This window comes from Garra rufa, chromosome 3, assembly GCF_049309525.1.
Source record: "Garra rufa chromosome 3, GarRuf1.0, whole genome shotgun sequence".
Taxonomy (NCBI): domain Eukaryota; kingdom Metazoa; phylum Chordata; class Actinopteri; order Cypriniformes; family Cyprinidae; genus Garra; species Garra rufa.
Window position 1 is genome coordinate 13768881 of NC_133363.1, and position 72089 is coordinate 13840969.

At 39.0% G+C, this 72089-nt stretch overlaps 2 protein-coding genes across 3 annotated transcripts; both read right to left on the minus strand.

The window, feature by feature from the left end:
• Positions 1–16839: 16839 nt before the first annotated feature.
• snai3 (snail family zinc finger 3) lies at positions 16840–27834 on the minus strand. The gene is made up of 3 exons (XM_073835727.1): positions 27654–27834; positions 23971–24573; positions 16840–17254 (listed from the first exon to the last, which is right to left on the minus strand). The coding sequence occupies exons 1-3, from the start codon at positions 27730–27732 to the stop codon at positions 17073–17075; spliced, it is 864 nt and encodes a 287-aa protein (XP_073691828.1). The 5' UTR covers positions 27733–27834; the 3' UTR covers positions 16840–17072.
• Positions 27835–31622: 3788 nt separating this feature from the next.
• Positions 31623–41313, minus strand: LOC141330918 (B-cadherin-like). Of its 2 annotated transcripts, none has more exons than XM_073835719.1 (16): positions 41154–41313; positions 40925–41039; positions 38728–38954; positions 37991–38128; positions 37741–37896; positions 35946–36093; positions 35665–35837; positions 35456–35584; positions 35171–35356; positions 34842–35086; positions 34332–34477; positions 34033–34254; positions 33713–33931; positions 33278–33408; positions 32413–32556; positions 31623–32320 (listed from the first exon to the last, which is right to left on the minus strand). In XM_073835719.1, exons 1-16 carry the CDS (start codon positions 41202–41204, stop codon positions 32114–32116), a joined length of 2637 nt encoding a protein of 878 aa, XP_073691820.1. In that variant the 5' UTR covers positions 41205–41313; the 3' UTR covers positions 31623–32113. The 2 variants fall into 2 exon arrangements, with proteins under 2 accessions (XP_073691820.1, XP_073691819.1); XM_073835718.1 differs by having other exon boundaries at positions 34033–34257; positions 41154–41312.
• Positions 41314–72089: the final 30776 nt, after the last annotated feature.

Genomic DNA, 72089 nt, shown 5'->3' on the forward strand with positions numbered 1-72089 from the left:
AATTCCTGACAGTGAGCGTTGTTCGGAGACGCAAAAAGGTCTACTTCCGCTTTGCCGAATTTTTCCACAGTAGTTGTACTGTCTGTGGGTGTAGAGACCATTCGCCTGCTGGAACATTGTTCCTGGACAGTCTGTCTGGCCCTATGTTCAGAAGCCCCGGCACATGCGCTGCTTTCAGCGAGCGCAAGTTGCGCTGAGCCCATACCAGGAGGCGTTCTGCAAGTCTGTATAGGTTTTTGGACCTGAGACCGCCCTGGCGATTTATATAGGAAACCACTGACATGTTGTCCGAGCGGACTAGTACATGGTTTCCTTTTATTTGGGGACAGAAGCGCGTCAGCGCGTTCTGTACTGCCAGCATTTCGAGGCAGTTGATATGTAGGAGCTTTTCCCGTTCTGACCACTGGCCAAAAGACGGTCTGCCCTCGAGCAGAGCCCCCCATCCCGAGGTTGACGCGTCCGTAGACACCACTTTTACTCTCGAGAAAGTCCCCAGGCTTACACCTGACTGGTACCAGTCGACTGCTTTCCACGGCTTCAGGGCTGTGACACATTTCTGATTGACCGTAATACGAAGCCGACCGGGCGCCCACGCTTGACGCGGGACGCGCGCTTTCAGCCAGAACTGCAGTGGACGCATACGCAGCAGACCCAGCTGCAGAACTGATGACGCTGAGGCCATGAGACCCAGCATTTTCTGAAATTTTTTGAGCAGGACAGACGCGCCGCAGCGGAACGAGCCCGCTGTGCGCTGAATGTCTGCTGCGCGCTGTGGTGACAGCCGCGCTATCATTGACAGCGAGTCCAATTCTGTGCCCAGGAAGGAAGTTTTCTGACTGGGGGACAGTGAGCTCTTCGCCCAATTGACTCTGAGACCCAAATTCTCGAGGTGATCGAGTAACATGGTCGTATGCTGTACAAGCACTGAGCGAGACTGCGCTAGAATCAGCCAATCGTCCAAATAGTTCAGTATGCGCACGCCTTTCAGTCTGAGAGGAACGAGCGCTGCGTCCATGCACTTTGTAAATGTACGGGGTGCCTGGGACAAACCGAACGGCAGGACTGTGTACTGATATGCCTGGCCCTCGAAGGCGAATCTCAAAAATCGCCTGTGACGTGACGCTATCTGTATTTGAAAATACGCGTCTTTCAGATCCACTGACACGAACCAGTCTCCTTGGCGAACTTGCGCGAGGATTTTTCTGGTCGTGAGCATCCTGAACCGACGCTTCACCAGCGCTTTGTTCAGTTGCCTTAGATCTAATATGGGTCTGTGACCCCCGTCTTTTTTCGGTACCAGGAAATATCTGCTGTACAACCCTCCTTCGCTTTGAGTTTGAGAGAGGGGCTCTATGACTCCTTTGCTCAATAGTTTCGCCACTTCGGCTCGAAGCAGGTGTGCTGCTTCTGTCTGCATTGTGGTCTCGACGCGCGCTGTATAGCGGCGCGGGCGTCGGTGAAACTGTAGCGAATAGCCTCCTTTTATAATGTCCAGCACCCATTTCGAAACCCCTGGAAGCTTTTCCCATGCGTTTGCATGAATAGCTAGAGGTTGAATACGAAACGCGCTCTGTTCTATCCGTAACGGAGTGGTTTCGGAGTGCTGTGGCACCAGAGACGTGCTTGTGACATTCGAGGCGTGGGGCACGCTGATAGCGGGAACTATTATGTCTGTGTGTGGATGTGGTTGTGTGGCAACAGGCACATTTAACACACTGCAAACACCGTTCGCCTGCATGCACGTTAGTTTCGCTTTTACGGAAACCTTTTGACGTGCGTGATGTGATGTCTGTGGGCACTGTGAAGTGGGCACGTCTATCACATGTGAAGCGCAATCGATCTGAGCCGATTTTATGTGCGCAGGGTCTGTATGACATGTTGTGCTTGTGTGTAGAAATGGGCACTGAGTGGGCATTTTGACTACACTTGAAACACCATCGGCCGTGGCCGGTTGTGAAGCGCAATCGATTCGAGACGATTTTATGCGCGCTTGACCTGTGAGACAGGGTGTGCTTGTGTGTAGAAATGGGCACTGGGGAGTGGGCATTCTGACACGTGAAACACCATCGGCCATGGCCGGGACACCAGAAAATACACTCTTTTTTGGATTTATCTGGGTAGCCGTGAGAACGGCTTTTGAGTACAGGCAAACGGGCGACAGAGCCGGTTTGTTGGCTGCAAAATACACTGGAACAGTCACAATACTTGGAACTGAACAAGCAAATACCTTTGGTGGGGGTCCGGCGACAGCGGGACTCACACACCGTCTTTTTCCTAGCTTTGTTAGGACTGCTTCGGAGGCTCAGGTTTCAAATCCAACCTGGGTCTCGGGCCGCGACCAGCGGGACGGCGGCCAGAAGAGCGGGAACGCGGTCTCGCGCCCTGCGCTCGGTGGCGCTGCGAAGCGGCAACAGCGGGCTGTGGCTGGGGTCGTGAGCTCTGCACGGGCGGTTTCACACGGCCGGCTGCAGAGCTGGAGCGTTTCGGCAGGAAGTGCCTCATCGCCTGGGACGCCTTCTGTACCTCAGCGAATCTCTCTGCAAAGTCCTTGACAGAGGATCCAAAAAGGCCAGCGGGGGAGAGCGGAGCATCGAAGAACGCGGTGCACTCAGACTCAGCCATCTCCGAAAGCGTCAGCCACAAATGCCTTTCAGCTACAGTGAGCGAAGCCATGTTGCGTCCGATGGCCTGTGCTGCAGACTTTGTAGCGCGGAGTGCGAGGTCCGTGGCGCTCCTTAGGTCCGGCACACAAATCGCGTCAGGGCCTTCCTCATCCATCCTTCGGAGGAGGTCAGCCTGAAAAACCTGCAGCGTGGCCATTGTGTGCAGCGCTGACGCTGCCTTCCCGGCGGCGGTGTAAGCACGGCTGTGCAGGTTTGACGTTTGGCGACATGCTTTAGACGGCAGCGCCGACTTAGCACGCCGTCCAGCGGAGGGCGGGCACAAGTGGGCTGCTATCGCCTCCTCGACAGGCGGCAGAGAGAGGTATCCTTTTTTCTCGGCGCCGTCCACAGTGGAGAACGCTAGAGAAGAGGATGGGCGCACTCTCGCTGAGTAAGGGGCGCTCCAGGATTTAGCCAGTTCTTCGTGAAGCTCAGGAAGAAAAGGCGCTGGTTTGCACGCGCTCGAAGCGCGTTCCCCTTTCGGCAGAAAGCAGCCGTCCAACCTGTTATGAGCGGGCTGCTCCGGTGAGGACCACTCGAGGCCAAGGCACGCCGTGGCCTGTGTCAGAATCCTCATCAGTTCTGCCTCGATCGAAGCTCTCGAGCCTGACGGAGCGTGGGCGGGGGGAGCGAGGTCCGCAGAGCTCGTCCAATCCTCACTGCCTGACGCCAGAATAGAGCAGGAATCCTCCTCCTCCATAACTGTGCCCTCGTCAGCCGTGTCGGTGCAAGCGGCGGCGGGCAGCGGCCACTTAACATCTGGGACGGAGGCTGACGAGATTGGTGAAGCTGGCGGGCGAACCGGCGAGCTTTGTCGGCTGGGGGGGGGGGTTCCGGTGCCCGCTGGGCACGGCGCTTCTTACGGCGCGACACCGTGGCGGGCGGGGGAGCAGATTCGGCGAAGAATGCCAGGCGAGTCCTCAGAGTCGCCATCGGCAGTGGTTCACAATGAGGGCAGCCGCCCTCAGCGAGCGCGAGCGCCGCGTGCTCCTCACCCAGGCAGGAAACGCAGACGATATGGCGGTCCCCGTCACTGAGTGTGGCTCTGCATGAGCCGCAGGAAGGCATCTTTAAAAAGACGCCTGCTCTTTTATAGAGAAGTGTGTATCGCAGCGGCGACACACACTTGAGATATTAAAGGATATGAGCGCCGGAAAGCGCAGCAGGAAGGCACGGAAGGCGGCGTGGCCAGCAGCTTCAGAGACTCGTCCCGCTGAGATGCTTGCAATCGACGGCGGCTTCTTCTCCGGCTCCAGCGATGCGTGTGCTTCGCTTGAAGGATGAAAAATCAGATAATAGCTGCCTATGAGCGATATTTATAGGTCTAGACCACGCCCTTTTAGGCGGGAAGCTACGAAAAGGGCGCGAAGCGACGCAAAGGGTGCGAAATGCCCCCATTGGATCTGGCGTCGCGTCAGGCCTCGCTCTAATAGGCTGCTGCAGTTGCCGCAGAGCAGCCAATAGGCGCGCAAGCTGTTTCGCCTATGTCTGTATGCTGCTGCAACGCGCTTTACATTATTTCAAAATTAAGGATAATTTTTGGCTTCAATATCTCGCAGAAAAGGATTTTCCCCTAGCGTAAGATATTTCTTACGCAGTACGAGAGACCTCTCGTAAGAGAACCGAAAACTCGAATCGTTCCTTTGCAAGAAGGACGTTTTTGCTGTTTTGCCGACTGGATACGGCAAGAGTTTAATCTATCAGTTCACGAGTTCACGCTTACATATAATTAGCCGGAGAATAGTAGTGCATGTTTGGCGTGCTGTCCGGTGAAGGGCTCCGAGCTCGGGAGTGGCCCGAACCCAGAGTACGTTACCCCCCAATAGAAGTAGCGAGAACTCGGAGTGATGAGATGGGGTGGTGGAGGTTTACTGATAAACCATCGAGTGAATTGAGGTGAGTCAGCTGTATTTAAACCTATGGCGCTGATTGACTTGTGATGTTTACACTAAGCATCTGACGCGCTTCTCCCGAACTTTGTTAATGAAACATCATTTAGCTCTGCTGGTAGCTAAGCGTGTATTGTTGTGATTGGTCGTGGCGTTATCCAATTGCCTGCAGTTAGAGTTTCAAATGCATGCTTGGTGCCGCCCCTCGAGTTAGGCAGTTTTCATTGCTCGATCCCAGACCCTTAATCTTAATAGATTAGGGTCTGGATTTTTCCAGGCTACTTTGAAGCTGCATTGAAACTGAAATTTGAAACTGAAACTGAAAAGAGTCTGAGTCTCAGTATTTGACATTTGGTGGTTATTTTGTAATAGAATGAAACATGTCAGAAAAATGTAGACATTTGTGACAGAAAAATACATAAAAAATAAATATAGCGTTTGGTTGGCACCCGGTGGCTGTTTGTGGTATAACGCCCTAAACAAACTTTAACAACTTTAACAGGAACCTCAATTTTTTTTCAGATCAACTTTAAATTTGGAACATAACTTATTTAGGCTTCAATTCAATATTAAATTTAGGATAGAACCTGTTATGTAAAATATATAGTTTAAAATCTAATAAAAATTGTATTTACAGTAAATTTAAACTTCAATTTTGTTGATACTTTATTTTGTTTTGTTTTTAAGTTCCACTTCTGCAATAATCTGCTGATTGTCTTCTTTAAAAAGAGACCAACCTTAGGTCTGTATTACGAAGTGTTCATGAATTACAACAAGTTTGGATAGTGCACTTTCATGCCTATTTTAAAAAATGGGGGGCGACAGTTAAGCGGTTAAATTTTTCAAAAATAATTGTAGGCCTATACTATGTGCAAACAAGTTACAGTGAGGTGGTTGTTTTGCAACAAGGTGGAGATGTGTTTATGAAAAAAGTGACAGGTACAAGAAAATTAGTTTAAAAAGTAAACACACGTGAGAGACAGAGAGATTAAAAGAGATTAAAAAGCAAATTGGAAGTTCAAGAGATAGCATTTAATTATTTTACCCAGTTGATTTCAACTTTTAATATGTGATGATGAAAAAATATTGTTGTCCAGGGTTTCAAATTGTGGTGTGGGTGTATGGGATGGCCTGGATAAGTGTGAGATTTCCCAGCCTGAAATTTTGTCCCAGTCCGCCCCTGGGTAACGTCAAGCTAGTTAGGAGCAGTGCAAAACAACGATGTCTGCAAAACACTGTTCATGTTTATGTATCAAACTTTTTCTTGTACTGTTGCTCTTCAGCAGCAGCAGCCTCTAGTCCAGTTTGCTGCTAACAGTGAAGAGCCAGGCCCCGTAACATTACCAAGCACCAGTCATGAGCCCAACACACTAGAATGGGCAGGTAGGACAGTACAATACTTGTTCTATTCTTTATTTGTGTTTAAGGACTGGATATCTGTGAACAATTTTGCACAGAATATATATTCAGATATTGCAGAAAAGGACATTGTGATGTTTAGAAGAATAGTGTTGGAGATTTACCATTTAATGTTCTCATATTTATGAAAAATATTTGAACTTATAAAGCAGCTGTTTCCTTGAAAAAGTCATGATAGTGTCATTAGAAAGTTGAATACATTTTATTTTAATCTTTATTTTATACATATAGCTTAATATATATTTGTATTTATTTGATATTTTTTCAATTCAAGGTTTGGATATTTATGAGCACTAATTCTAACAGAAAATAGATTCTGATACTGTTAAACATTACATTGTGTTAACTGTTCAAATAAATCTTCACTGTGAAGCAACACTTAGGCTACTGTATTTGCACTGAATTAGAAATGACTTCATTTTAATATAGTCAGTCGTGAACTAAAGTGGGCCGGTCTAAGGCTTGAAACTCCAGGAATGAAAAGGAGTCCCACTCCGGCCCTGCCCTTCTGTTCCTGTTGTTCTTGGTCCAGTATTGTTTATTCTCTACACACTGTTTCATAGTGTTTCTTGTTATTTGGATTACCTTCTTTAGTTAATTGTAATAAACCATGTTTTTTATCTGATCATTATTTGACCTCTCTTCATCTTTTTTTGCACTGAAAGTTACACATTGAGCCTTTTCACTTTAGATCTTCCCATTTCTTTTTCAACTGCCTCCAGTTTTCTACCAGTGCCCTCTTCATGTATACACATATCCTTATAACTCACAATACTTGCTAGAGTAACATTTTGTTGTGTCAGGGAGTCACAATGTGTGCAAGTGAACACAAGATTACCTAAGTCTGAGGTGGAATGTATCAACATACCACAGTTTACTTAAAAACCTGTTCAGCACTAGTTGACTGAGAGTATTCAATAGATCTGTAGAGCATTATTTATATTGCTACACAGGTTAATCAGATTTGAAATAATACAGATACAGTAAGCAACGGAGCAACTGTCACCATATAGAAGAAATCTTGAATCAACTATTTATTTAATTGTTTGTTTGTTTGATGGATTACTACTTTCTCTCATGTTTTCGAAACCTGGTGTGATTTTTCCTACTTAAACACTTATGTCAAATTTACTACTACACTGTCACACAGGCAGTATTTTAGTATATACTTGTTATTTTGTTTTAGCTGAGGTAGGGTAAGGGTCGTGTCATTCATGTGTAGGCTAAGTCATGTGTAATTGTAATAATTTTGTACTTTTAATGGACTAATTTTATAAAAAGCAAACTATATTTGCAGATATATTTATTAAGCAAATGTCCAGGTAAATGTACTTAAAAGATACTTTCTGAACACGTCTTTTGAAAGTACTTCTTGCAATAAGCACGATCTTGCGTTACGCACTGCTTCAGGCAGATGGCGCCATGGCTCTCTAAATACGGTGAAGTAGTTTTTGTCAAAGTAGCAAACAAGCAAAACCTCCCTGTGAGGCAATTTTTCTTTTCTTTTCTTTTCTTTTCTTTTCTTTTCTTTTCTTTTCTTTTCTTTTCTTTTCTTTTCTTTTCTTTTCTTTTCTTTTCTTTTCTTTTCTTTTCTTTTCTTTTCACTTAGCTTTATATGCACATGCATCAGTAAAACTTGTAATGCTTTTTAAAGAAGTATTTTATGCTCATCAAGGCTGCAGTTGTGCTGCTTAATAATTTTTTTTGGAACCTGTGATATTTTTTTCAGGATTTTTTGATGAATAAAAAGTTTAAAAGAACAGCAAAATCCTGAGTCTTTGCTATTGCCTTTTATCAATTTAATTAATAAAAGTATTAACTTCTTAAAAAAAAAAAGAACGAAAATTTACTGATTCCAAACTTTTGAACGGTAGTGTACATTGTTAGAAAACATTTCTATTTTAAATAAATGCTATTCTTTTGAACCTTTTATTCATCAAAGAATCCTGAAAAAAAGTATCACAGGTTCTAAAAAAAATAGCACAACTGTTTCCAGCACTGACAATAAATTAGAATATTACAATGATTTCTGAAGGATCATGTGACACTGATCCTGGAGTAATGATGCTGACAAATTCAACTTTGAACACAGAAATAAATTAGATTTTAAAGTATATTTAAATGCACATTAAAACACATTATTTTATATAGTATTTTACAATATTACTTTTTTTTTGTATTTTTGATCAAATAAACAAAGCTTTGATGAGCATGATAAATTTCTTTAAATTAATAAACATTACAAATCTTACTGATCCCAAACTTTTGGATGCACCACAAGTGCAGTCAACATGGGATCACATATTATAACTATTAAAATTCAGCTATAAACAGTAACCACAGTGGGTGTTTGATTTTCTAGCATGTCTAAAAGCAACAACAACAAAAACAATACAAAACAATATAGAAGAGAAATCAGGATAGTAAATGTTTGTTGTCATGATCAGACAGGAATAATAATCTGTTCACAACAAAAGAGTAAGAAAATGGAAAAAAACATTACCCCAAAAAGGTCTTATTTGAACATGTAGGAATGAGGACAATGTATCGCATATGATGCTAATGTGATTGTGCACACAGATGTTAACATTTCAAACCTGCATGAGTAAATTTCACAGTGTTACAACTGTAAACTTTTACAGCTAAACTCCACCGTAGCCATTTTCCCCTTAAGAAAATCACAGATGCACTCATTCTTTTGACGTAAGCCTTGTAAACACTGCTGTAATTTAACCTGCAGGTAGATTCAAACTGGATTGTCAGGTCACCGTCAATGACACTATATTCGCTAACCCATTTGTCTGAACATGCAGAGACAGGGGACAAATGAGAAACACATGGCTAGGAGTTCATTCACAAGAGAGCGGCTTAATTACCAGATCTGAATAGATCTCCTCTCGTGTTGGGGGTGGGGGGGCTTCTTTTTCTTGGAGAATGGGGGAACCCCAGCCCACTGTAGACCCAAGAATCCTGTATTCAATTGCTGGTTGCCAGGGCAATGCCTTGCTTTAGAGGTGCTAGAGTTTGGAAGGCAGCAGGAGCGTCTGCAACAACACTGGGAATCCAGGGTGATGGTAGGCGCTTAGGAAGCATGCTGGCTCACTCAACCTGCCTGCAGTTAAGATCAGCACCTGCCAAAAGCCTGCCAGACCTCGGCACTCTGACAACTGCAGGTGGAAAGCGGTTCTACGTTTTTATAAATCATTATCGCTGACATCTTTAGTAGCATTCTTGTTAGAAGAGTCATTTGCGCCTACGACTTTGTGTATCTGCACATTGTTTATAGGGCAGATTTTTATTGCTGTTGTTGAAACAGTTAGAATTTGTGTATGCATATGGCTGTAGGGTTTAGGAGCAGGTGTTGCAATGTTCGGTAGCTCATTAACGACAGATCATCTGGCTTCCTTGTAACCCTTAAGTGTCTCCATCAACCTTTTTGTTGTAAAGTGTGAGAGTGACCTGCTTTGACCCTGTGTGCCCCAACAAGGGCAGGTCATATTGGCACAATATGGTTGTTCATTGGAGTTTTCTACTAAAAGTGCATTTGAGTCTTTGTGCTCAAACATCTCCTTTATGTCCAAGATGACCTATTTATGTCTTAAATGGCCATTTGGGGTTTTAAAAACATTAAATGCTATGTTACAAACAGCAATGATAACATTATTTTAAAGCTAAATACAGTTGAAATCAAATTTTTACACACACCTTGCAGAATCTGCAAAATGTTAATTATTAAGATAATTATTAATTTATTAAGATCAGCATAAATTTAACTTATTTTGTCTTCTGGGAAACATGTAAATATCTTTTGTAGCTTTTTGTAGCAGTACTAAATGAAAAAAAAAAGATGAAATTTAGGCAAAATAAGAAAAATTTACACCCCTGGCTCTTAGTGCATTGTTTTTCCTTCTGGAGCATCAGTGAGCCTTAAAACCTTCTGTAATCATTGCATATGAGTCCCTTGGTTGTCTTCAGTTTGAAAAGATGGACAGTTATTGTTGGAAAGGGCTCAAACACACAAAAATGCTGAAAAAACACAGAATTTGTGGGACCTGAAGGATTTTTCTGAGGAACAGCAGGCAGTTTATGTCATAAGGAACTAATGAGCAACTGCTTTCTGGTCTCATGGCAAAAATGTGCTGGGTGCACTTTTTCATATACAGTAGGTTTGTTCAGTAGCTCACGCAGTACAGAGATATAGGCACTCAGTGGACATTTCTTTTTGAAATTGTCGCGAAACAGTAAGGTATGTAAAAACGGTGCTGCAAAAAAGTACCCAGAGGTACGTATTTTTATGAGACTGGGTTGAACAACACAGTTTTAACAATCAAGTGTATGTAAACCTTTGAACATTTCTATATGTTTATCATTTTTATACATTTAACTATTACTTTCTTTTGTGGACTATATGTAAATATCTTTCATGTGAAATATCTTATTCAGGTCAGTACTAAATAAAAAATGCAGTGAATTTTGTATGATCCCTATGACATTTTGCAGATCCTGCAAGGTGTAAATAAACTTTTGACTTCAGCTGTAAATTCATTATTCATTTGTTTGTTATTTTATGTAATGTTGTAAACTGTAAACTTTAGCATACTTTTAAAAAGAGTACTTAGTATGGAAATAATATATACACTGCAAACTGAATGTAATGTTTTCAGAAACTTAATTGTATGGCATTTACAACTGAATAAAAATGTATTATTGTTAAAATTTAAATTAAATTAGTTTCTGAGGGATTTAAGCACATCTTTAAGTACATCTTTATATGTGATGGTCAATTAAAATATACTCTTAAGAAATTAAACATGTATGTCTAGCATTTAAATATAATTGTAATTATGCATTTGTAAATAAAAGTAAATTAAAATTTTTAATTTAATGTTATTACAAAGTGCATGTGCTCACTTTACACTTAGCATTTTATTTTATTCATATTATATATGTGACCCTGGACCACAAAACCAGTCATAAGGTTCAATTTTACAAAACTGAGATGTATACATCATATGAAAGCTCAATAAATAAGCTTTCTATTGATGAATGGTTTGTTAGGATAGGACAATATTTGGCCGAGATACATCTATTTGAAAATCTGGAATCTGAGGGTGCAAAAACCAAAATACTGAGAAAATCACTTTTTTAAAGTTGTCCAAATTAAGTTCTTAACAATGCATATTACTAATCAAAAATTACATTTTGATATGTTTACAGTAGGAATTTTACAAAAAATCTTCATGGAACATGATCTTTACTTAATTTCCTAATGATTTTTGGCATAAAAGAAAAATCAATAATTTTGACCCATACAATGTATTTTTGGCTATTGCTACAAATATACCCCAGCGACTTAAGACTGGTTTTGTGGTCCAGGGTCACATATTATCTCCAAGTAATTTTTTAAAGAAAAAATCTTATTAAGATTTTAGTCAAGTGCACATTCAGTACAATTAAGCACACCTTTTTTATACAAAGGAATAATAGCCAATTTCTATATTGGAAATGTCTATTGAAAGTCTTCTTAGAAAGAACTTTGTGGATAGATCCTTCCATCATAAGTGTGAAAAATTATTAAGAGAATTTTTATTTACATTTCATTTTCGTATTTCTTTAAATACAGCATAGATTTTTAAACACAAACTATTAGGCTTAGATAATCCATACTCTTGTTTAATTCATAATTATATAAAATAAAAAACTGTGCGTATATCCAAGTGATGTTGAATGGCTGATACTAAATAAGTAGAAATATTAGCTTTCTGTTAGATGACCAGGAACATGTCATTGAAGCTTTGGTATGTGTGAGATTTATGGCCTAGCTGAAGTGTCAGGAGAAAGTGCTTGATGTGCAGCAGCAACACAAGTGAGATGCAGTGCTTTGGAGTGGTGCCACAACTTGACCTCAGAGGTTAAAGGGCACAGAGTGAAACGCAAATGCAGTGATCAACCTGTGGCGGAAAACAAGCCTAGATTGAGGGTGGAAAATCGGGTGGGGTTGCTGGCTGACAGGAACAGGCATCTAAATGTTACCGTGCTGCACCTGTTCTGGGGAACTTATTTTCCACAACAAGTGGACAGATATAACCAACTCTTGGCCCCTCCTTGCCAGAGCAGAAGAGCAGAGTGCTGGTGCTGGGGTAACAAGTGCAACACATTACTGTCATGCACTGTGTGTCAACGGGTTGTAGGAGCTTGATATTTATATACTCCCAACACTCAGTGTGGAAAATATTCTGTAAATCTCAGTGGCTGTAAGGCTGCTCCGAGATCCCCTGTAAAAATATCTGCCTTGCGCTGGATAGCATCCGCTTAATAAGCTAAATATAGGCCAACTTTGTCTTAAAGGTGGCTAAAAGTAGCAGCTGGAATTGTAATAGTGTGCCACTATGTAATGCAGTTCCATGCTTACTTTATAAACAGGATCCCCTATTTTTACACCACAGAGGTTCTCATTGATATCTCAGAAACTTTTAAGCATTCACAGCCTATACTAAGCTCATATGATCATGCTTAGCAAATGTCTCACTGTCACACATTCATTTTGAGAGATTTGACACAAGATGGAAATAGACATGAAAGCAATATATTTATTTTTATTATCAACAATAGTCTCACATTTATTACTGACACTTCTTAATGACAATTTAACACAATTTCATTTTTTTTTTCTTTTTTAATTTTTCAAACTTTTGAAGAGTATATCATGGATGTGAGAAAGGTGAAGCAGTTTTCAATACTGATGACAAATGATAAATAATGTTTCTTGAGCACCAAATTAGTATATGTGACCGTGGACGAAACCAATCTTGAGTAGAACGGGTATATAGCAATAGCTAAAAATACATTGTATGGGTGAAAATGATTGATTTTTCTTTTTATGCAGAAAAATCTGGATAAAGATCATGCTTCATAAAGACATTTTGTAAATTTCCTACTATAAATATATCAAAACGTAATTTTGATTAGTAATAAACATTGCTAAGAACTTCATTTGGACAACTTTAAAATAAATTTTCTCAATATTTAGATTTTGTTTGCACCCTCAGAACTGAGATATTCAAATAGTTGTATTTCAGCCAAATATTGCCCTATCCTATACAAACCATACATCAATGGAAAGCTTATTTATTCATATTTCATGTGTATATGTATATGTTTCACTTTTGTGTCCATGCTAAAAAACTTTTTTTTTTTTTTTTTTTACTTTTTTTTTCTTTTTTTTTTTGTGTATCGAGCACCAAATCAGCATATTAGAATGATTTCAGAAGGATCATGTGACACTAAAGATTGAAGTAATGGCTTCTAAAAATTCTGAAATAAATTATATTTAAAAATAAACAAATAATTTTAATAATATTTCTGTTTTATTGTATGTTTCATAGAATAAAAGCAGAATTATCATAGGAAAGTTATTTTAAAAAATCATGTGGGCTGAGGTGTCACTCCTTAATTCACAATCAATTAAAGGAGGAAAGAAATGTTACTGTTTTTTTCATAGCATTGTTTAAGTAAACATTTTATTCCCTAGGTCTCTAACTGAGAAGAATCAAGCTGTGTCTGACAGAACAAGGAGTGTGGAAGATATGGTCTGTAGGGGTACATTGGCTGCTAGAGTTTGGAGACACAGGTGTTTGCTGTGGAAATGGGAAGAGCTGACTCATTAGAGCAATTGGAAACTCTCTGAATTCCACTCCTTCTTGCCAGAGGCAAGTAGGAATGGAAACCTCCTGCTTGGCCTATTCTTCAGCTGGTCAGAAATAGTCCCTCAAGATCTATTTTTGACCCATCTGAAGCAGTATGGGGGTGGGCCTATGCCTCCCTCACCATAGCTACAACATATTTTTAGAGTTGGACACCTCTTTTGTGGAGTCACAGTGGTTATAGTTAGGACCATCGGCGTCAGCTGACGAAAACGTCATGGAGCATAGTGACAGGGGGTCAAGATCACGTCTGCCATTGAGGCCTTCAGTTTATCCAGCTCTTTCTCAGTCAGCAGCCTTGCTTTAGCAGACAGTGGGATTGGTGGACTGTGGCTAAGGAATGAGATGAATGTAAATTTAGTGTTGGAGGTGAAGGTTTGCTGGCTCCAGTCAGGATAAACGAACAAATTCCAGTCTGTGTCTGCTGTGTCATGACTATGGTAAAATACCACAGAGACTTGCAGACGGAGCCAAACCTCTGCCCTCTAGAGCTGTCTCTTAATATGGGAAAAGAACCTGTTGGTGATGAATTATTATGGGGCCTTGACATGTGTAGTTTTTTTCAGGCAATGGCAGTCCCAGGAGCACATGAAGAAAAAATAATGTAACTGGACCCGTATAGTCTGAAAGATTTGCTTCTTTCGTAATACCCTGGGTATTACGACTTGTATAGTTTAATATAACGTAAAGTATCTTCAGTCTCTTACTGAAAAATGTAGTAGAAAACCCATTAAAGATTTACATTATTTCAAAAATCCATACATTATATGCATATTTTAGACAATGGGGGCACCATTATTTTGATTACGTATGTATATAACGGTTGCACTCGGTGAGCTACTGGCACTGAGTTACACTATTTCTATTGCTACACAACTCAGAATACACAACTCAAAAAATTAAATACCGATACGATGACCACAGCTACTGAAAGAGCTTACAGGTGGATAGATGTAAGTGTAGGCTTAAACCAAATGCTGTACCATCAATTTTCCAGACAAAGAAATAGCATAGCCCAGTGCCAGTAGCTCACAGAGTGCAACCGTTTTGCATAATTAAAATAATGTTGCCCCACTATTGTCTAAAATATGTATATAACAAAGTGGATTTGAATAATGTAAATCGTTTTCTACTACATATTTCAGTAAGAGACATCATTTATGTTATATTAAGCTATACGAGTTAAAGTACCCAGGTAACTTAACAAGACAGCAGTGGATTTATTTATTTACTATATATTACGCTGCTGCCACACAGATCTAATATAAACATGTAATTTCTTTCCCAGCTGTTTACCTTCACAGACATAACTAACTGTTTTTGAAACTTGAGTGTTTTTAACATAAACTTGTGTGCATTTGTCAGTTTAAGTGCATTAAGACATGAAAGAGAACTCACATGCCATGTTTCAGTTGCTTTGTGTGCGTGTGCTTCAGCTGTGTACATCCACTCAAAATTAAAAAAATGATATAATAAATGATCTATGAGGTATTTTGAGCTCTGGGGACACCATGGGACTTATATTACATATTGTAAAAAGGAGCATAATAGTACTTCTTTAGCACTCTTTAGCATCATTACCAGCTCTAAATTTAATGTTACTACTTCCAACTGTTTAGTTTTATTTCTGATAAAGAGAAAAGTTCATCTTGTTTAGCAAACACACCCTTTTTTCAGTACTTTTGTTCAAAAAAAAAGGTCATCTTCACCATGCTTGGTTCATAAGGTCCTCCGAAAAAAAGTTGTGAAAAAAGAATTTTCAAAACTGTTTTAGAAAGCATTAAAAAATATTAAGAACTGTTAACAACTACTGACCCAATTAGACCACAACAAACAAGGACAACAAATATATTATATAGGGCTCCCTCACCTTGGTTAACTTCAAATTCAAGGATCTTTCAAGGACTTTCCAGGTCCAATACCCTCAAACTCAAGGACTTAATGTGGGGACACATTTCAATTGTTGCCTTTTAAGATACATTGTTACAGTTTTCATGTGTTAAACACAACTATGCAAAAAAGCTTTTTTACATTTATTTTTGGCCATATGGCAGAGGTCTGATATTCTATTTTTGTAAATGTGCGTACCTAATGTAAATCAAGCAAGCTATGCATAGGCCACAAAGTGTTGGCAAAATAATACATTAGCGGACTGGATGGAATAATATGGAATGCACAAAACAAAATAAATTCAAGCACTTTAAAGGACCTGCATGTACAATATATTGCCAAAAGTATTGGGACACCCCTTTCTAATAAACAGGTATGACTACTTTAATAATTTCCATGAGTACAAATCTTAATGTTTAAGCATATAATAGGGTATTATGTGCTTCAACACAACTGATGCAACAGTTTTGCAAGTGTCTAAAATGACTCTAACTATATTTACAACAGTGTTCCAGAGTCACTGGTGTTTTTTGATGAGTTTTTGGCTCAAGGTCTGCATTTAAAGTCACACCAGAGGTGTTCAGCTGGGATTAGGACTTTGCTTTCTGCAGACCAGTCAAGATGTTCATATAGGTTGAGCCATCATAATTCAACTTGTTTCTTGTAATAACTAGCAACGGATTCAACTGACAAAATAATTTGTGAATATTTTTGAATATGAAAAATATTCTGCCTTCTGTATGGTTTAAACAAGCTGTTATAATTTTTAAGGTCCTATTGCCCTGTCTGTACCACTTAAATAACAAAAAAAAAAAAAAAAAATTCATCAGTGATTAAACACGTATAATCTTTCTGTGAAAAACGTCTCTCAGATGGGAGAAAACAGAGACTAAGACCCCTACAGATGGAGTTCCCCATGAACTGGCACAATGCCATTATGGCATGCAGCTGGCGTCCATCCACCTGCCAATAAACAGATATATATACAAGGATTTTTTCCATGCGCAATTACAAATGTAGGTTTTATTTAGCCTCAAAGAATTTTCCTCTCCACAGCTGCCCTGAATATAGACATATTAATTAATACTGTGCGAGCTGGGATGTAGGATTGGATTTAATGGTATGTGAAGTCAAAAGTTCAACAATCTGTCTGATGTATAACGGGCGGGCTTAGAAGCACACAGCAGTTGTTTCAAACTCATTTCATCTGTTGATATAATACTAAACAGGACACATATTATTAGAAAAATATTATTTTATTGTTCACTTTGAAATTTCTCCATTACAAAAAACCATAACCTGAAAAACCATCATAACTACCATAACAGCTAGAACACTTTGTAAGGTCACACACAATGTACAGCATATTGTGGTTTATAGTTTGTTCCTTTTTTAGTATACAGTATATCAGTCAATATACTCAAAAAGACTCTTGAGTTGTGTGAGGCACTTTGATTTCACAACTTTGGCACAATAACTTACCCTGACTATCCACACTCTAGTACATTTTAGGACATGGGGCAGCACCTGGCTTCTTCATGCTTTGTCAGGAGTGATATTCTGGAGAAGGTTTTAAAGCAGCTTCGGCACTGGTATTTCTTGATCTCAGAGTGGGTTTGTAAATGTGCCCGGAGGTTTGAGCGGTCAGCGAATGCACGGCTGCAGTGGGGGCAGGAGAACGGCTTTTCACCTATAAAATGATTAAATGATTTAAGTTAGGTCCTATTATCTTTTTACAACTTTCAAGATACATGATACAAATGTATAATTTTCACTTTTCAACACTTCTTTCAACTTCTTTGAGCAGTAGTTCACCCAGGCTGGAATTTACACTGTTTAAATGATTTTTTGCAGTTGTAAATAAAACATTACTGGAGTACATTTCATCTTTCTACTACAGTAATGTATAACGTATAACTTAATTAATCATAACTTAACTCAATGTATTAATGTATTACATTTCTTTGTAATTATTTGTGAAATTTTGTAGAAATTTAGAGTGAAAATAGTTCTTTTCCAGTGTTACCCTCATGTCATTCCAGCCCTGCATTGTATTCTTTCTTCCAGGAAACACAAATGTGATCTTAAACAGAATGTCCTTGCTTCTATTTTCCATACAAGGAAAGTGGATGATGATTTAAACTACTATGCTTCAAAAAGGACAGAAAAAAAGGTCACTTCTAGAACAAAAATTTACAGATAAATTACTTATTCCTTGTAATCAAAGATGTTCATGTCTTTCTTTCTTCAGTCGTAAAGAAATGTTTTTTGAGGAAAACCTTTCGGGAATGTTCTCTATATAGTGGACCTCTATGGTGCCCGTGAGTTTGAACATCCAAAATGCAGTTTAAATACAGCTTCAAAGTCTTATCTAGCGAAATGATCTGTTATTTTCTAATACAGTTATTTTCTTTATACTATGCACTCCAGTTCAAGATTGTTAGGGTATGTCGAAAAACTCCCATCTAATTTTTTTCCAACTTCAAAATCCTACATCCTAAAATCCAAATACATTGCTGTTTTTGTCTCTGTAAAGGGCGTTTGACCTTCTTTGCATGTTCACTTTGTAATCACTGGATTGGTACTGCAGCGATGTAGGATGATTATGAGATGGGAACTTCGACATACCCTAACTGTCTTGAACCGGAGTGCATAGAGTACACGCAGAGCTAGACTGTCACGTTCCAAAAGGAGGTCTGGGTCCAAGTGCAGGTAAGTAATGATTTTTTAATGATAATAACAAAACTAAACAAACAAAAAGCCAACACGGCGTAACTGAACATAAACTTAAACATAAACTGAACAAAACAAGAACGAGGTCAAGAGCTAGATCAGGAACATAAAATAACATCAAGAACACAAGACAATGCAGACATGAATGCAGGAGAGAAAGGTGAGAGTATTTAAAGACCGGATAATAGTGAACAGATGTGAGTGAATCAGTGTTAACGACAAGGACAGGTGAATGCTATCAGAAGTGCAGTGTGAATAGCGACCTCAGGAGGCTGAGGGGAGACCCACAGCCCCGATCATGACATTACCCCCTCCCTACGGAACGGCTCCCAGACGTTCCCAAAGTCTGGAGGGAGGAGGTACGGAGGAAGGCAACTCAGGGGGAGGAATGGCGGGCCAGGCCCGTGCAGCGCAGTCCCCGCCGCGCCAGCAACAGAAATCGCAGCCGTCTCCGCGCTAGGAACAGAGCGCGCGGCCGCCTCAGCGCCAGGAACAGGACGCGCGGCCGCCTCAGCGCCAGGAACAGGACGCGCGGCCGCCTCAGCGCCAGGAACAGAGCGCGCAGACGCCTCCGTGTCAGGAACAGGACGCGCAGCCGCCTCAGCGTCAGGAACAGAACGCGCAGCCGCCTCAGCGCCAGGAACAGGACGCGCAGGCGCCTCAGCGTCAGGAACAGGACGTGCAGCCGCCTCTGCGCCAGGAACAAGACGCGCAGCCGTCTCAACGTCAAGAACAGGACGCGCAGCCGCCTCAGCGTCAGGGACAGGACGTGCAGCCGCCTCAGCGTCAGGGACAGGGCGCGCAGCCGCCTCCGTGTCAGGAACAGAGCGCGCAGACGCCTCCGTGTCAGGAACAGAGCGCGCAGACGCCTCCGTGTCAGGAACAGAGCGCTCAGCCGCCTCCGTGTCAGGGATAGGACGCGCCGCCGCCTCAGCGCCAGGAACAGAGCGTGCCGCCGTCCCAGCGCCAGGAACAGAGATGGCGGTTGTCGCCACCTCCTCTGCAAAGCAGGGGCGCTTCCGCGCCGTCTCGGCACTGCGGGTGTCCATCGCCGCCAGGCAGGCGTAGATGAACTCGAACCGAGCTGCCGACGCCGCCTCAAAGGACATCCCCTCAGTGTCCGGAACCGAGCAGGTGGTTGCTGCCCCCTCAAAAAAAAATTCTCCCTGCTGGACCCATCATGGATGTCTGCATTCTGTCACGTTCCAAAAGGAGGTCTGGGTCCAAGTGCAGGTAAGTAATGATTTTTTAATGATAATAACAAAACTAAACAAACAAAAAGCCAACACGGCGTAACTGAACAAAAACTTAAACATAAACTGAACAAAACAAGAACGAGGTCAAGAGCTAGATCAGGAACATAAAATAACATCAAGAACACAAGACAATGCAGACATGAATGCAGGAGAGAAAGGTGAGAGTATTTAAAGACCGGATAATAGTGAACAGATGTGAGTGAATCAGTGTTAACGACAAGGACAGGTGAATGCTATCAGAAGTGCAGTGTGAATAGCGACCTCAGGAGGCTGAGGGGAGACCCACAGCCCCGATCATGACATTACCCCCTCCCTACGGAACGGCTCCCAGCGCCAGGAACAGGACGCGCGGCCGCCTCAGCGCCAGGAACAGGACGCGCGGCCGCCTCAGCGTCAGGAACAGGACGCGCAGCCGCCTCAGCGCCAGGAACAGAGCGCGCTGCCGCCTCAGCGTCAGGAACAGGACGCGCGGCCGCCTCAGCGTCAGGAACAGGACGCGCGGCCGCCTCAGCGCCAGGAACAGGACGCGCGGCCGCCTCAGCGTCAGGAACAGGACGCGCGGCCGCCTCAGCGTCAGGAACAGGACGCGCGGCCGCCTCAGCGCCAGGAACAGAGCGCGCGGCCGCCTCAGCGCCAGGAACAGAGCGCGCGGCCGCCTCAGCGCCAGGAACAGAGCGCGCTGCCGCCTCAGCGCCAGGAACAGGACGCGCGGCCGCCTCAGCGTCAGGAACAGGACGCGCAGCCGCCTCAGCGTCAGGAACAGAACGCGCAGCCGCCTCAGTGCCAGGAACAGGACGCGCAGGCGCCTCAGCGTCAGGAACAGGACGCGCGGCCGCCTCTGCGCCAGGAACAAGACGCGCAGCCGTCTCAACGTCAAGAACAGGACGCGCAGCCGCCTCAGCGGCAGGGAAAGGACGCGCAGCCGCCTCAGCGTCAGGGACAGGGCGCGCAGCCGCCTCCGTGTCAGGAACAGGACGCGCGGCCGCCTCAGCGTCAGGTACAGGACGCGCGGCCGCCTCAGCGTCAGGAACAGGACGCGCGGCCGCCTCAGCGCCAGGAACAGGACGCGCGGCCGCCTCAGCGCCAGGAACAGGACGCGCGGCCGCCTCAGCGTCAGGAACAGGACGCGCGGCCGCCTCAGCGCCAGGAACAGGACGCGCGGCCGCCTCAGCGCCAGGAACAGGACGCGCGGCCGCCTCAGCGCCAGGAACAGGACGCGCGGCCGCCTCAGCGTCAGGAACAGGACGCGCGGCCGCCTCAGCGTCAGGAACAGAACGCGCGGCCGCCTCAGCACCAGGGACAGGGCGCGCAGCCGCCTCTGCGCCAGGAACAAGACGCGCAGCCGTCTCAACGTCAAGAACAGGACGCGCAGCCGCCTCAGCGTCAGGGACAGGACGTGCAGCCGCCTCAGCGTCAGGGACAGGGCGCGCAGCCGCCTCCGTGTCAGGAACAGAGCGCGCAGACGCCTCCGTGTCAGGAACAGAGCGCGCAGACGCCTCCGTGTCAGGAACAGAGCGCTCAGCCGCCTCCGTGTCAGGGATAGGACGCGCCGCCGCCTCAGCGCCAGGAACAGAGCGCGCCGCCGTCCCAGCGCCAGGAACAGAGATGGCGGTTGTCGCCACCTCCTCTGCAAAGCAGGGGCGCTTCCGCGCCGTCTCGGCACTGCGGGTGTCCATCGCCGCCAGGCAGGCGTAGATGAACTCGAACCGAGCTGCCGACGCCGCCTCAAAGGACATCCCCTCAGTGTCCGGAACCGAGCAGGTGGTTGCTGCCCCCTCAAAAAAAAATTCTCCCTGCTGGACCCATCATGGATGTCTGCATTCTGTCACGTTCCAAAAGGAGGTCTGGGTCCAAGTGCAGGTAAGTAATGATTTTTTAATGATAATAACAAAACTAAACAAACAAAAAGCCAACACGGCGTAACTGAACAAAAACTTAAACATAAACTGAACAAAACAAGAACGAGGTCAAGAGCTAGATCAGGAACATAAAATAACATCAAGAACACAAGACAATGCAGACATGAATGCAGGAGAGAAAGGTGAGAGTATTTAAAGACCGGATAATAGTGAACAGATGTGAGTGAATCAGTGTTAACGACAAGGACAGGTGAATGCTATCAGAAGTGCAGTGTGAATAGCGACCTCAGGAGGCTGAGGGGAGACCCACAGCCCCGATCATGACATAGACAAGACGAGCATTTGAGGTTAAAAAGTATATAAATTGTACATTTATTTAGAAAACAACCAATCGTTTTGCTAGATAAGGCCCTTGTTCCTTGGCTGGGATCGTTTAGAGCCCTTTGCATTTAAACTGCATTTTGGAAGTTCAAAATCACAGGCAAGTCTCTACTATATGGAGAATATTCCTAATTCCTCAAAAAACTATTTCCTTACAACTGAAGAAAGAAAGACATGAACATCTTTGAAGACAAGGGGGTGAGTAAATTATCTGCAAATGTTTGTTTTGGAAATGAACTTCTCCTTTAAAGTATCATGGTCCATACAACTTGTGCACTATATTGCAAGTCTTCTTTGCATGAGGAAAAGACTGAACTTTATAACATTCCCCTAAACTGTTTCTCTCATTTAGGGTCACATATTGAAATTTGCCATGGCGTGATGTGAAAATCAATGATATTTAAAAGCTTTACATGTTAAAAGGCACCTTTTATAATTCAACACAAGTAGAAATGAGATTTCAGATTTCAGAAGGAAAAACTGTCAGTGAATTAAATAGACAGCCCACCTAAAAATATAAAAATTCTGCGGAACACAAATTAAGATATTTTGAAGAAGGTTGGCAACAACTATTGACTTTCATCGTAAAAAAAAAAAAAAGAAAGAAAGAAAGTTAATAGGAACTGAAACAGTTTGGCTATTCAAAATATCAAATTTTGTGTTCAGCAGAAGATACAGTGAGGTCTACAATCTTGTCCCTGACATCCTTGGACAGCTTTTTGGTCTTGGCCATGGTGGAGAATTTGGAATCTGATTGATTAATTGCTTCTGTGGACAGGTGTCTTTTATACAGGTATCAAGCTGAGAATATGAGCATTCCCTTTAAGAGAGTGCTCCTAATCCCAGCTCGTGATCTGTATAAAAGCCAGAAATCTTGTTGATTGATAGGGGATCAAATGCTTATTTCACTTATTAAAATGCAAATCAATTTATAACTTTTCAAAAATGCATTTTGCTGGATTTTCTTTTTGTTATTCTGTCTTTCACTGTTCAAATAAACCTACCATTAAAATGATAGACTTATCATTTCTTTGTCAGTGGGCAAACGTACAAAATCAGCAGGGGATCAAATTTTTTTTCTCACTGTAGAAATGCATACAGATTTGCAATGACATGAGGGTAAATGATGACAATCTTCATTTTTGGGTTGACTATCTATCTGAGTTTTGATCTGTTCATTGCACAAAGCCATCAACTCCATAAGACTTGTAATAGGTTGTATAGACTCGTCATATTCATTTTATGTTGTTTTTTTAATCATTTTTTTCTTAGAATGGAAAGTAGCACTGACATTCTGCCTAACTTCTCTTTTTGTGCTTCATAGAAGTACAAAATATGAGGGTGAATAAATAATGACAGCTTCCCAATACCAATCTAGGCTCATGTAAATACGTGCCTCTATATACATTTTTGCAACACAGTAAATACGTACCATGCTGTACGTTTTGCAGCAGTTTAAAAGTAAAATGTCCAAAGAGTGGCAAATGTTCAATATGTGACCATGGCACGTTTTTTTTTACATTGGTACAGGCACTGCTGTGTTTTTATTACGCTCATTGAGGTACGTATTGTGGCTGTTCAGAATTCAAATATCTGAGAAGTGTTGCTAAAGGTTGGAAATATCTCCGACAGTAAACCCAACCCTAAACCTACCCGATAGTGTTAACAAATGCAAAAGTGTTCTAAAAATGCATTTGTTGATGCAGCCATGCTATTTTAACTTCCTTATGCAGTTTTGAGTGGTTTTGTTGAACAGTAGCTTCACAGGGTTCATACCAGAGCACCTCATCACTCAAGTGCAATGCTGTAAACTTACTAAATTAGAAAACTCATGCACATGAATCTGTACATGTGATGACAACTTTCAAAACTATCAGTTTTCAAGGGTGTTAAAATTGTTTTGAAGTCCTTTTGAAACTCAATACTCTGCAAGTAATTGTGTGAAAATAAGGCTTTATTAATCAAAACTCTGTACCTGTAAATCATATTTGTGTGAAAAGGAGTTTTACTGGCTCTACTGTTCACTTCAACCAGAAACTGCAGTGATTTGTACATATTGGTACGTTTTTTCAGTTTTGCAGAAATGTATATAGAGGCACGTCTTTCCAATAAGCCTATGTTCCTAATACAGTACATACAAAATTGTCCCTACAAATGTAAATAGACTCCGAACGTACCTGTGTGTGTGCGAATGTGTCCCTGAAGTAGCCAGGGCCTGGAAAAGGCTTTTCCACAGAGTTTACACACACATGGCAGCGTGTGTGTCCTAATGTGCATCTTCAGTGCCCCTAGACTCACATACTCCTTGTCACAATACTTGCAGCTAAAGTGCTTCTGGCATTGCCACTGACAGTGAATTTGCCTCTGGTTGGCCAGACTAGATAAGGTTAAGAAAGCTTTCTGGCAGTCAAAGCATTCATCTCTGCGCTCCTGACCGTTGCCAGTGGTGCTCAGTCCTATAGGCGACACAGGGACACTGTCTTGTAGGTCTCTCTGCGAAAGTTGAAATGACTGTGGTTTTGTACACTCCATTATTGGCAGCGCAGGCGGCATGTCTCGAAGGGGACTGGACGGTACAGGTAAGGGATAAGTGATACCCAGTATTGCGCCGTCCATGGGCAGGCTTGGGTGCTGTGGAGGCACATAGATCCCTGAACTGATGGGGTTCATCTGCAGATGGGAGCTCAATGCTGGGTTCCCAAGACATGGTGCAGGAAACAGAGTCTCATGGGGATGCAGTATTTTGAGTTTGGAGCTTGAAGATTCAATATGAATCACGTCTGTGGAGAAATGTAATACACATGATCAGGTCAAACCGGGTGACATTCTTATAACATAAAGTGAATTTGTGGATATCAACATTTAAATAAACAGCTAAATAAACTATTGATAATATTTCTCAAAGATTACTTTGCTGATTGTTAAGAATCAGCTGGGTAACCTTGGATTTAATTGAAATTCTGAAATGATAAGCATGTAGTGCCTTTAAAGTATTTACAAACATGATTGTTTTCTAATTTTGCTCCTGTTATCCATTATTTTTAATATATGAGCATGTACAGCCATTTGTTACTTGTGCGAGGCTTCTGGTCTCATCTGCTTCCAGTTACATACTGATTCATATTGCAAATTGGTATTTGTTATTTATTTTAATTTATTACTTTAATATACTGTAATTAAACTGTAACATTATGCTTCCTAAAGACTTGAAAGGAGTTTAATTTTTAACTATAGAAAATAATAATAATAATAATAATAATAATAATAATAAAGATTTAACAGTCCTGCCCAAATTCATGCTATTGACTGAGTTAATGGGATACTAAAAAGAAAACACAAAAATAATACACTTACAATCAACTTAATACATGTATGTTTAAGATGAGAACATAATTATATTGTATACAGTGTTGGGTTTGTCTGCAGAATCAACCTATGAGGAACTACACTGCCAGTCAAAAGTTTTTTTTAATGTTTTTAATTCTCTTCTGCTCACCAAACCTGCATATATTTGATACAAAATACAACAAAAGCAGTAATATTGGGAAATATAACTAAAATATTGCTTTTTATTTGAATATACTTTAAAATGTAATTTTATTCCTGTGATCAAAACTAAATTTTCAACATCATTACTCCAGTCTTCAGTGTCACATAATCCTTCAGAAATCATTCTAATATGCTGATTTACTGTTCAAGAAACATTTATTATTATTGTTATCAATATTTAAAACAGTTAAGTAATTTTTTTTTCAGGATTCTTTGATGAATTGAAAGATCCAAATATCAGCATTTATCTCAAATAAAAAGCTTTTGTTTTATAAACTATATTCAAAAGCTTGGAGTCAGTATATTTTTGTTTTATTTATTTATTTTTGGGAAAGAAATTATGGAAATTAATACTTTATTTAGCAAGGATGTTTTAAATTGATCAAAAGTGATGAAGACATTTATAATGCTACAAAAGATTTCTATTTCATATAAATGCGGTTCTTCTGAACCATCTGTTCATCAAATAACTCTGAAAAAAAAATCTACTCAGCTGTTTTCAACATCATAATTATATTAATCAATGATATTCAGCAAATCAGAATATTAGAATGATTTCTGAAGGATAATGTGACTGGAGGAATGATTCGAAAACAGTTATGAATACAAAACAATTATCAGAACTAGCAGAAGAGACTTTAAAAAACATTACAAATCTTACTGCTTAAAAAATGACTGGTAGTGTATGTTCTCATGTTTACTTTTTGCAACAATGTTTACTTTTGGGGGCAATCAGACCATAATAGATTACTACATGCAAAGGAGAAAGTTTACAAATTGGTAATAGATTTATACCTATGGGAAAAATCTACTGACCAATAAACATTAGCAGAGAGAGAAGATCTTCAGTGGAAAAGAAAGGAAGACTATAGTATTAAAAAATGCTGAAGACTTTGTAAAACAAAATGCAAGTTATATTAAGTTGAGGCAATTATCTGACAATGGGTTGCCTAAGACAATAATGTCTTTTGTCATAAAACCACACAAAAACTATCTCTCATAACTACTTAGGTCTAATCCACTGGTTCCTATTTTCGATTTTCCTCTAAGATATACTTTTTGGTAAAGATGTTATGAGTGGGCCAACAGTGGAGAACAAAACCATAGATTTTAAGGCACTGCAGGGTAAAAGCATCCTTAAGGAACACTATATCCCTCTTCAGCTCTTCAGCTCTTACTCTTCAAACCCCAAAGTAAGGGCTAACACAAAAGAGTCCCTCTTTTGTGAGAGATTGTGCACCTGCTAAACTCCAGGCGCGTTTCTGATATCTATTCTCAGTCTTTATATGTTTCTCATTACCTACTCATCATGACTGTTTAGAACATCTGTAGCTGATTATAGAGGCCTATCACGAAGAAGTTTCATTTCAAACAGTTACTGTTTTGCTGATCAAGAAACATTTTGTATTATTGTTATCAATATTTAAATCAGTTATGTACATTTTCTTCAGGATTCTTTGATCTTGAAGCTTGGAGTCAGTATATTTTTATTTATTTATTTATTTTTGGTGACGAAATGATGGAAATTAATACTTTTATTTAGCAAAGATGCTTTAAATTGATCAAAATGATGATAAAGACATTTATAATGCTACAAAAGATTTCTATTTCGGATAAATGCTGTTCTTCTGAACTTTCTATTCATCAAAGAAATCTGAAAAAAAAATCTACTCAGCTATTTTCGCCATAATAATTAAAATAATATTAAATGTTTTTAAGCAGCAAATCAGAATATTAGAATGATTTCTGAAGAATCATGTGACTGGAGTGATTAAAATATATTCAAATAGAAATCTGTATTTCAATTTGTAGAAATACAGTATTCTAATACTGTATATCTGAAACTTTTTTTTGTTTAAAATTCATGTATAATAATTATGAATGTCGTTTGCATGACCTCCTATTAATCGAAAGGCTAGGCTCAATCAGGAAAAGCCATGTCAACAATTTTGTAAAACGGTACGATTTTCAGATATGTATTTGTAAAGTCAGAATGTTTTAATTTATGATTTCCCTCAAGTCATTTACATTCACAATATATATATATAACAATGTAACCAGCAATTATTATTACTAAATGTATTTACATTTAAAATATCAGAATATGTTCTTAATATTACTACGATGCAAATGTCGAAAAAATCCAATATGATAAAAAAACAAAATAATTATAATCAAACTATAAAACAATTAGACATCTGAAGTTCTATTAGACTACGGAACAAACAGCTTTCACTAACATTAGCAAGCTAGACAAACTTGAAAAAAAAAAACGTAGCTAATATTTAGTCTGAGTCTGAAAATAACTTACCGTGTTTTTTTGAATCCAACACACCATAGTCAGGCTTCTTGTTAGTGAGGTGTTTCTTCACCAAGAAAGACCTTGGCATCGTATCTTGGGTCTAGTGAAGGAAATTACTTTTGCTATCTGACTAGCGCTGGTAGGTCTGCACGAGCAAGAGTTTTAAGTGGGAGATGGTGTGTTGAATAAATAGCTGATGCTTGGAGGTTGTCTTTGCGCCACATTCTCGAGTAGAGAAGAGAGAGTCAGGTGCAGGCTAGACGGAAATTATCATAGACATCTTGCTCAACCAATCAGAATGAAAGGACAAGTGTAAGAGGGCGGAACCATGTTTGTGCCGACATACCGCAGCAAACAGGTGCATACGTGCGATTAAAACAGCAGAACTTTGTTTTGTTGAAACATACGGCGAATGTTTACCCAGTGAGTATCTTTTTTTATATTATTTTTCCTTTCACGCACACCCTCTATTAGACATCACATTGAGAAAAAGACAAGTAATAGCTTTTAGATAAAACTTTTAAACATAGCTACATGTAGGAGGAAATATATTTGGATTCAACAAACAAATCTTGTTAATAATAAAATATTAGCAAATAACAATTAAATCAGGAGGCGTAGGTGACTTGTTCCTTTTATCAGGCTAAAAGTTAACTTAACTTAAAAAATATAAGGGAAACCCGTTACCTTAAAATTATTAAGTTGACAATTCACTTAACTTATTTTTTAAATGATTATTTACATAATAATTTTAAGGCAATGGGTTTCCTCAATTTTTATTTTCAGTTAAGTCAACTTATCACTTATTATGTTTTGGGGTTTGTTTATATTTATATTATTTATATGTATATTTTATGTTTATATATTTTCTGTTGTTTATTTAACTTCATTTTATTGTTCTATCCCAACATCAGATGTCTAAAATCTTAATTAAAGTTTAATAATTCGGTTTGGTTAAATTTAAAGAGTCCATAATATGTTCAATTTGCATTTATTCTTTCTGATGCTTTGAGGATATAATATATATATATATATATATATATCAACAAATGCAACATTCCCTTTTATTAATGTCAAGCACAAAGTACTGTACTATACACTCCACTTCGAGTGGGTTGTCATAGGAAAACAAGAGCATTTAGAATTTTGTGAATATTTATTTATTTATTTATGTTTTGTTCAAAATAAGCCCTATTTTTTAACATTTTAATTTAAATGCTAACATAATGCTAACATGTATAGAAAACATTTTTATTCAGTTCAAAACAAATAAAACTGAAAACAAATACACATTTTCGTTTAGTTTATCCATGTGTCCATCCATCCATCCATTCATTTAATATATTTTGTTATGTAAATTCTTTATAATTTTAAACAGACACAACTTGAACGGTGGCGCCAAAGACTGTAGAAATACAAAGGGACTTTGGTGGCGCTCATGTATGATAGTGATCCCACGCTGTCGCTCATTTATGATTGGTAACTTACTATGTTGAAAACTTGTATTTCTCAATCAGCTCTCTTTCCTTAGTCAGTGCTGACATGTGCTCTCTAATATCCCACATACTGGGAGTCATCATGACTTTTGCAACATCTCAGTTCGACAGAAGTGGAGTATATGACTTATTAGCTTGCCAATATACCTTTCTTTCAAAGAAAAATGAAATGGTTTTACAAACAATGTTCTTAAGAATTTCTAGACGTTTAATTAAAAAGGAAATCTACACCTGTATTCGACATCGCCATCTAGCGTGCCCTTAGTGTACACACATGTGCATCAAGTGTTTCTATTTTTTTTTTTCTATTGGTAGCCTACATGTTTTTATTTTTAGGGTTTAAAGTGATTTTTTAAGCTTGTTAAAAATATAAATATTTAAATACACATCTCATCCTCATGTTTTTCCAAACCAAAACAACTTTTTTTCAATGCAAGGTTACTATCCTGCCTATTTGTTGTTCCTTGGAAGATTCAGTGGGCCCCAAGTGCAAAACTGATGTGTCGCTTCCACCCCCACAGTTTACAAGAACAATCTTAATTACAATGAAGAAGAAGAAGGAGAAGAAGACATTTTACAAGAAAATACTAGTTCAGTTGTTCTTCAAAAAGTAATGTTTAATTGTATTTCACATTTGATTAAATGAAAAATGTTTCAAAGGAAACTCTGCTTTTCTGTGCATTAAAATATAGCATTGCATTTTCATGTTTACAGTGTTGACCAAGCTGGTGGTCAAGGCATCATTACAATGACACTAGCAGTTTATAAATTGCACTACTCAGCTGAGGGCACTAGAGGGGGGCAAAGTGTAAGCGAGTAGTTCAGTACATTCCTTAAAACTTGAAAATGGGGGTCGGGGTGAATCTGAATATGAAATAAATTTTTTACTCCAATACATGATGGCCACAAGTATTGCCACCTAATTTTAACTGCTCTAATACATTGAATGACTTCCCCACCACTTTTAAAGGATAACTATTGCCAAAATGCAACCTGGGCTGTTGTAATTATGCTTTTAAATATAAGTTTGTCTCGTTTACATAAAAAAAAAAAAAAAAAAAAAAAAAAAAAAACACAGCCCAGGTTGCATTCTGGCAATAGTTATCCTTTAATTGTTTTGCTTCAATGAAAGGTTGGAATTTTGTGATTTTTTTTTTTTAAATGTAAAATCAAAAGGATAATCAATTCAGATTAATTTTCACAGCTTTCTTTGCATATAAAGCTGCAATCAAAATATTTAACCTCCCAGGGACTGCAGTACTTTACAAGCTTTTCTATAAAGATCCAAAATTGTATACAGTTTACTGGCATATTAAAAGTGATAATGCCAATACATAATGTAATGTTTTTGAGTTAATGGATATTTTTAAATAACTTTTAAGCTATGTCATAATAATTCAACCCCTAGTCAACATTTCTTTTTTGAAGTATCCATTTTGACAAGAATTGTGATGCCTTGTGGTGCAAAGACTAAACCTGCTGATCAGTGGACTTTTCTTGCAGGACAGCCATCCCAAAGTATACATTCATAGAATGTACTTAAATGGGCTGTTCAGTCACCATATTTAATTCTTAAAATATTTGGTTGAATTTGAAGAAAGCAGTGGAAATGTGAAATCTAAAGATTATCAGTGATCTGGATGCTTTTTCAGGTGAGGAATGGGCCAAGACTGTAGTACAGGTGACAAGCTTCTAAGACCTTACAGGCAGTGTTTATTTGTGAATAAATGATTCTGGACCAAATTTCACTTTTGGGGGTTGAATAATTTTGAAAATAAATGTTTAGAGCCAATTGGAATTGTAATACAGTTCCTCTAATAGTTTACTGATGCCTTTGTTGAAATGTTTTCATAAACTCTAAAAGCATACACTGCAGAAAATCCCAACTTCAGATGTCTTCATTCCAGTATGCAAAACTTGCTTCTCACACTCGAACTAAAATTCAAATCCTGCTCCGTTTTTCTTGTTCTTTAAGCAGTTTCAGTTACATCTTCTGAATCCGTTTCACAGCGTAATTGCAGAATTACTGAGCAATTGTAACTTAACAGCATATACTGACTATAGAATTAGGATTAGTGGCTTTCCTTTGCATAATTCACTGTTCTTACTATACTAAGTATATGGAATATATTAAAAGATCACTGTTAAAAAAAAAAAAAAAAAATCCAGAGTGTGACTCAAATGAACCACAATACAATAAACCGTCAAAACTATGATGAGCCTATGTTTCAGTATAGTAAGACATGTTGCAGACTGAACACTGAAACAAGAGTAAAAGTAATTTGTTTAATAAAATATGCAGTGTAAAACAATGCCTAAACAATAACTATAAAACGTGTATAAAAAAAAATAAAATAAAATAAAAAATTAACATCCTTGCTGCTGAGAGGGAAAAAAGCACAGAAATAAGACACCTGCAAATATCATACAAAAAGGTTTTGAAAAATCAGTGCTTTTCAAAAATGGTAAATTTACAGTATAATTAATGCTTTAGATCAACCTTTAATGCCAAAGTTAACAAAAGGTAACAAATGTTGAAAGAATGCTAATTTTGCAAAAAACATTACATAAAATATACAGGCAAACAGCTTTGGGACAAACATATTAAGCTGTATTAAAGCTCCTTACCCCATGAACAATTAGAGCAAATATTGAAAGTCTTTTCGAATGGGAGCTTCATTTAAAGAGGGGACAAGTGGGTGAAGAAAAAAAAAAAAAAAAAAAAATTAATAATAATAATAATAATAATAATAATAATGTCCCTCCTAAGACTGCTCCCATGAAAAGAAAACACTTCAAGTCAAAGAATATTTGTTTATGCTGATGCATGACCAGTGCTATTATTCCAGTTCCAACTTTAAACATAGTATGCAAATCACCAGGCCATAACGCGAAATATAAAATTCTCATAGTTTTGCACTTATAAACCATCAATGTGCCTTCTGCGCAGAGGAAAAAACAAAAAACAAAGTCTTAATCCTCTCCTCCTCCATACATGTCTGCCAGCTTCTTAAAGCGTGGGCCCCACTCATTGAGGAAGTCATAGTCTTGGTCGTGTCCTGAGCTGGAAGAGTTGAGGGAGCTGAGTGAACCTGCATCTGAGCCTCCTCCTTCATAGTCAAACACCAGGAGGGAGTCGTATGGGGGTGCTGTGGGGTCGTTATCCGCAGCCTTCAGATTCTGTGGTACAAAGAGATGTGTTATTGCCATACTTAAACCTTGTAATAAAGAGAGATATCAAACAGAGACTTTAAGACAGTAACATCACTTACATCATCAATGAATGTCCCAATCTCCTCAGGGTTGGCTGGTCGTGGTCTATACTGAGGTGCTGCCAGGAAAGTGGGCGCCACATCATTTCTGAAAACTTCAGGTCTGTTGTCCAGGCCACGATGCAAGACACTCAAATCATAATCCTGTGCAGAAAGGGTTTTTGTTATAAAAGAACTGCAAAGAGGAAGCAAACTATTACACAGCATGCAGAAAGGATTTTTAGTATGTGACCCTGGATCACAAAACCAGTCATAATGGTACATTTTTTGAAATTGAGATCTACACATTATCTAAAAACTGAATATTTGGCTGAGATACAACTACAGTAGACAACATTTGAAGTGGATCAATTAAGTTAAAGTTGTCCTAAAACCAAAACAATACTTGTTCTCGTCTTAGGACAACTTTAACTTAATTGATCCACTTCAAATGTTGACTACTATATTTTAAAATCTGGAATCTGAGGGTGCATTAAATAAATAAAACTTCACCTTTAAAAGTTGTCCAAATGCAGTTTTTACCAATGTATACTATGAATCAAATTTAAAATATTTTTACAGTAGGTAATTTACAAAATATCTTCATAGTACATGATCTTTATATAATATCCTAATGATTTTCGGATGCATGTATATATGGGAGATGATCATTTTGACCCATACAATATATTGTTGGCTATTGCTACAAATATACCCATGCAACTTGTGACTGGTTTTTTGGTCCAGGGTACAGTCTCGAGCCACATTTTTTTTCTAAACATCAAGAAAATCAATATCTATCGCAAACTACTACAAATGTAACTGCACACTAGTTGAGATCATTGATGACAATCACCCTTTAAGTTTTCCAAATTGAAAAACCAACCTGATCGTCCTCTCCACCACCTTCCTCATCATAATAGTAGATGTTGTCTCTTATATCATCCTCAGGAAGGAGGGGTTCTTTTTTGGTACCGCGCTTCTTCCTCATGAACAATAGCAGTAGAAGGAGGAGCACTGTGGTACAAGGAACAACAAATTACAACAGCAAACTTTAAGAGTAGGTGATAAGCAGAGACTAAAAAGTGACTAAAGAGGACACAGAAAATTGGACTGCTCTTGATCTTATAGAAGGAATACAGTTTAGACATTGAATACATGTTTGAAATAGCATACTATGAATACTCAATTTTTGCAACTAACGACATTTGATAAAATGAGCAGTATACAGAGCAGCCACAATTCATTTCTTTAGCCCCATTTGATTTGACTACCAGGAGGAACATATACACATACATAATGACTGGGAGAAACTACATACACAGCAGAGCCAAGATTCCTCCCAGGATCCCAAGAACTCCAGACAGTGGTATTCCTGCTGCCACTTTGTTAATACAGTGGACTTCTTCTCCTGTGCACTCACACACAGATGCGTGAATGGAGCTGTCCTGATACAGTCTATGTTGATCATAAACTCTCAGGACTACATTGTATTCCCCCTGCTCCAACTGAGTCTTGAGTTGAAGATAAACACCAGTTGCTAAAATAGGCACATTATAATAGTTAGACATGTCACCACTACCAGCCAGTCATTTAAATCTGTAACGAAAAGAAATTCTCCTCAAAACAGTAAATGCTCACATGTGTCATTCATCGAGGTGGACCAGTTTTTACTAGTTTCTCCTTGGGTTTCAACGCTAAAGGGTGCAGCAAAAGGAGGTCCGTCTTTGTCCGTTATAGAGAGAAGAACCGGCGCTGATCCACGATTGCAAATTTGTATACTTCTTTCATTAATAACAGGTGGGTTGTCATTTACATTCTCCAGTTCAATTAGCAGGGTTCCTGTGCCGGTCGCAGGAGATGCTGCTGCACATAAGCACAAACATATTAGAAAAACGCTACACTGCCAAGAATTCCTTCAACCAAGAAACACAAATTACCATCATCATCTACGGCCAAAACAATAGCTCTGTATTTGCCGCCTTTGACATAGGCAGATTCTCTATCCATAAGGTTTCTGACTTTAATTACTCCAGTATCTGGAGCCACACTTAGCCAACCAGCAGGATCATCACCCATTCTATACCTGGAAGAAAAAAAAAAAAGTTAAAACAAAGTGTTTAGCAAGAACAGCTTAAATGTTGGTTTGACCAGACTTGTCTGAAGGTTTAAACACTTGAAGTTCAAAGTAAATGCATTTTAAAGACATATGAGATTTGATAGTGGGAGGGATATATGCCTTGCTAGGTAGCTGCTAGACAGTAGCTAATGTGGTTCTCAGTAGTTATACTAGTGAAGTGAGGCTAGGGTAAGAGACAGCCAGATGCTTTAATGTCTTCACACCTAGCCCATTTGAAAATCAGGATAGGTCCCCCACCCCTGTTCACTATAAAACCTTGTAAGCTCTAGAGAAATCAGTGAGGAAAAAAAAAAAAAAAAGCATATCTTACGTTATCTTCTGTGTTTTTCCAGTGTCTGGATCAGTGGCTGTATAAATAACCAATTCAGTGTCGACTGCCACATCTTCAGGTTTGAAAATAACCTTCTCCTTTGGATTGAACTCGGGAGGTTCATTTACATCTTGTACATCGACTGTGACTGTGGCAGTGGAAGTGGGCAAAGAACTGACAAAAGGATCATCGTTCTCAACAATCACAGACAGAATGTATTGCTTGGTCTTCTCAAAGTCCAGGGGCTAAAACAGAAAAGGAAGCAACATTTACTAAGATATGTTATCACAAACAATTGCCTGGGCAAACATATGAGTAACACACCGTACCTTTACAGTGGTGATGATACCCTCCAGCTGGCTGGGTCCAGTACTGACATTGAAAAACCCACCCTTGTCACCACTAATAATCCGATACTTGGTTGACCAGGCAGGGGATCCTACTTCATCTCCATCAGTTACTGTAAGTTTTGCTACTACAGCCCCTACCCTATTCTCTGGGACGGATGCGACGTACTAAAACAAGGAGATGTATAGTATATGTATAAGTATTATTGAGTTCAAACACTTATAAGTGGTATAGTATAGCATTATGAATACATAAATATACATTACCGAGGTTTGTTCAAACTGAGGAGGGCTATCATTGCTGTCAGTAATCGTAATAACAGCTGTGCCAGTGGTTGACAAACCATTTCCTTCCATGTCAGCAGCCACAATTAACAAAGTATATCTAGGCCATTGCTGAAAAGGAAGACAACTGATGAGTTTGTTTACATGAAGTCATTTTATCATTACTTTAAGATTGATCAAATTTCACTTACCTCTCTGTCCATGCCTGTTTCTCGCACACGAATGGTTCCAGATAAAACATTGATATCAAACATGTTTGATTTTGGAAGCGGTGGATCCTGGCTGATAATTGCATAGTTGACTATACCATTGTGCGTATCAGGGTCATCTGCATCAGTGGCTGTGACAGTCATAAACTCATAATCTTCGGGGTGAGAATAAAGAATAAATTACTTGGTAAAAGAGGCAGAGATATATGAAGGGAAAACATTTCTAAAAGCTATTTTTCTGACAAACTGCACCATACACCTACCTTTTGCAGCAGCTTCATGAACATGTCCATTAAAAGGGTTTTGAGTGAACACCGGCTTATTATCATTTTGGTCGATCACATTGACGACAATATCCATTGGTTTTTCTTCTATACCACCCACATCACGTGCTTTAGCATGAGCTATAAGCTGAAGAAATAAAATAAAATAAAAATTTGAACATGTTAAGGAGCAAATACTGAATGAGTTTCTTTAAAGCCTTTTAGTCCACATTAGCTTTGAGAAACTGATACTCAAGCGTAGTCCTAAAAAAAAAACTGACTTCATCTTTAGTACAGTCGTGGCCAAAAGTTGAGAATGACAAATATTAGTTTTCACAAAGTTTGCTGCTAAACTGCTTTTAGATCTTTGTTTCAGTTGTTTCTGTGATGTACTGAAATATAATTACAAGCACTTCTTACGTTTCAAAGGCTTTTATCGACAATTACATGACATTTATGCACAGAGTCAGTATTTGCAGTGTTGGCCCTTCTTTTTCAGGACCTCTGCAATTCGACTGGGCATGCTCTCAATCAACTTCTGGGCCAAATCCAGACTGACTGCAACCCATTCTTTCATAATCACTTCTTGGAGTTTGTCAGAATTAGTGGGTTTTTGTTTGCCCACCCGCCTTTTGAGGATTGACCACAAGTTCTCAATGGGACTAAGATCTGGGGAGTTTTCAGGCCATGGACCCAAAATTTCAACATTTTGGTCCCTGAGCCACTTAGTTATCACTTTTGCCTTATGTCACGTTGCTCCATCGTGCTGGAAAATGCATTGTCCTTCACCAAACTGTTGTTGGATTGTTGGAAGAAGTTGCTGTTGGAGGGTGTTTTGGTACCATTCTTTAATCATGGCTGTGTTTTTGGGCAAAATTGTGAGTGAGCCCACTCCCTTGGATGAGAAGCAACCCCACACATGAATGGTCTCAGGATGCTTAACTGTTGGCATGACACAGGACTGATGGTAGCGCTCCCCTTCTCCAGACAATGCCCCAAACAATCGGAAAGAGGCTTCATCGGAGAATATGACTTTGCCCCAGTCCTCAGCAGTCCATTCACCATACTTTTTGCAGAAGATCAATCTGTCCCTGATGTTTTTTTTGGAGAGAAGTGGCTTCTTAACAAGAATTGAACCTCTTTCCTTGAAGTTCTTGATGATCCTATAAATTGTTGATTTAGGTGCAATCTTAGTAGTCACAATATCCTTGCCTGTGAAGCCATTTTTATGCAACGCAATGATGGCTGCACGTGTATCTTTGCAGGTCACCATGGTTAACAATGGAAGAACAATGATTTCAAGCATCACCCTCCTTTTAACATGTCAAGTCTGCCATTCTAACCCAATCAGCCTGACATAATGATCTCCAGCCTTGTGCTCGTCAACATTCTCACCTGAGTTAACAAGACGATTACTGAAATGATCTCAGCAGGTCCTTTAATGACAGCAATGAAATGCAGTGGAAAGGATTTTTTTCAGGATTAAGTTCATTTTCATGGCAAAGAAGGACTATGCAATTCATCTGATCACTCTTCATAACATTCTAGAGTATATGAAAATTGCTATTATAAAAACTTAAGCAGCAACTTTTCCAATTTCCAATATTTATGTAATTCTCAATTTTTGGCCACGACTGTAGATACACAAATTTAAAATGCAAAGTCTCATGTAAACACACAAAAAGAAAATTGTGTCAAGCCATTTTATCTGTTTAAAAGAGGACAATTTAACAAATTTTATGAAAGATCAGACAGAAATACAGTAAGAAAGTGATTTTAAATGTTTGTGACTTACTTTGTATGAAGCTTTTTTTTCTCTGTCAAGTGGCTGAGTCACAAAAAGATTCCCTGATAATCTTTCAACAGTGAAAATCCCCTTTGGGTCCTGATCTGCTCCTTCACCCGTGATTGTGTATACCATTTGAGTTTCCAGGGCATAGTCTGACTTTATCTAAATACAGAAAGCAATAAGAGACCAAAGTCACTAACAGACAAACCCCTCTCATATCAATCTAATTTTGAACGGTTTTATGATTTTCACTCACCTGGACCAGCTTCATTGGGAAAGGACCTCTGCTATGCTCAGGTACATGGAAAGGAGGAATAACCCATCCTCTCTTTGCTCTCCTTAGACCCGTTGAAGACTTTGGAAAAGTGAGAACCTGATCAGAGGGTAATTCCATCTATTAAAAAAAAATAAAAATAAGAGGATTAGTTAAATGTTAGTAAAAGACACTGGACTACAAACCATTTTTGACTGCAATGAAAGAGAAAACATTTCATAGTACATGAAAAACACATGACCTAGAAAACTTGAAACTTTTGAATATCAAAATGTTTACTAGCAACTCACTACTAAAATTGTTCTGGTAAAAACTGAACATGATTAAATTTTTAGGGCTGCCATTTAATAAACCAAATTATAGTTTGAGAACTTTGTTTCCTAGCCGGACATACATTTTTCACCCATGTATAATAAATGGTCAAGAATACAGAATAGTGTTAAAGTTTAGGACATTTTAGGCATTAAGCTTTAGCACTGCACAAATAAAACATCTGCACTCATTTTGTGTTTGAGACCAATGGACTGCAAAACAAATCACATTCATCAGTATGGATTGTAAATTCAATGAATTTAACACATCTTCAATAATTAGTTGTAAACATGTACAGAAATAGCTAAATACTTCATTTAAAGTACCACACAAAAACTGAAGTGTCCAGTAGAGGTCAGGCTTGCACTATATTGCACAGCAGTTTCTTGCATTAAAGGTGTTTGTACCTCTGAAAAGGAGATGTTCACAACAGCATCATGGACACGCTCAACTTTGACAGATGCAGTGTACTTCTTGCCATTGGAGTCCCAAGCTTGCACAGAAAACACTTTGTGACCTTCATGAAGAGTCACTTGTCTCTTTAGTGTTACAGTCCCATCCGTGTTCACATCAAACCGCTTGTCAACGGACTCAAAGAGCGTTCTTGTTCTTCCATCACAGTTATTGAAAGTAACTGAAAGTTAAAGAAAAGTAAATTTATGACACTTACAATGGTACAGCCTCACTTCTTCACAACACTTTCAAACCAAAGTTTAACAAATACAGGGAAGCTACTTGCCAAGTTTGTTTTTCCACCCACAGTATTGATTGTTTAGGTGATTCATTGTAAAAACAGGCAATTTATAATAAAGATGTCACCCAGCATTTGTTTGAAAGAACAAAACTATGATTTGATGACTGGGTTTTTGAGTCTGACTAGCTGTTTATCCATTCTGATGTTTGGAAATGCAAACGTGTGAGACATTTATGGGAGGTAATTATACCAAATTATTTTAATGACAGACTTTGGCTCAGGCATTTCAAAGTGATAATAAAAATTATTTGAGGCGATGTGCAATGAGATTGGTGTGCAGGTTAGAGCAGAAAATCTGCCTTAAGCACATACATATTTTTTTTTTTTAATGCACTTTATTATTTGTGCACATCTTGGCATTTTCATTCAGAGTTTAACAACATCCCAAAATTTGCATAAAAATATGTAGATGGAAACATAGCTACTGACAGGGCTTTGAGACTACCCTAGAAAACAACAAAATATGGAACTAGCACTGCATTTCCTGGCATAATAAAGAATTTCAATTTGCAATATAAAGTCCTATGTTTCACATGTGGTATAGCTCACAGCCTGCTTTATGTCCTACATTTCTCAACTTCAGAATATTGCTCACTGTGTCAATCCTTTCACCAAAACTACACGGCATAATTCATTTAAACAAACACTATCCCATTAAACAGAGGTTTTGCAATGGCAGTGCTGCCATCCATTAGCTGTCTGAAAGGAAGTGGTGAAAACCAATCAGCCCTTAAGAATAAGCCACCATTAGTGGGACACTAAAAGGATGCTCCCTGCAAGATGTACAGAGATAAACTATAGATCAATGGCAGTAAGAAACCAAATACTGGTAAAACTATTTTAAATGTTTTTAAAACTCAAAACATTAGTATTAAAGGATAAATCAGTATATGGCAGAATAAAGCTATTCCATTCAAAATGGTTTTAGATTATTTGGATGAAGAAAAACATCCTTTAACATCTAAATAATCCACCCTCATTAAATCATTAAATGTTTTAAACTACTAAATGTAGTCATGTTGTGAGATGAGGGGATACAAATCAAAACTAAAACCACATACAATCTTTAAGTGGCAACACTTGTGGAAACTACCTGACTGATGGGGGGGGACAGACATGACACCACTTGCAAAACCAACTGCATTCAATATTAATGTAAAATACAGGGCATTACAAAAATGAAAATAACTAGGATAATATTTCAAAAGATTAAAAAAAAGAAAGAAAGTGAAAATGCTGACTGTTAAGTTTGTTGAACCTAATCTTCTGGTCCCACACCTACAGAAACTCGCTGGATGAGATCATCTAAATTAGTCACATTTCACAACACCTGCAAAGCCTCTGAAATATCATGCATCAGTGAGCACTTAAACATGATATTTCGGTGACTTTGATTTATCTCCTGATCTCACATCCTGACACATAAGAGATCTAAAACGTGATTTAATTAAAGATTTACCGGTTCATCCTACATTATCAAAAAACAACAACAGTTTACCCCAATTACTGGTGTGGTTTGCAGCACCAGGAAATACAAAATTTAAATTCCCTTCCCAGCAACAAAAACCAGGAACAGTATCTATACGAAGTTAAAGAACGTTTAGCGATCAAAAGACTAAAGTTCAGAGTGTTTCACGAACATGTCGAACATTCGGCAACACTGCCTTTTGACGAATCACCAGCCACAAAATCAAAACTTGAGGAGAGACCAGATTTAAAAAAGTTAGCAATAAACACATAGCCTAGAGTTTTAAAAACCGAGTTGGTGTACTTTGCCTTGTTAAACAATATGTTAATATTTAAAACATTTAAACAACGTCCAGTTGCTTTAGGATTAACGAAATGTGTACCTCTTCCTAGTCTTTTCCCCCTGTGAAGGTGATCTCTGTGCACTTTAAAAACGAATAACTCCGACTCAAACCCAGGTGCACATGTTGACTCCTCCGCATATCCACACGACAATACCTGACAAAATTAAAACAAGAAAAAAGGTAACTTATAACAAACCGAAGACTTCGTCGTTCGAAACTGCGCGTCCATTCTCGATATTACTCAACGATCAAAAAGAAAAAAACTTACCTGACAAAGAAAAACGATAACTCCTAATCGCAAAATCTTTACACACGCCATTCGACACGCGAAAAGATTTGTATAATCCTTCAGCGCTTTAATCCTTCGAAGTCTTTAAAATATAACACAGCTGTTCTTTCCACCCTCTCAACAGCCACAAAATGAGGAAATGGTCTTCAGCAGGTAGCTTCGGATCTGACGCAGCCAGGTGACCTCGCCCATCCGGTAATTAGCATGTCCAAATATGGGTATGTATGACTTTTAGACACTCCTATAACACAGGTAAAAAGGGAAGATTTAAGTCTTCGAAAATCCCCAGATTAGTGAACTACGTGTGAAATATGGAAACTGTTCCAAGTGTACGAGACCGGTCGCTTCACACACACCCCAGATAACATCTCACTCAACTCTTCATTGCTCCATTGCTGAACTGAAAAACTCCATTCATGCCTTTTACACTGAAAAATCCCCCTGACACAGGCTGTTTTGATGTTGAAATGGATAAGGAATCACAAATATAGTGGTGGATTTAGAGAACTAGTTTTCTAAAAACAAATATATCAAAATATTGTTCCTGTTAATATGAAAATGTATGTTTTCCTGCAAAATGGAAATTACAATATGAAAAATAAACACATTATAGAACACTTTACCAAGTAAAATGTTAATATGTAGGAAATAAACAGTAAAATACCTTGTACACTATACAAACAGTGTCTGTTCCCAGTGGATCCCATTCACGTGGTCATGTGAACTCATGTCAGAACAATTATAGCTTTAGCTTCCAGTAAATCATATTGCACATCATCTTCCATAGTAGTTTACTCATTTGATCAGTATTTCTCTTGACCCTGATGATTTACTTCAAGGTTGATGCAATTATTATGACTTTTGTAGAGTCATCAGTCCCTTCCCCCAACAATGTCACAATAACCTTCCTAACAAGGCCTATAATGCTTGCTTTGTATATATTATTGACCTTACTACACTTATTAATTCAATGGATTACTCAGATATCCATAACTAATTTGTGAGTGAGAGAACAGAAAACAGCATGTCTGCCAGTGCCCCTTGTTTACTTTCTGATGCCTCAGGCTCCCAAGCCTGTGATTCATAAGCTGAATTTGATCATGAGTTCCCAATGTGATCACAGTGCCATTAATATAAGCATTTTGTTTAAAAAAAAAAAAAAAAAATTAGTCTAGTTTCTGAAGAAAGTTTTTTAAGCTGCTCTATCTTTTGTTTTTTCTCTTTTTGTAAACAACAAGATTGAATGGCTCCTTCATTATCATTGTAATTATTTGTCAGGAGAGAAAATATCTTAGTTTCTGTTGTTTTTGTGAGGGTAAGGTCATTATACATAAAACCATATATACACACAAAACCAACCTTATTTTATTTGTAATTTTAGAAATTACGTTTTGCAGGATGAATGTTCATAATCTGTTTTTCCTCCAACATACAATACTAGGTCACTAAACTGTACTCTAAGAGTAGAGTTACTTACTGTGAGAGTTTGGTTCTTCTCACAAAACTCAAAAATATGAATGTTATTCATCTGACCTTTAAAAACTCTTACAAAGGAACACATTGTATTCTTCCTCTTTGAAGAAACTGAGAGCTGTTGAACTAATTGATGTAATTTCTTGTTTTCTGTACTTTGAGTTTGTAGCATGATGACCACCCTAGTCTTAAAGAAAAATCACTGTTTTATATATATAAACTTTAGAAACAAATACATTTTAGAGTGTTTCCTCAGTGCACCTATTTAAAATTTATCCGAGCACCTAGGAAAGAAGACAATGAATATTTTGTTAATCATTTGTTTGGAGTCAGCTTATCTCAGGCTGTAGATAAGCCCCAGAGGACAAATATTGCAGGAGAAAACATTACGCTCTGAGAAGAATGTGACCAATGCCTGCATACCGTTCTCAGACACAACCAAAGGCTGTTCTGAGTGGTCTATCTTTTAGAAAGTGAGAGAAATAGTTTTTGGTATGGGAACCCTTTTTTTTTGGTTTGAAAATACATCTTCGCATTATCTTCACACTTTCAGTTTTTAGTTTGATTTAAGTTTAGTTAATATATCATGGGTGTTGCTGCAAGAGTAGCCTTGGATTTTAATGTGTGCCTCATTGCCAACTTGATTTCAGTTTTAAGGCTATGACATTAGGTCTAAAAATATGGAGTTATTTTGACTGTTTTGACTGTGTTCAGACTTTTCGTACTAACAAAAATATTTGCTGCTACAAATAATCAGTGCACCTACCTAAAGTCTTAAAATGAATATACAATTTTTTTTTTTTTTTTAAATAAATAAATAAATGTATTATAAAAAAATGAAATATCAAATCAAATATGTCACAACTGTGAACTTTGAAAAATGCTTTAAAAAAAAATCATATTTTCTATTGTGCCTGTGTTTCGTGCGTCAAATTTCTTTCCAAAAGTTGAAATTGACACTTAAAGGAGTAGTTCACTTCCAGAACAAAAATGTACAGATAATGTATTCACCCCCTTGTCATCAAAGATGAAATTATGTTTTTTGAGGAAAACATTTCAGGATTTCTGTCCATATAATGGACTTCTATGGTGCCCCTGAGTTTGAACTTCCAAAATGCAGTTTAAATGCAGCTTCAAAGAGCTCTAAATGCTCGTCTTGTCGAGCTCTACGTGAACTCTGTGTATTCTGGTTCATGACAGTTTGGGTATGTAGAAATACTCCCATCTCATTTTCTCCTCCAACTTTAAAACCACCCTACATCGCCACAGAAGTAAGACCCAGTATTTACAAAGTGAACAAGCAAAGAAGGACAAATGCCCTTTACAAAAAAGGGTTAAACAGCGATGACGGGTGATTTTGAAGTTGGAGGAAGAAATGAGAAGGGAGTTTTTTGACATACCCTAACTGTCATAAACTGGAATACACAGAGTTTACGCAGAGCTAGACAAGACAAGCATTTGAGGTTAAAAAATATATAAACTGTATTTTTTTAGATAAGACCTTTCTTCCTCGGCTGAGATCGCTTAGAGCCCTTTGAAGCTGAATTGAACTGCATTTTGGAAGTTCAAACTCAGGGGCACCATAGAAATACATTATATGAAGAGAAATCCTGAAATGTTCTCCTCAAAAAACATAATTTCTGAAGAAAGATAGACATGAATATCTTGGATGACAAGGGGTGAGTACGTTATCTGTAAATTTTTGTTCCGGAAGTGAACTACTCCTTTAAAATGTTTAGCAGATAATAAAATTTCAAGAAAAGGTTTATCACATCATAACAATGCAAAATTAAAGGACTCACAATTGCAGCTCATAATATTTTAAGCTGAATCATTGAAATTGTGGATTATTGTGGTGTTATTTGTTGAATGCCTGTGCCATCATGTATATCCATAAACAGCATTCAGTGTGAAATCATTTACACTGGTTAATGCAGTACATGTGCACATGGTCAGCAGTGGAGGCCTAAGTTAATGATTACGCAGTACTGTTTTTGTTCAAAAAGAAACTGCTCTGTCTGCTGCAGCCGCCAGTTGAAAATGCGGTTTGCTTTTGTATCATTTACCCCTGTGCTCTGTTAGGAATAAAAATTGCTACAGAGAATTCATATTTTAAAACATTTCAAAAGTGGTATTTGCAAGTATAATCACTTTAACTGTTGTCAGCCTCGTTTTTATTATAATAGTAACTAGGATTTTCCAGAAAAAAAGCAGTGTAAAGAGAAACCTTTGAATGTCCTCTGAAATGTGTTAGGTGCTTTCAACAAACAAGTTAGGAGATGTTTGGTGAGTGTTTAAAGCTGGGCGAGGCGCTGTAAAAAAACTGTGGGGGATGGTAGCTTATCTTGCTATGGAGAAACCAGTTCCGCATTACACTATCAAAGCCACTCATCCACTTCAAAGTCGATACTATGACTCTTCCACTCAAATCAATATTTCCTGTGCGAATAATTATGAACTCAATCGTATGCTATTATGAGAGCTTTTAACCAGCGCAATGTGCAACATGTTGCTTATTTGTTAATGGGTATGAATTCTAATAAACTTTGTCAACATGTACTCCAGCTCCAATGCTGTCTTCCCCCCCTTCACAATGATTGACCACTCATGTCCATCAGCCTTAAAAGCCCATCATTATCCAAAGGCTTTTAGGCTCCATGAAATGTTTATGCTTGTACAACTTTCAGTATCATATTTGCTTGCGGTGCCGTGTTCATAGCACATCATGACTTGTCTTCCCAGATTTGGAAGAGAAAGCAGCTGCAATGCCAAATCGCCTGATAGCACCTCGGTTTCGCAGCCATAGGACAAGACTGGTCTTGTGTTGCGCAGGGCCTTTTGTTACTTAGTAATGCATAAGAGGACCTCCCATCTCCTACTGAGCCGTATAGCTAGAGGCATGTAGTTGTCTTGTGACTTAATGCCTGTGTAGATTAAACACCCTCCCCCTGAGTCAATACTAGTCTGCTCAGAAGTGGAACAGTCGTAGACAGTCTGACAGTGCTTTTAACAAATCTGAAAGTATAGCTGACGTTCAGCCTTAAGTTCAGGTAGTCTCGACCAAATCTTACTGGAAATGGTTGTGACGTCACAAAGCAGAAACTGAAGAGACAGGGCTGGCTATCTGGTTCTCGGGGAGGGATTTTATGACATCAGATATTTAGAGATATGTCATTTGTTTTACTTTCAAGATCACAGGATATTGTTTTTATAAAATCCTTGCAGCGTTTGGTTTTAAGTTACTACAATTATAAATTAAGATTTTTTTTTTTTTTTGAAAAACCTCTCATGTAAAACAAGGCTAAACATTTATTTGAATAAAAATACAGTAAAAACAGTAATATTGTGAAAAATTGCGGCAAAGTTCTGTTTTCTGTATTTTTTAAACGTATATTATTCCTGTGATGGCAAACTAACTTTTCAGTGGCCATTATTCCAGTCTTCAGTGTCTAAAAAAATTTAAAAATACACTGATCTGCTGTACAAAGTTAATTTATATAATTATTAATGTCAAAACAGTTTTTTCTGCTTAATATTAAAGTGGAAATTATGATAGAGTACAATCTAAAAAATTAGGCAATTAAATTTATAAAACGTGTACATTTATATTATTATGAGAGATTTCTATTAGCAAATCTTTAAATTCTAAATTCTGTATCACGCTTTTCCACAAGCCCAAGTGACACAGCGTATTTATCCACAGCATGTGTTGATAGTAAATAGCCCCTCTTGACGATCTCTTTGTCCGCCGGGACATAAAATAGGTGACACATTACTCCTCAGACAGGCCTCAATGATTAGGGTGGGTGGACCTGGTCATTCAAGGTAGAGCCTGAGGTTTATCTGAGCAATCCCACCACACCCCAAATCTCCCCATTTAACCCCCACTTAAATTTGTATTGGTAACACACTGTGTGGGTTTGCTGTGTCAACCTTAGTTAATGGCCTGGTCAACAAGTACAATACAACTGAATGATCTAGCTGGGTCATTCCTGTTCTGCAGTACATTTTACTATTTAACTTTAAAACATCAATATGTTGATGTGAAATGGGAAATTAAGTCATCAAATCTAATGCTGACTGATATGTTGGCTGTTGTTTTCCCATAAAAAATGATGTCACTTCCTTGAGAATGATGCCATATGAAACTGGCTTTTATTGCTTGAATGAAACTTTTAAAAGACGATCAGGGTGGAAAGTGATATTAGAGACAGGAAGACTGATAAATTGATTACATATATAAATTATAGAACTATATTAACAAGGACATGTTTAGTTTGAAACATTTTGATTAGAGAAAGGAAAAATAATATTCTTTTAGTTTAGATTAAACTTTCTTTTTTTTTTGTACTTTTGTCTTGAGTTTTACCAATAAGACATTTACTCATGTAACTGACTTATGTTATGACTTTATAAAAGTACTGTTTGTACAGCCAGTAGAGCAGCTTGTAGTAAAAACAAGTCTGCTTTTGTTAGTACCGACAGTGGAGATTGCATGCATGAGGTATCTGAGCACTTTTGAACTGGGCAGAAACATGTGGCATGTGGGAAGTGTATTCAGTTTTCATCTATAAACAGGTTTTTCAAGCTCAGGCAGGTTGACAAAAACAATGGAGCCTCATTGTGTAGGCAAGAGTCTGAAAACCTGTTGAAGAGGTGATTCAGGGTCTCATAGCACTGACACATCGCTGATAAGACTTAGCAGGAAAATAATTCATAGGCCTACTTTCAGGAAAAAAGGAGTAAATGTGTATGTGTGACCCTGGACCACAAAACCAGTCATAAGTGTCAATTTTTCGAAATGGTTTGTTAGGATAGGACAATATTTGGCCGAGATACAGCTATTTGAAAATTTGGAATCTGAAAAAAAAAGCAAGAATTGCCTTTAAAGTTGTCCAAATGAAGTTCTTAGCAAGGCATATTACTAATAAAAAATTAAGTTTTAATATATTTACGGTACAAGATTTACAAAACATCTTCATGGAGCATGATCATTACTTAATATCCTAATGATTTTGCCATAAAAGATAAAACATTTGACTAATTTTACCTACTTCATAAGGTTTATTTAATATTAGTATGAACAGTACCTTTATTTTTTATCTCACCCAATAACTTCATAGAGAGCATTAACTCCATTAATATTCTTTGATATTAGTATGAATAGCTGATATATTATTTATAAAGCAAAATGTCAATGTTTAGCTATTTTCTAATTAAAAGAGCAACAACAATTTACAATTATTCCTATTAATCAAATTCAATAACACACATGAATCACTTTTTATTTTCTTTGTTCTTTTGTTCTCATTGAAAATGTATGGTTCTCATAAAATGAGATGAAAAATGCTATCCCAGGCATTAATGCTAAAATTACTTTAATGGCATTTCACGCATATTTACCATAACTTTAGTTCTAGGCATTTTTTTATAAGAATTAAGACTAGGCTCTTTATTACTAAGAGAGCAAAAGTAATACTGACATCTAGTGTTCAAGTTGTATGCAAGACATTGCAACTGCTTAAAAAATAATAGAAAGTGATTGCTCTTGTGGCCCACGTTAAAAAGTCTGTAAAAGAGAAATCTGTAAAAGTATGGCCCAGCCAGCCAGTGTTAATATAGTAAGCTTACGTATTGCACTGTCCTAGTGTTTTTTTTAGGGTTGAAGGAAATGCAAATTCTACAAAAAATATAGTAGTAATATAGTCAGATTTTTTCTTACAGAGTGTAAGAGAGACTTTCAGCATGCCAGAATACCAAGTTAAGTCAAATTAATTTGTATAATGCTTTCAACAATAGACACTGTTTCAAACCAGCTTCACAAAAATTCATTATGGATTCATTATGTTTACAGCAGCTTACCTTAATGTAATTGTCCACATTTGGTGGAGCTGGGTGATAGTATCATTTACAGTTGGAGACAAATACATAATGAATGCACAAAACTTCACATTTCACAACAATGCATTTTTGGTGAAAACAGGCAGCCGGTGGAATATATACAATCTGGAGGTCTGCAAACCTCTGATTTGAAAAACAGGATCTAGATGATTAAGGGAATAAATGAAACTGAGTAACTTTCCAACAGTTCTGGGATATTTAACAGTTGCTGACTATCTTCTTTCTCAGGAGTACACAGAATTCACAATATCACTGTTGTTCTCCATATTCCTTTTCTGTCTGTCTAGTGGCAGGAACCCAGAATAGAACATTTGTTACAGCCACCCTATTAAATGGTAAGTTTTCCAACCTTCTTTTAGGAAGAAAATGTCCTCTTTAGGGAACAAAAGTTGGTCTCTAGTCAGAAAGAAACCACTCATTAGTGTTTATTCATATAAGAACCCTAGTGTTTGGCAATTTGGTTGATTTGAGCTAGATTTACAGCACTTTTAAATATAATTAACTGCTGTACATAGCCAAATCAAGACCACATGAAATGTATAACACTACTACAGGGCATTATCAAATCTTTATCTTTAATAAAGTTGTGTCTAAAGTGTGTACAGCTGCAGTTCGTAGGTTTTGCCTCTTTGTCGCCATCTCTGTTTTGAAACCTGCAATTGCAGTTATTTACAGTTATTTGCGAAATTATCTACATTATGTGGGTTGTGCATCAGTACAGCTCCTCAGCGCGGATAAATACAATGTTTTGAGGTGTATGTGTGGCAGTCAGTCACCGTGGATACTGTACTTGGAAGACGTAGAATCTTTAGCCGTAGAGATAGTGTTTCTCTTTCCAGTTTTTTAAGGGGTCTTATTATGCTCTCTTACAAAGTCTTTATTTTGTTTTGGGGGTGCATTAGAACATGCTCTCATGGTTGGTGGTTCGAAAAATTCAATATTTTTCACATAATTTATATTATTACAATAGTTTTCTCCCCTGCCTGGCGGTTGTGGCTAGAAGGGATACAGCTCAGACCGGAAACTAACAATGAAATACATTTTTCTACCTGTTAGATTGTTTTATTAACGTCTACACCTACCCCAACCCAACCCTAAACTTAGCACTTACTATAATACAAAAACAATATTATTGTTGTACAGTGTGATAAAATTAACGTTAGATTGATGTGCGCATGCCCAGTAGCCAGAGCTGTATCCCTTCTAGCCTAAACCCAGCCTGGCACATATGGCTCGATTACAGTGTTGCCAGATTGGAAATGTCCAAGTATCGTACCAGAAGCTCAAAATTATCGTATTTGGGAGAAAATTATCGTATTTTAGTCAAACGTTCAAAATAAAGATATTTATCTAGATGTTACAGCTATTTCTCCTTTTTAGCACTCATTTTCTATAACTTATTGCAATGCTAAACTAATTATCTTACCCGAGTCAAACGTTCAAAATACAGCTATTAATCTAGATGTTACAGCTATTTATCCTTTTCAGCACTCATTTTCTATACTTTATTGTTAAACTAACAACCTCAGTTTTGAAACAACTGACCTAAGTACGACAGGAACGTTAACTTGTGCTTGTGAGAGAGAGCCATTCTCCACGATGATTGGTTGAGAAGACGTAAGATTGGATGAAAGGCATGCGTAACGCACGTTCACGTCTCCTCACAATCATGAAGGTAGACGTAGTATCCACACAGCTAGATCTTTGAGAATAGAAGCTCTTATAATTACAACGACCATGGTGTCACAAAATTCTGAAATTATCGTACATTGTGGTATTATTGATCGTACATCGTACAGAGGTCAAAATTATGGTACAAATACGATAATTATCGTACGTCTGGCAACACTGCTCGATTAGTTCCGGGTTTGATAAAGGCCCGCCTTCCAAAAAACTAAATGTTTTGTGATTGGTTTGCAGTCTCACTGCGTTGCGATTGGCGAACAGCTTGCGTTTCAGTCCTGCCATGCCCCTTCCCAAAGCAGCAAGTTCCGTGTACAACTGTTAGCCCAATCTAGATTAGAGTGATTCTTACGTTTTAAATATGGATATTTTTCTTACAAAAACACATCGGTTCGCTACAGGAGGCTTTTATGCCACCCGGGAGCCATGTGAGGCACTTTTTTATTTTGGATCAATGCACTTTATTGAACTGTTGGATGGTTTTGGACTGATGAAGAGAAACACCAGTCTATGTAATTCTAAAGCTTGGGAGTGCCAGGATAACTTTTAATTTAACTCTGATTGCATTCTTCTGAAAGAAGTCATATACATCTAGGATGCATGGAGGGTGAGTAAATAATACGCTACAGTAGTGTTGGTCCTATCGTCAGCCTGTGAGATCCCTGATATGATATTTAATTATTTATATGCCTGAAACCAGCTCCAGAGTAAGGCTAGTAAAACTATCTACACTGTATGATGAATAAATCTTAGGGGTGGGGGTGGATCGATCCTAATATCGATAGTATCAATACCAATGTTGGTATTGGTATCGGATCGATACTAGCCTGATGAGATTGATACTTTAGGTTAATCTTCTACACTTAATACATTGCTTAATATATTCATCACAGAGTAGACATGCCTGTGTGTTTATATGCTGCTCTTTTACCATCTCATGTCTTATGTCAACATTGCTGCTGCTCCTCTGCTATGCTGTTTAGTTATCATCCCATCATGTGACTCAGCGGCTTCAAGTGCAAGTGGATACTTTGGCTACAACTTATCCACCTTGTTTAACATTTTAATGTTACTTTCTTAATACATTAAGCCACGTTAATTTATTCTTTATTCATAATTAACTCTATGGGAGGAAAATACTTAATATGAAACTTTACACATTGCTTTCATATTCTGGACTTCTCTGCTTGCAAACTCCTTTCAGAAAGGCAAAGAATATCCACATAGCTTTAAGGTGAATGTAATATTCTATTCATGTCAACATTAGTCATTGGTAATTTTCATAATGTATTTGGCCATTAAAAAAAGGAAAAAGTATCGGTATCAGTATCGCCCACTCCTAATAAATCTCTTACCACACACTGCACATGTCTCAATGCGGCTCTGATGTGGCAACCGATGATATAATCAATGCTTGTGTTTACATCAGTGTGTTTCGACCCTTGACGGCATGGCTCCGACAAGGCGACCGGAGCAGTTTGCGGCCACTTGAGTCAATGCTTGCATTTATACCAGCTGCCCTGTGGCTCGCTGAAGCATCCCAGAAGCGGCTGTCCATGCTACATTGCTAAATTTAGACTAATCCCCCCACCTCGTTCCTCCCCACCTGCCAACGATTTCCGTAGGGATTTATTTGAATGACATTCTAATGATCTTTTTGACATCATAAAATCCGAGAAAACAATGCTGTGTAGTCCAAACGAGCCGTTCATTGTAGTTCTTGAAAAGGGATTTTTTAAAACTAAATATCTACCTTTGAAATGTACTTTAAGATTTGTAACTTTGTTGATCATTTTTATGCCCAAACATACGCACCACACAGAGACAAAAATTCAAATAGTCTTTTCAATTCATCTTATGCACCCCTGCACCCCATTAATTGTATGCAAAGTGCTGCAGTCTTAATAGACTGCATATTTTCATAAAAAGGAGCGTTTGGGTGTATACAGCCGTCATTTATATTTAAAAGTTTTAGAACACCATAGTTGGCTTAGTCATGTAACATAATTTCCCAACAACAAAATTGTGGCCAGTGAAAATGCTGTATGGCTAGTAACTTTGAAAAACCACTATAGCCACAGTGGCTGGTGAGCAAAAAAGTTAATGTCAAGCCCTGGAAACAAGAACCATTTTGTTTACCCGGGGTTCAGATTCAGAATGACCTAGTGTTGGTAAGAGAAGATCGACAGAGACATTTAAGCTCAAGCCACTTTATCAATAAAATAGTTTTGTGAAAGCTGCACATACCTGAGTATATGCTATAAGATAAGGAACTCTTTATAATTTCAGCAGTATTGTTATATACTGCTTAAAGTATCAAAATGTTTGACTCTGTTGTTTTTATACTGCTGTCAAACTCAAAATTGTAAAATGAGATATGAATAAAGAAATACTCTTGTTTTAACTGATAGCTCTTATTTATTACCTTGTCGTACCCATACAGGATGTGGTGCATCATTTCCGTATTCGACATGGTTTTACTAGTTAAAATTGTGTCAATAGTTACTTTCATGCAGCAAACTACTGACAGAATTTATTATTTATTATTTATCTGAAGGAATATACCAAATGACTGAAATTAATGTAATTTAATGTAAATTACAAAAAGAAAAAAAGAGTTATAAATTAATGAATGGCATTTAATATGGCAGACTTATTAATTTAATTTTGAGTTTTGTTGAAGGTAAGCAATAGTTAAAAAAAGACCTGTAATGATTTAAGGGCCTAAGGAAGTGGCTGTTCTTGTACTTTTAATATTTATCATAACCTATTAACCTATAGAAACAAAACTGCTATGTCATGTATTATTTTACAATCTGCAAAATGGTAATTTTAACAAAATAATATTTTTTTCAATAATTTATTATTGATTATTAGTACTGTTCAGATGACGTTTTTTCACATAACAGATGTTTACAGTCTAAAAGACAAAATTATTTAAAATATGTTATATGATTTGTAAAATAACATCATCAGAGTACTAAATAAAAATGCACAGCTGTTATGATCCATCTTAATTTGTTAATATTAACATTTGCAGATTCTGTAAAGGATATTGTAAACTTATGGCCACAACTGTATGCATCTATTCTCTGATAGCGGACTCTTTGCAAGGTTTGCTATGATAGTTTTGTGTGTGTATTGTATGAAATCTCTATAAAAATATCTAATAAGCAATACTGGACAACTGGATAGATTGTCTCACTACATGAACATAACTGAAATAAAATATTTTCTTTTAAATATGTCTTTGTCATATTTTTTTCTGGGTTATCTCTTGAATTTGCTGAAGGTGTGCCTGACTGTGTATTACCCAATCAAATTCTCAAGTCAACTCAAACTCAATTAGAATATTGCTCAAATTACAGCATTATTATAGTATACAGTAGCACAAGGTCTGTATTTGCGATTATTCCTTTGGTATGTACTATATAGAATAATACATCCATTTAAATCCATTAAACTCCAAGATCATTTGACCTAAAATATCAAACCAAGTGCAAATTACTCAGAACATGATGAACTGTTTTTAGGATTATTCCTTAGGTACTTTATTATATAGAATGTTGTGTCCATTCAAATTAATTAAACAAATTTGTTTTGTGAAAGCTGCACATATGCAAGTGTATACACTAAGTATAAGATAAGCAACTCTAGTTAATTTCAGCAGTATCAATTATGATATACTGCTTAAAATACCAAAATGTTAGTCTTTACTGTCTTTATACTTGCTGTCAAACTTAAAATTGTAAAATGAGATAAGAATAAAAAAAATACTCATGTTTTAACAGATAGCTCTTATCTATCATCTTGTCGCACCCATACAGGATGTGGTGCATCTTTTCCGTATTAGACATGGTTACTTTCAAGCAGCAAACTACTGACAGAATTTTATGCTTGTTATGATCTTTAGAATTGTTTTTTTTTTTTAATCTGAAGGAATATACTTTAATTGTGATTTAATGTAAATTACAAAAAGAAAAAAACTCTTATGAAATGTTAATGTGGCATTTAGTATGGAATATTTAATAATAGAATAATTTTCACAATAGTTTGACAATAGTTCAGTAACCCAAAACTTTAATTTGCTTTTAACATTTATCTTAACCAATTTTTATGGATTATTAGAAATAATGTTGTCATGTATTATTCTGCTATCTCTATACATAAGCTAAAATTATTTCAAGGATATTTATTTGTAATCTTAATGATATAACGCTCTTTTAACATCTAGGCATGTTTATGCACCTGTAAACTTGACACATTCTATGCAACATCAGCCTAAACAGTTAAATATATATATATATATATATATATATATATATATATATATATATATATATATATATATATATGTATATATATATTAGGGGTGGGCATAGATTAATTTTTTTAATCTAGATTAATCTAGATTAAATCTTGGAATTAATCTAGATTAATCTAGATTAAAATGGCTAATTTGAATTCTGCTGAAGGCATTTTCAGAATATGTGTGTTACCCAAATAATGACTAAAAGTAAGTCTTCGAGAACGGGCCATGTGGTGCATTAGATCAGGCGCTCATCCCCTGTTTCCAAAATGCATCACAAACTGCTTGACAATTGCATTTACAACATAATTACCTATACAAACTTGTGTAACCAAGTACCAACGTTGCCGTTAAATACACAGACGCACACGGGCATGGATTTCTCCGTGCTTTGATTAAACTGCATTGCTTTTAGAAGCATCAATTCAGTTGTTGCATATAGTTTAATGTCTTTATTTCGGGATTATCAAAGTAAATTATAACTCAAATTTGAGATTTTACTGGGGCACAGCAGATTTTCACTGGGACACGCTTGCCCCAGTAAAAAGGGTCTAGCAACGCACGCACCTGCCCTGAAGCGGCTTCATAACTGCATCCATGTTTGCACGTCTCATTTGATGTGGTCATTTCACAGAAGTTGAAGACTGGTTCTCGCCTCCTACAGTGCAATTCGACTAGCTATACGTCATCCGCGCTAAAATATCAAGGTGAAAGTCATCATTGCTTACGTAGTTTAGACCCAGCTCCCAACCCAATTTTGAGAATAGATTAACGGCGATATTTTTTTTATCGCGCGATAAGAGTCTCACGTTAACGCAGCACGTTAACGCCGATAACGGCCCACCACTAATATATATATATATATATTTTTTTAAGACGCATAATTTTACAATTATGTCTAAGGCTAAATGAGTAATTTATATAATTCATTATTATGACTGTTTAATCTTCAGTTCTTTATAAATATATAAATATATATGTTGTGTGTTATATGAAATAACTTCATCAGAGCAGAAATAAATAAAAACACATGCAATTTTTATGATCCATGTTAGTTTGTTAATATTAACATTTGCAGATTCTGTAAAGGATACTGTAAACTTATAACCACAACTGTATGTATCTGTTCTCTGATAGCAGACTCTTTGCAAAGTTTGCCATGATTGTTTTATGTTTATACAGTATGACATTTCTATTGAAAAAGTTTAATAAACAATACTGGACAGCTGAATGGATTATTTAACTGAAATAGAATATTTTCTTTGTTATATTTTATTTGCTTATCTTTGTTGAAAATGCTGAAAGTGTGCAAATTGCTTTAAACATTATTTCCTACATATCACACGTCTTGTTTTAGATGTTATTTTTTGGAGTACTTTTAAATAGAATATTGAATACATAATCTATAATCAATAAATCTGTGCTTAGTTTGATTTAGGTGACAAGTGTGGAGTTACATTCAGTATTCTTATAATAGTACATTTGTTGCATCCAGTTTACTGAGTAATAATATTCCTTTTATCTAAATTCCTTTAATCTAAATAGCTGTAAATGTCATTCCAATTTCTACCACCAGAGGAGCTGACTGGAAAAAAGCACTGACTGGAGCAATTTCCAAACAAAAACTGTTTCTGTGTTTTTTTTGTTGTTGTTTTTTTTTTCATTTTGCATCAAAAGAGCATTAACATTACAATAATGATCTAGAAGTGATCTTAATAACTTTCAGTAAACTTATTCTAAAAGACAGTGGAGATGATTTTTAAACCCAAGAACCACTCATTAGCGCTTATTCACGACAAACCCCAAACACTGTTTGGGCTCAATTAAATACTCAAAGGAGCCACAGAAAACTTAGCGACTCAACTGTTTGTTAAACTTACAATCCAAGTAAAATCAAAGCTTGCTCATCTGGTCCAAATGACTAAGAAGATAATGGGGGTAAAGCAATATAATATTACGTAGAATAGAATAGAGTAACTGCAGTCTGTGATTAGGGAAACATGAAATATATTATCAAATTCATTACACACTGTATAGCATGATTTGTTTCCCTGTAGTAGATGGTACAGGTTAACATTGTGTTTTAGGAAATCTTTTATACCTACATCAGTTAAAATGTTAAATAAGATGTACATTTAAAATATTAAATATATAATTTCCCATTGTGTTAAAGTGACCCTTAATTAAAACTAATTTATACAGGGTTTAAAGTTCAGTGAAGATAGATAAATACTCACATCAACAAGATGAGATGTGCTATCCAATTATCACCAGTATCAGTGGTGTTATATCCTGCTTAAAGTACCAGAAACAGTATGATTGTACTTTCTTTTATTACTGACAGCTTAATACTGTTACATTTAAACCTGTAGAAATAAGAAATGAGAAATGTTTTAACATGACAGCCCTTATATATCACTGTCATACCCATACAGGATGTGGTCATCATTTCCTTGTTAAACATGGTTGTAATGTTAAGCAGCAAGTACTCTAATGATCTAAAAGTCTAAACACACTTGACAGAATTTTGTATAAAGTATACAAGATTATGAGTATTCAAGAACAGTTTAAATGTCTCTGGTTCACTGTAATTAACAGTGAGGTAAAAGTGTAGGTTATATTTATAGTGCAGGCTATTCCTAGGCATTTCTTTCTTTCTGCTTAATAAGTGAAAATATTACATGCCCAAACAAGAGTGCAGACTCTCGCTGGAACCTAAACAGGAAATTAAGTTCTTACTCATAATTGCTGGGTGCATGAACTGCAGAAATCTTCACTGTTCAGGTACGTCATCTGCGCACTGAAACACCTCACTCACAGCTCACATATTAAGCCAAGATGCAAATCTGTTGATTTGATTGATTCTAAATTTTCAGATGGAAAATAGGCCCCGAACCTTGTTTCCTTTTCTGGTCATGTCCATTACATTTTTAATTTGTTTATGTTTAAACAATATGGGCAAGGGTTTTTTAGGAAATATGCGGAAGTTAATGGATGCGTGAAGTTAAAACACAATTTGGCAACCCTATTTCTATTAAATTAGGAAAACGAACGTCACTACTAAGACACTACTAATTCTGACCAGGGAAAACACTTTGATGTATGTTAGGAAGTTTGTGGACTTCATTGGATTTTCATAGTACCAATAATGACATTCGTCATTTGAAAGAGTTAATCACACTCTAAGATCATACTGCCAAATGTGGTATGAGAGGGCTAACATGGTAAATGTACCTCTATGATTTCTGTGCATAATATTAGTTTATCAGCTCAGTTTTGGCTAAAGGTCAAATGTTGCTATGAGAGATCTTGCTATGGCAGGTGTGTACTTAATACAGATTCCCTTCCGAAGGAACTCAAACCTTCCTCTCATTATTGCGAGCACTAGTAAGACATTCCGCTCTCATTTGTCTCTCCTTTCAAGGAAAGAGGAATGTCCATCTGTTCCCCGCAGTTCAGGTCCTGCCGCTGCCGAGGCGTGGCAAAGAATGAGCTCATGGGGATCGCAGGCAGATCTGGCTGACAAGTTAAAAATGGGGCTTTCCCCTTCGCACTCATCATCCAGAGACGAGAGTGAGCTCTTTGACGATGATGATGTTGTTTCTTTAACATCACCAGTTCCACCCAGGAAGAGCAGGAAATGTTGAATGAAGCTGAGGCTCAGTGTTCCCTGCCTTCCTGCCCTGTGTACGAGGAGCTGTTGGAGGTTATAGACCGCAGCCTAGAAGGGTGGTGCCGTGGGGTCGTCTTGATGAACGCTACCTTTCCGACCATAACCTCCCGGCTCCAGTGAGTCTTCCATTTCTCCCCAATCTCCATTCTGAGATCGAGAAGGTATAGAAAAAGCCATATTCTTCCCGTATCCATGGTTTTCCACTGACTAACTATGCGAACATTAAGGGAATGTGTGACTAGTGCTTCCGGCTTTGCTACTATTCGGACGCTTTAGCTTACTGCTCCGCGCTCTGCTCCCTGCTTATGAACTTTTCTCATATTTTTCTAAGATTTTAACTTCAGCATATCAGCACAGCGCACAGACAACACATTTTTGATACAAACATTACGAAAAAGGAGACTTTTTGCCTCCCAGTGCCAGCAGCTTACATTCCGGAGACGGGAAAACACAGCTGCCTACTTTCAACAGACAAGAAAGAAAAATGCCTCTTCTGGAATCTACTTGCTGCACAAACTGCCACAGACTTCTACAAAGGATCGTGGTTTTAGAAACAAAGTTACTTGCTGGACTTCCAAAACAGGCGGATCACACAGAAGATCATCATCACGGACCCCCTCAGCATACAGCCGGTGAGTCCTGTAAATCTAGTCAATATCGACAGTTTATAAGTGTAGAGGAACAAGCCAAAACTGATCGACACACAAATCGATGGCACAAACAGGGAGCGAGACCCAAAGGCACTCGAGACATTAGACTGTCAAGAGTATCTCGTATTGCTGTGGTATCATCCTCTACTCCAGATATAGCTATGACAAGGCTTGCAAAAACTGGTGTTTTACCACCCCCTTTACTGCTTGAAAACAGATTTGAAGCATTAATGAATGTGGGTGAGGAATCCCCAAATGTGACTGAACATGGATCGTATCAGCCAGCTGCTAACATCGCTACAAACAGGCGTGCAAGTTCGAGCAGACAGCGGCACTCAGCTCAGAGCGCAGCCGAGCCCAGGACTCTTATAGTGGGGGACTCCATTATCAGAAATATCAGTAGCAGAACTACAACTACATGCTGCTTTCCTCAAGCAACCGTCTCTGATGTGAACAAGGAACTTCGGAACATTCTAATGAAACACAAGACTGCAAATCGAATCATCATCCATGTGGGAAAGAACGATATTCGGAAAGAGCAGTCAGAACTCCTAAAGAAGGATTTTGGTGAACTCATTGAAACACTTCGAAGACTTGAAGTTAAGTCGTTCATCAGTGGACCACTCCCAGCAAGGGGAACTAACATGTTTTCACGGTTGCTTGGACTGAATACCTGGCTACAAAGAACCTGCAGTCTAAAAGGAGTCAACTTCATTGACAACTTCAACCTTTTCTGGGGCCATAGACAACTGTTCAAACTGGATGGCCTCCACCCAAACAAACTTGGTGCGAGAGTGCTAAAGGACAACATCTATTTTTCACTCCGGCATCCATCAGTGGAATGTGCCAGTCTACCCAACATGAATGGCACACACACACTTGGACAGTGTATGCGTGACGACAGGACATCTTATCAGCTTCAGAGTCATCATATGGTCAACACAACCCACAAGGACACTGACAACACCACACAGCCACAACAAGCACTGCTTATGGACACTTTTCTGGCTGAGCCCTGCCCACAGAGCTCATCACAGACAGACTGTGACGTACTGCAACAGCTCCAAGACTCAGCACTGAAGGACGACCTTCTGGTAAACAGCCAGGGAAGCCAGGACAACATTTTTCAGCCACCGGAAACACCAGACCCAGAGCTCCATTCACCAGACACATTATCCCTCTCTCCAGCATCTCCACTTCTAAGCTTCTCACAGAAAATAGAGGAACTGGTATATGCTGGAACAAGACTCTCCCACTCTTTTGCTGCAAGCCCCCAGTTATCAACTAAAAAACGGCGGGCACCACAACCACCAAAGCCTGTGGGTCCAACTAGCTATCCTCCTCCTGTGAGAGCTCTCCGGCCGCTGCCACAACGTCAGGGCCCAAACCCTCCTCCGTCTGCTGTGAATGAACCAAAAACAACTGATAACAGCTCTCAGTGATATGTGTCGGGTCCCCGCTATGATAACAGCAACACTCAGCAATGTTTACAGAACAAGCGGAAATACCCAGTGTGCATGTAGTTTTCCCTATTTCTGTTTTAATATGTGATAGAAAGTCTAAGGCCATCTCAAGCCGTACGGTTGACCCATCTAATCTGAGGCCTATTCTGCATCAAACTAAGATTGCTCTAGAGACAAAAAGTAATGCCATCAAGCTAGCATTTTTAAACATTCGCTCACTAAAAAATAAATCACTTCTGATCAATGATTTTATAACCACAAACAACCTGGATTTTATGTTTCTAAATGAAACATGGCTAGAAGACAGCTGCAGCGCAACAGTCCTCAATGAAGCAGCCCCTCCTTAACTTTACTTTCATGAGTGTCTGCAGAGCTGTCAAGAGAGGTGGTGGTGTAGCTGGTCTTTTTAAAGATGTTTATCAATGCAAGCAAGTGTCATTTGGTCAGTACATGTCTTTTGAATATCTAGGGATTGTACTGAAAGGTCCCCCACGCATTCTATTTATCATTATTTACAGGCCCCCAAAATACTGTCCAGTCTTTGTTGATGAGTTCACAGAACTGCTATCAATGATTTGTTCAGAGTTTGACTGTTCTGCTACTGCAGGGGATTTTAATGTTCACATAGAAAATGCAGAAATCAAAACCACAAAAGAAATTATAACGGTTTTGAACACTTTTGACCTGATTCAGCATGTGCATGGGCCTACACACAATCGTGGACACACTCTTGATTTACTCATCAGCAAGGGTCTAAACATTTCATCCACTGTTATCAAGGATGTAGCACTATCTGATCACTTCTGTATTTTCTTTGATATATTGATCTCTGCTACCACTGAATCTAGATCTGTCTCTGTCAGAAAGAGATGCATTAATGATAACACTAGTGTGCTATTTATGAAGGCTATATCTTCAATGCCAAGCATTTCTGCAGACTCTGTTGATCTTCTCCTGGAGTCCTTTGACTCAAAAGTTAAGAATGTCTTTGATGACATCGCACCTGTAAAAATCAGAATTTCTGGCAAACAGAAATCGCCGTGGAGAAAATCAACAGCAGTACAGAGTATGAAAAGACAATGCAGAAAAGCTGAGCAGATGTGGCGGAAGACGAAACTCGAAATTCACTATAGCATCTATAAAGACAGCCTTCATGCTTTCAATGCTGAACTAAGTAAAGCTAGACAAATGTTCTTCTCAAACCTTATAAACAGGAACTTAAACAACACTCGCACTCTTTTTGCTACAGTTTAGAGACTAACAAACCCCCCTAGTCAAATCCCTAGTGAACTGCTCTCCGACAGCAAGTGTGATGAGTTTGCTTCCTTCTTTTCTGAGAAGATCAATAATATCAGAAAGACAATTAGCTTACCCTCAAGTCATGAAGAGGTCAGACAGATTCGACCACAATTTCAAAAAGAAGCCATTATGTCTACTTTTGAAGCAATCGATAGCAACATTTTGGAAGAAATAGTACAGCACCTCAAATCGTCAACCTGCCACCTTGACACACTTCCCACATCTTTTTTCAAAAGTGTGCTTAACTGTTTAGAAGCAGATCTCTTAGAAGTGGTGAACACCTCACTTCTTTCTGGGACTTTTCCAAACTCCCTGAAAACTGCAGTTGTTAAGCCCCTTCTGAAAAAGAAAAATCTTGATAACACCATATTGAGCAACTATAGACCAATATCAAATCTTCCTTTCATAGGTAAGATTATTGAAAAGGTTGTTTTCAATCAGCTGAATCACTACATAAACTCAAATGGATACCTGGACCATTTCCAATCTGGCTTCAGACAACATCATAGCACAGAGACAGCGCTCATGAAGATAATAAATGATATTCGCCTAAATTCAGATTCTGGCAAAATATCAGTGCTGGTATTACTAGATCTCAGTGCTGCGTTCGACACTGTCGATCATAACATTCTTTTAGATAGACTGGAAAACTGGTTCGGGCTTTCTGGGATGGTTCTCAAATGGTTCAGGTCATACTTAGAAGGGAGAGGTTATAACGTAAGTATAGGAGAGCATAAGTCTAAGTGGACGTCCATGACATGCGGAGTCCCACAAGGCTCAATTCTGGCGCCGCTGTTGTTCAGCCTGTATATGCTCCCACTAAGTCAAATAATGAGAAAGAACCAAATAGCATATCACAGCTATGCAGATGATACCCAGATTTACCTAGCCTTATCGCCAAATGACTACAGCCCCATTGACTCCCTCTGCCAATGCATTGATGAAATTAACAGTTGGATGTGCCAAAACTTTTTACAGTTAAACAAGGAGAAAACAGAAGTCATTGCATTTGGAAACAAAGATGAAGTTCATAAGGTAAATGCGTACCTTGACGCTAGGGGTCAAAAAACAAAAAATCAAGTCAAGAATCTGGGTGTGATTCTGGAGTCAGACCTCAGTTTCTGTAGCCATGTCAAAGCAGTAACTAAATCAGCATACTATCATCTTAAAAACATTGCAAGAATTAGATGTTTTGTTTCCCGTCAAGATTTGGAGAAACTTGTTCATGCCTTTATCAGCAGCAGGGTGGACTATTGTAATGGTCTCCTCACCGGCCTTCCCAAGAAGACCATTAGACAGCTGCAGCTCATACAGAACGCTGCTGCCAGGATTCTGACTAGAACCAAAAAATCAGAGCATATTACACCAGTCCTCAGGTCCCTACACTGGCTTCCAGTTATGTTTAGGATAGATTTTAAAGTACTTTTACTTGTTTATAAAGCACTCAATGGCCTAGGACCTACATACATTGCAGATATGCTCACTGAATATAAACCTAACAGACAACTCAGATCACTAGGTTCGAGTCAGTTAGTAATATCAAGGGTTCACACAAAACAAGGGGAATCCGCTTTTAGCTATTATGCCGCCCGCAGTTGGAATCAGCTTCCGGAAGAGATCAGATGTGCTAATACATTAGCCACATTTAAATGCAGACTCAAAACTCATCTGTTCAGTTGTGCATTTATTGAATGAGCACTGCGCTACGTCCGAACAGATTGCATTATTTTTTAATTAATTAATACATAATTTTATTAATTAATTAATACAGTAATCATTTTACTGTATTAATTAATTTGAAATCATTTTCTTTTTTTAAATCATCTTAAATGTTCTTAATTTTGTTTTTATTGTTGTGATTATTATTTTAAATTTTTATGATTTTTATGCTATTGTGATTTTAATTCCTTTTTATGTACAGCACTTTGAATTACCATTGTGTATGAAATGTGCTATATAAATAAACTTGCCTTGCCTTGCCTTGCCTTACGGCTATGAGAAGATGCCCCCTCTAGAAAAGACACTGGCTGGCTATCTCTCTACCGGAGAGACATCCTCTCTCAAGACTCCCTCCTTGCCATCTGTGCTTCTTTATGCCGAGTTCAGACTGCATGATTTTAGCCCCGATTTTGACTCGCCGACAGGTTTTGAGAAATCGCCGACAAATGCTCGAAATCACAGGCAAATCGGTGCTCGTTCACGTGAGTGACAATCACACAGTGTGAACTATCAAAGACGCGATCTGAGAGAATCGCCGACGTGTCGCCGACACCCGTGAGATATTTGGCATGCTAAATATCTGGACCTGTCGGCGATTCAAAATCATGCCGTGTGAAAGGTGATCTGACTGAACATAACGTCGGCGATTACCTACAGCCAATGAGACAGCAACATCCAGGCCAGCGGGAAGTTGGGGGAGGAGTTACGAAGGTATAGACCACAGTATCAACAAGAATAGCTTCGGCTTCTTTTCTTTTCGCTGCAAATGAGTGCACATGCAATTTGTATGACAAGCTTCTTGCGGGCTGCCATTTTTTTTAATAATAATCCCAGTCTCACGTGAGAACTTGCACGCCTGACCTCGCGTTGTTTCCATGTCACTTCTCGCGTGTGTTTGGTTGTGAGACGTAGTTTGCGGACCGGGACAAAGTTGTCTGCGATTCTTCCTATTGTAAAGTCATGCAGTGTGAAACCCCCTGTCGCCGATCCATCGTGCAGCGTGAACACAGCAGCGACGGAATGCTACCCCAGATAGTCATGCAGTGTGAAAACATCTGTGACGCGATTGCTTTGAAAATCGTGCAGTCTGAACTCGGCATTAAGTAACATCTCACTTAAATGGCAAGGTGTACGCAGCAGCAGGTCAGGCTGTGGGTGCACTGCACACTATGGCGGTGCTTCAAGCCTCTCAGGTGACTTGCTGAAGGACCTGGATAAAGGTCAGGGACTTTCCCCTGACAAAGTAGCAGAACTGTGTCTACCCACACGGGTAGGGCCACGGGGGCTATGGTGGTTACGGAGAGACATCTGTGGGTGAACCTGGCTGACGTTGGGAAGAAAGAAAGGGGCTTTCTTCTCGATGCGCCGGTTTCGCCTTCCAAGCTTTCCGGTGCCTCGGTCGAGACGGTGGTCGAGAAGTATAGGGAGGCAAAGACGCGCTCAGCTGCTTTTAGATCCTTATTCCTCAATGGTCCAGGTCGAGCCCGAACAGCACAGGGGTACTAACCCGTCTCATTCTGAGGAACAAAGACGGGCACAGAAGACTAGTGTCACAACCCGTGCCCCTCCTCCACCTACGGGTGGCTCCAGGAGAAGGCGTGGGTCGAGGGGAGGAAGACAAGACCTGAGGGAAGTGATCTACAGTCATGGCCAAAAGTTTTGAGAATTACATAAATATTGGAAATTGGAAAAGTTGCTGCTTAAGTTTTTATAATAGTAATTTGTAGGGCTGTCCCCGAATAGTCGAAGATTCGATGCATCGATATGCGGAGCCTGATTCGACCACCGATCTTACAGTCGAATCTTCGCGGGTGAAACGAGCATCATACCATTTTGGCAATATGGGGGTGCTCAATGTCTAATTGCACACAGAACTACTGGTTTTGTACGGTTATATTACGTTATATACAGCCTTTGATTATGATAATGCAGTAAAAACAAAAGTGAAAAGAAAGAAGCGTTCAATAAATATTTTTAACGTGTTTGTGAATAAATCTAACCACCCCTGTGACAGATTTAATTTTCACTTGCCCTGATCCATGATGAGATGCGGACCATCTTGACGGCAGGGATTAGGCGGCGATCACACCGAACGCGTGCGTTTTTGCAATTGGAGGCGCCTCTTTTGAATGGTTTTCTGTTGGCAGTGAGCGTTCTGCGCTCTGTTTATGTGCCCCCCGCGCCTCGCGTTTTTGCAGGAGCGCTCTGAGCGCCTGAAGTTGAAAAAAAAAAATCAACTCTGAGCGGAAAAACGCCCAACGTCATTCGCGTTCTTTTCCATTGTCCAATCGAATGAATGGAGAGGCGGGCCTTCTGTTGTGATGGCGAAAGTTTACCGTTGCTTAAAAAGTCCGGAGACTGCAAGAAATGGAGGAGAAACCTTTGGTGTCTATCGTGGGTAACCAGGAGCTGTATTATTTAGGGTTTCTGCTAATATGACAGTTTACTTAACAGCAAAAAACTAAGATTTTAGAGCGTTCGCGCTATAATCCTTTGATTTGACTGACAGGACAGCTGTTTCGGTCGTTGCTTAGCAAAAAAGGCAGTGCTGTGCGCCTCGCGTTTTTAGAACTAAAAGACGCGTTGGGTGTTTTTATTTAAACCTAAATAAGTTCGTTTGTCAGTTGGCAGGCAGTTTCGGTCGCTTTATTAAAAGTTGTTGCTGTGTGCAGTGTGTAAAATAAAATAAAAACTGTTTTACCCTCCTGCTGACTATAGTGTCGTGCCCCTCCCAACCCATTCACACACACACATAGGCCAACCTGATCAGGTTGTCAGGTTGCATAGGCCTAGATGATTCGACTATCGGTCGACTATAGAAAGATTTGAAAATTCTGATTCGACTATGAAAATTCATAGTCGGGGACAGCCCTAGTAATTTGCATATACTCCAGAATGTTATGAAGAGTGATCAGATGAATTGCATAGTCCTTCTTTGCCATGAAAATTAACTTAATCCCGAAAAAAACTTTCCACTGCATTTCACTGCTGTCATTAAAGGACCTGCTGAGATCATTTCAGTAATCGTCTTGTTAACTCAGGTGAGAATGTTAATGATCACAAGGCTGGAGATCATTATGTCAGGCTGATTGGGTTAGAATGGCAGACTTGACATGTTAAAAGGAGGGTGATGCTTGAAATCATTGTTCTTCCATTGTTAACCATAGTGACCTGCAAAGAAACGTGTGCAGCCATCATTGCATTGCATAAAAATGGCTTCACAGGCAAGGATATTGTGGCTACTAAGATTGCACCTAAATCAACAATTTATAGGATCATGAAGAACTTAAAGGAAAGAGGTTCAATTCTTGTTAAGAAGGCTTCAGGGCGTCCAAGAAAGTCCAGCAAGCACCAGGATTGTCTCCTAAAGAGGATTCAGCTGCGGGATCGGAATGCCACCAGTGCAGAGCTTGCTCAGGAATGGCAGCAGGCAGGTGTGAGCGCATCTGCATGCACAGTGAGGCCAAGACTTTTGGAAGATGGCCTGGTCTCAAGAAGGGCAGCAAAGAAGCCACTTCTCTCCAAAATAACATCAGGGACAGATTGATATTCTGCAAAAAGTATGGCGAATAGACTGCTGAGGACTGGGGCATATTCTCCGATGAAGCCTCTTTCTGATTGTTTGGGGCATCTGGAAAAAGGCTTGTCCGGAGGAGAAAAGGTGAGTGCTACCATCAGTCCTGTGTCATGCCAACAGTAAAGCATCCTGAGACCATTCATGTGTGGGGTTGCTTCTCATCCAAGGGAGTGGGCTCACTCACAATTTTGCCCAAAACACAGCCATGAATAAAGAATGGTACCAAAACACCCTCCAACAGCAACTTCTTCCAACAATCCAACAACAGTTTGGTGAAGAACAATGCATTTTCCAGCACGATGGAGCACAGTGCCGTAAGGCAAAAGTGATAACTAAGTGGCTCGGGGACCAAAATGTTGAAAATTTGGGTCCATGGCCTGGAAACTCCCCAGATCTTAATCCCATTGAGAACTTGTGGTCAATCCTCAAGAGGCGGGTGGACAAACAAAAACCCACAAATTCTGACAAACTCCAAGAAGTGATTATGAAAGAATGGGTTGCTATCAGTCAGGATTTGGCCTAGAAGTTGATTGAGAGCATGCCCAGTCGAATTGCAGAGGTCCTGAAAAAGAAGGGCCAACACTGCAAATACTGACTCTTTGCATAAATGTCATGTAATTGTCGATAAAAGCCTTTGAAACATATGAAGTGTTTGTAATTATATTTCAGTACATCACAGAAACAACTGAAACAAAGATCTAAGAGCAGTTTAGCAGCAAACTTTGTGAAAACTAATATTTGTGTCATTCTGAAAACTTTTGGCCACGACTGTGAATGAGGCAACGTTCTCGTCTGGATCAGAGTAAAACTTAAAACATCTACTTTCTTCCCTTGGACTCGTCCATCTCGCCCCCTCTTTTAATTCCCCTGCTACTACCATCAGCACTTGACCAAGGTTAGGCGAGAGCCTCCTGCACGCTCCCTGGGCCTATGATGTTATTGGTTAGCTTCTAGGTTGCATAGAAGCTACCATTACTGATGGTCTGGAACTACACTCCTTTGGGCTTATTTCCCTGGATTGGAGTCATGTGCAGTACATACAATGGGTTTGACGATCCATTTCCTATGTCTAGAACTATTGCTGTATTGTTGGGTCCTGTTTGTTGTGTTTTAATACCTTTCAGGAAAATGAGAAACAAGTCCTCAGCGAGTACCCCCCTCTGGTCTACTGACTATGGTTATGGTGGTGTTCATCTTCCTTGGTGCCATAGGTCTCAATGGAAACCTCGCCCCTTTACAGCTCGCTAAACTTAGGACTTATGGCCTCGTGTATGGGGCATGGCTTACTCCTCTCTCTGTGGAAGGGTCGCGTATAGAGTGCCACCCCCCTCAGGTGTTCCTCCCTGTCTCTCAGGGTTTGGAGCCTACCCTTTGCTGATATCCAGAGGTTGAGACTCCCTTTACAGGCCTCATGATTAAGGGATGGCTGCTCCCCTTTCTATATAAAGGGTCCTCTTAGAGCCCTTCAAGTTTTCCTCCCTGTCGCTCAGGGTTAGGAGCTTGTCCTTTCTATCTAAGAACTCATATTTCCCTTCTCAGGCCTCTTGAATAGGGCATGGCATGCTCGGAAGGGTCCCGGTTAGAGCGCCACTCCTGGTGGGTCAGGTTTTCTTCCCTGTCTATCAGGGTTAGGAGGTTGCCTTTTCCTGACTTTCAAAGGTTGATTCTCCCTTCTCAGTCTTTGTGGATAGGGCTGGGTACACTCCCCTCTCTACAGAGGGGTCCTCTATAGAGCTCCACCCCCCTGGTGGGACGGTTGTTCCTCCCTGTATCTCAGGATTAGGAGTCTGTCATCTACTGATATCCACTCTTTGAAGGATGGTCAAGTATAGCTCCATGGCAATACATCAGTCGACTAACAGTTTTGCAAACTGTCTGTCCTGTTTGGAAGTACCATTGCTCCCCTCACTTCGACGGTCAACCCCTACTATTGCCTGTCATTAATGACAGCCTGGAGCTCTGTCAAGTGTAACACCTTAGGAAAACACACCTTCTCAAATCCAAATGGTAGGTGTCCCATGCTAGTCTCTGGGCACTTTCTAAAACCCATAAGAGTGGTAAGTGCGCATGCAAGTCTCTGGGCACCTTCTGAAATCCACATGAGTGGTAAGTGCCCACCAACTTCTGGTCTTAAAACCCTGGTCTCCTTGGACCCAACTCCACTTAGGTATCATCTCCGATATCACTTGACCATCCGTTACCTAGGACGTGTCGCTACACTCCTAGGGTGGCCCCCTTGATAGAACGGTTCCATGTCTCCAGGAACAGGTCTGTTGCCCTTGTTCTGTGAGTCAGTTCCTGTTCTGGTAAGTCTAAGTTTTCCTAGGTACTAGGTATCCTCCTGAAGGAATCTCCTTGATTCCAGGCCTTGAGCTCTGCCCTGGGTCCAGCCTTCTGACCCATCCAGGTAAGTGGGTAGCAGCTTAGGCCTCTGGCCGAGGGGGATAACGTCACTGACAGCCGTCACTTACGTCCAACAGGGGCAATTCCCTTTACCTAGGGAATTGGTACTTAGTGCTCCCTTCTTTGGCATGCACTCATAGGCTGTCACCAGCCAATTTTATTGTAGTTTTTGTATGTATTCTTCAGACACGAATCACGCTGATGGCGGTTCCCTTAGCAGCCTCTAGAGGACGCAGTGTCTTGTTCCCCTTCTCAGGGAACCATGCTTACATACATAACTTGAGACATTTTCTTTTGATACATTGACTGGTTTTAACTGAGGCATTACGAAAGGTTAAAATTCAGGCTTTAGGATGCGTGGAAACCTTCTCCAGAGGAGGGCGGACATAAAATTGTGCCAAAAATAAGAGTTTATCATTAGTAACCCCTTCAAATCCAGAATATGTAGAATTATTAAATAAAACTAAATGGATACATTTTAAATTCATAAGTTTGCTCATTAATTTTGAATGAGACCCGGCAAAATGCTGTAGGAAGGAGTTGTGAGGAAGAACCTTGTCTTTAGTGACTTGGGGGCCAACCTAATGATGAAGATATGGCGGGTGGGGTCTACTATGATTAGTCTTTACTGGACTACAGTCACCACTCAAAGTCACCACTCTTTGTTTATCTACTGAGGTTATAATGGAGTCAAAATAATTACAACGAAGTTTTAACAATTTTTCAAAAAGAACAGTCTGTTTTCCGTTCTCTTGTTTTTGTTTTTGCAAATCAAGTCTGTTGGGGCCCTTTGAGAAATTCGCAAAAGGTTCAAGCCTTATCATAAAGGGGACAGTTTGTCTTCAAACTCAAGATGGTTCTTCGGTAAGAACAGAACAAGCTACAGAGACATTTCAAGAACAAGCTACAGAGACGCTTCAAAAGCAGGCTACAGAGACAACTCGTCGAGAGCTGGCTACTGAGACATTTCATGAATAGAGGCATTCTGGGCTAATAAAGAGATATCAGTCATTTCTTATTGCTGATTTTGTGTGTTTTAGTTTTTAACATATATACAGGGATATTTTTAAGTCATATATTTGTCATACAGAATTAGACATTACAGACCAATTTATTGAAGAAAAAAACAGTTCACGGGTTAGAGACTGCTTATGAAAGAAGATAAACTTACTGTGGATAAGGCTCTCACTCTGGTACTCCAAACTGAAGAAGCTACACAGTTTGATGCTAAAATAGAAGAGAATAATGCAGCTAAAACTGATGTCACCTCTGTACCTGCAAATGCAATCATGGATGAGGAGCTCCAGCCTGCAGGTGCAATCATCCAACAAACACACCCTCAGTCAAGTCAACAAAGATTGAGGTGTGACAACTGTGGCTACATTCGTCATGCCAACAGGTCCCCAGACTGGCCAACTATTGGTCAAAAGTGTAGACATTGTCTGTGTAGACATTGTCACTTTGCAGCCATCACCATCAGTAATTCATACAGTTGATTCCAACTCAGACACTTCCTCTACATGTGGTGTTTAACTGAAATACAGTTCTGCTTTTTCCTGACACAGGAGCACCTGACACACTCCTTTGTCCGCATTCCCCAGGCGGTCTTTGAATCACGCTTTTTTTGTATCGCCCCACTTGGGTTATCCGACCCATAGCGGACACGCCCTCACCACCGGTAGAGACGTTCCCGGGGTGCTGGCGGCCCCCTAGTCTCTATTGGCATGCAGTGCGCTCCGATCGGTCAGGAGGGAAGCCGGGCTGAGGCCCGACTTGGCGTCTGGGTTGTCCGGAACCCGAGTTTGGACTTTTTTCGAGATTTTTGTCGTGCCAAAGACTAAGTCCACAAAAATTAGTTTTTCGCCAAAGGCACGACGGCGCAACAGAGGCGGGTGCCGCTCTCCCTCCCCTCGGTTCGTTTCCTTCTCGCCATAGCATCTTTCGACCGATAATGATCCTTCCGCAGGTTCACCTACGGAAACCTTGTTACGAGAAAAAGGAGAAAAATAAAGAGAACAAAGAGGAAACATGTAACATTACTTAACCAAGTAAAACCAAGACTTTTTGATTTTATATATATATATATATATATATATATATATATATATATATATAAGACAGATTTAAAGCTCCTGAATTCTTTAATTCAGACATTCTAAACAACTACAGAGTACATTTTCTAAAGTAAGTGAACCTGCCAAACAGAACAACAGGGAGATGCCAAAATACCACTCACTAAACCTGTCCATTTGAACTGGACTAACCGAATATCTATTGTTTGTACCCATTATAAAATGAACAAACAAATGAAAAATACAGCAAATACATTCTATATCTGTTGATGCTAGTGCTCATATGTGCATAAACACCACTGACCCTTACAAGATCCACCTCTATGGGTGAGCATCCATTATAAAACACTCACAAGACATTCATTTTGACAACTATGCAAATATTTTGAAATTTCACACAAAAATACTATGGATCAGAGCTCCGACAGCATGACTAGTTCGTGAATCAACAGCGGACTTATGCGTGCCTAGACTCTGCTATGCAAGAGTGTCATTGCTGTTACTCTGGTCGTCTTTAGTGCGAAGGTTTGTTTCATGCAGCCAAGAGATGAAGTAGAGACCCGTTTTTCCGCAGGGGTATAGGCTACTTTCATGTAGGCTTTTGCTGGTGGGAGTGGGACAAAATAACATACATTTCTGCAGGAGCGGGACTAAAAAATCCATCCCTTGCAGGTCTCTGAAAGGCAGGTCCCT

Excerpts from the sequence above, each read along its gene's own strand:
- LOC141330918 (XM_073835718.1), bottom strand. The coding sequence starts at position 41,204 with ATGGCGTGTGTAAAGATTTTGCGATTAGGAGTTATCGTTTTTCTTTGT. Across the intron at positions 38,955-40,924 it reads GGGGAAAAGACTAGGAAGAG|TTACTTTCAATAACTGTGAT; the intron begins GTACACATTTCG and ends TTTAACTTTCAG. Across the intron at positions 36,094-37,740 it reads AAAAAAAAGCTTCATACAAA|CTTATAGCTCATGCTAAAGC; the intron begins GTAAGTCACAAA and ends TTATTTCTTCAG.
- snai3 (XM_073835727.1), bottom strand. The coding sequence starts at position 27,732 with ATGCCAAGGTCTTTCTTGGTGAAGAAACACCTCACTAACAAGAAGCCT. Across the intron at positions 24,574-27,653 it reads GTTGGATTCAAAAAAACACG|ACGTGATTCATATTGAATCT; the intron begins GTAAGTTATTTT and ends ATTTCTCCACAG. Across the intron at positions 17,255-23,970 it reads ACACATTCGCACACACACAG|GTGAAAAGCCGTTCTCCTGC; the intron begins GTACGTTCGGAG and ends ATCATTTTATAG.